We start from the raw sequence: 70,509 nt of genomic DNA on the forward strand, positions 1-70,509 counted from the left end.
CTAACCCTAACCGAATCGGTCCTACCGAGTTGCATTTCGGTCCCACCGAAAATCCTAACGGTCACTAGGTTTACTAAATCGGTCTGGCCGAGTCTGTTGAATCGATCCCACCAAGTTTGGTAAATTGTGTGTAACGGTTAGATTTTGTGTGGAGGCTATATATACCCCTCCACCTCCTCTTCATTCGTGGAGAGAGCCATCAGAACAAGCCTACACTTCCAGCATCCTATTTCTGAGAGAGAACTACCTACTCATGTGTTGAGGCCAAGATATTCCATTCCTCCCATATGAATCTTGATCTCTAGCCTTCCCCAAGTTGCTTTCCACTCAAATCTTCTTTCCACCAGATCCAAATCCTATGAGAGAGAGTTGAGTGTTGGGGAGACTATCATTTGAAGCACAAGAGCAAGGAGTTCATCATCAACGCACCATTTGTTACTTCTTGGAGAGTGGTGTCTCCTAGATTGGCTAGGTGTCACTTGGGAGCCTCCGATAAAGATTGTGGAGTTGAACCAAGGAGTTTGTAAGGGCAAGGAGATCGCCTACTTCGTGAAGATCTACCGCTAGTGAGGCAAGTCCTTCGTGGGCAGCGGCCATGGTGGGATAGACAAGGTTGCTTCTTCGTGGACCCTTCTTGGGTGGAGCCCTCCGTGGACTCGCACAACTGTTACCCTTCGTGGGTTGAAGTCTCCATCAACGTGGATGTACGATAGCACCACCTATCGGAACCACGCCAAAAACATCCGTGTCTCCAATTGCGTTTGAATCCTCCAAAACCCTTCCCTTTACATTCTTGCAAGTTGCATGCTTTATTTTCCGCTGCTCATATACTCTTTGCATGCTTGCTTGCTATGTGTTGTGAATGTTAAACTTGTGCCTAAACTCCACTTAAACTTAAAAAGGGTTAAAAACTGCAACTTTGGTACTTAGTGTCTAATCACCCCCACCCCACCCCCCTACCCCTCTAGACACCTCTTCTCAAGGTCCTACAGTATTCCATGTCTGCAACTGTTTTGCACCCGTTGTATTTGAACGTAGAGCCTATCACACCCGATCATCACGTGGTGTCTCAGCACGAAGAACTTTCGCAACGGTGCATACTCAGGGAGAACACTTATACCTTGAAATTTAGTAAGGGATAATCTTATAAAGCTACCGCCGAACTAAGCAAAATAAGATGTATAAAAGATAAACATCACATGCAATCAAAATATGTGACATGATATGGCCATGATCATCTTGCGCCTTTAATCTCCATCTCCAAAGTACTGTCATCATCTCTATCGTCACCGGCATGACACCATGATCTCCATCATCTTGATCTTCTATCAATGTGTTGTCACATGGTCGTCTCACCAGCTATTGCTTTTGCAACTATTGCCATCGCATAGCGATAAAGTAAAGAAATTACATGGCACTTGCATCTTATGCAAATAAAGAGACAACCATAAGGCTACTGCCAGTTGCCGATAACTTTAACAAAACATGATTATCTCATACAACAACTTATATCTCATCACGTCTTGACCATATCACATCACAACATGCCCTGCAAAAACAAGTTAGACATCCTCTACTTTGTTGTTGCAAGTTTTAAGTGGCTGCTACGGGTCGAGCAAGAACCGTTCTTACCTACACATCAAAACCACAACGATAGTTCGTCAAGTTAGTGATGATTTAACCTTCTCAAGGACCGGGCGTAGATACACTTGGTTCAACTAAAGTTGGAGAAACTGACACCCGCCAGCCACCTATGTGCAAAGCACGTCGGTAGAACCAGTCTCGTGTAAGCGTACGCGTAATGTCGGTCCGGGCCGCTTCATCCAACAATACCGCCGAACCAAAGTATGACATGCTGGTAAGCAGCATGACTTGTATCGCCCCCAACTCACTTGTGTTCTACTCGTGCATATAACATCTACGCATAAAACCAGGCTCGGATACCACTGTCGGGAAACGTAGTAATTTCAAAAAAAAATCTACGCACACGCAAGATCATGGTGATGCATAGCAACGAAAGGGGAGAGTGTTGTCCACGTACCCTCGTAGACCGAAAGCGGAAGCGTTAGAACAACACGGTTGATGTAGTCGTACGTCTTCATGACCCGACCGATCAAGCACCGAAACTACGACACCTCCGAGTTCTAGCACACGTTCAGCTCGATGACGATCCCCGTACTCCGATCCAGCAGAATGTCGGGGAAGAGTTTCGTCAGCACGACGGCGTGGTGACGATCTTGATGTTCTACCGTCGTAGGGCTTCGCCTAAGCACCGCTACAATATTATCGAGGAGGACTATGGTGGAAGGGGGCACCGCACACGGCTAAGAGATCAATGATCAATTGTTGTCATTATGGGGTGCCCCCTACCCCCGTATATAAAGGAGCAAGGGGGGAGGTGGCCGGCCTAGGAGGAGGGGGCGCCAAGGGGGGAGTCCTACTCCCACCGGGAGTAGGACTCCTCCTTTCCCTTGTTGGAGTAGGAGAGAAGGAAAGAGGGGGAGAGGAAGAAGGAAAAGGGGGCTGCACCCCTTGTCCAATTCGGACCAGAGGGGGGCTGCGTGCCTCCTTCCTTTTGGCCTCTCTCCTCTATTCCTGTATGGCCCAATAAGGCCCATATACTCCCCGGCGAATTCCCGTAACTCTCCGGGACTCCAAAAAATACCTGAATCACTCGGAACCCTTCCGAAGTCCGAATATAGTCGTCCAATATATCGATCTTTACGTCTCGACCATTTCGAAACTCCTCGTCATGTCCCCGATCTCATCCGGGACTCCGAACTACCTTCGGTACATCAAAATACATAAACTCATAATATAACCGTTATCGAACTTTAAGCGTGAGGACCCTACGGGTTCGAGAACTATGTAGATATGACCGAGACACGTCTCCGGTCAATAACCAATATCGGAACCTGGATGCTCATATTGGCTCCTACATATTATACGAAGATCTTTATCGGTCAAACCGCATAACAACATACGTTGTTCCCTTTGTCATCGGTATATGTTACTTGCCCGAGATTTGATCGTCGGTATCTCAATACCTAGTTCAATCTCATTACCAGCAAGTCTCTTTACTCGTTACGTAATGCATCATCCCGTAACTAACTCATTAGCTACATTGCTTGCAAGTCTTATAGTGACGTGCATTACCGAGAGGGCTCAGAGATACCTCTCCGACAATCGGAGTGACAAAGCCTAATCTCGAAATACGCCAACTCAACATGTACCTTCGGAGACACCTGTAGAGCTCCTTTATAATCACCCAGTTACGTTGTGATGTTTGGTAGCACACAAAGTGTTCCTCCGGTAAACGGGAGTTGCATAATCTCATAGTCATAGGAACATGTATAAGTCATGAAGAAAGCAATAGCAACATACTAAATGATCAAGTGCTAAGCTAACGGAATGAGTCAAGTCAATCACATCATTCTCCTAATGATGTGATCCCGTTAATCAAATGACAACTCATGTCAATGGTTAGGAAACACAACCATCTTTGATCAACGAACTAGTCAAGTAGAGGCATACTAGTGGCACTATGTTTGTCTATGTATTCACACATGTATTATGTTTCCAGTTAATACAATTCTAGCATGAATAATAAACATTTATCATGATATAAGGAAATAAGTAATAACTTTATTATTGCCTCTAGGGCATATTTCCTTCATCTAGTGCTCCCGCGGCCTTGGTCTTTGCTCTCTGGTTATATGTCCACCCGTAACTCCTCCTACCGGTCATGGCAGAACGACCTGACAGGAAAGACCGGTTTTGTGGGTGATGGGGAGAGGAACTGTGAAGTAATTTTCAAGTGGGTAGTTTTTATAGCCCGGTGCTAAGTGCGAACACATATTGGTTTGATCGGGGACATCAACTCTGCCAAGGATACGCTCGAGCCTGGCCACCACATCATGGGGATCGAGGTTGACACGGTCGCCGCTGGCAATGATGAAGCCGCAGGCTGGCTGTGTGTTGACTGAATCACAGAGGTCCTCTGCCCATTCCTTGTAGGGCATCAGGCTCTCGATGGGCACTGGTGATGACGGCTCTTCGGGTGGGTCGTCGATCATGCCGCCGAGCAGCTCTGGATCTTTTGCACGGTGGATGACAAACTGGTCATCACACTTCCTTTGCAATATTCGATTATGCGCCCAAGGACTGTCACGCCGATATCGTTGCCGATGGGCCACGTTGCCTGCACCGGCCGACGAAGCTCTTGCTCCCCGACCTGCTCTGGCTCGTTCTCCTCGCCGAAGATGTAATGCAGGTAGGGGTCGATGTCGAAGCTTTGGTCGTTGCCTGGCATGCTTGGAATAACTAATGGTAGATGGGTGAGGACTAGATCTACACACAGTGTCGCGACGGTGCATTGCCACCTGGGTTATATGCAGCAAGCCATTAGCTCGTGGCGGGAAACCGATGAGGGAAGAGGCGGGGATTTTACAGTTCACCCATGTGGAGTGCGGGAAGCATTCGCTAGAGCACGGGAAGTCTAAGTGGAGCACACAACCTGAATACCGTGTGTGGTGCCACGTGTTATCTATCACACATGTGTTAACATAAGAAAACGTATGTGTAACTTACTAATCATCGCGCACGAGTATTCGCAGACGCATCATGTGCGATACTCCTAGCCATGGCAAGCAACTAGTTTGCATTTTTTTTTAAGTTTTTGTTACACATAGAACCGCACACAACTTAACCGTAGTAACCGTCTGTGTTATAATTTCCCATCGCAAACAGTTCATTCGAGTGGGTTGTTTGCCGCTTATCACACACATCTTGTTTACATGAACCGTTTGTGTTCTTTTGGCTCACCACAAACAGTTCATCTATGTGAATTGTATGCCGCATATCACACACATCTTGTTAGGTTGAACCGTTTTTGTTCTGTTCCCTAATCGAAAACAGTTTGTTAGAGTGAACTGTATGCCGTATATCACACACATCTTGATCTGGCTGACCGTTTCTGTTGTGTTTGCTAATCACAAGCAGTTAATTCAAGTGAACTGTATGTCGTATATCGCACACACCTTGATATGGCTGCCCATTTCTGTTGTTCTGTCTCATCACAAATAGTTCGTATGGATCAACCGTATGCCTTACATCGCACACACAACTAAAATCTGAACCGTGTTCGATGTCTCCGCCATCGCAAACGCTTTGCATCTTTTTTGACAGTTTTTACATCATCGTTTGCGATTAATGCATCACACAGTTTCGTCAAAGGGCCTCTGATCGTAGTGTCGCATTAGTAGCATCCTGCAGTAGTGGTATAGGGCATGGTTTATCCAGCAACTCATCTAGAACTGTTCTGGGTCTGTTTTGATTTTCGTCAGGCTCGTGTTCGGGCGACCGTCGCGTATATGCTCATTTTGCTTGGGCTTTTCTTGGCTGTGTGGCAGGAACTGACTCCATGTGCATTTGCTGCGACTTCCAAGCGCTTTCCATGGTGCAATATTTGCGGACCATGTCTGATAGTTCGGTGAAGCTTTGCACGTGGTGACGGGCAAGGGCGTTCAGGATTCCTTCATCCCGGTAGTTGAATCGGAAAGCTTCAATTATTTCTTTGTCACGGCAGTCCGTCATCTTGTTTTTGATGACGAGAAATCTAGCCCAGTAATGATGGACGGTTTCTTAGGGTTGTTGTTTGACGTACATCAGGTCCTATACATCCAGACTTCCCGCGTCCGAAGAATATTCGGTGTGGGAGGTGGGTGGGAAACGTTTACACATTCCTGAATGTTGTGAGTCCAGAGTGTTGGCAGCGGCGAACCGTGCTTGGACTATATCCGGATTTGGTCGCAGAGAGTTCGAGCGCAAACCCGTAGGTGGTTGGGCCGACTCGAGGTCGGATCCAGAATTGTAGGCTGAGTCTGAGCTCTTTTCTTGACGGGTATCTGTCTCCGGGCTAGAGATCCAGGTATATATTGTTTTCAGCTTCGGAGATCGTGATCCCTCCGCCGTTTCTTTGATGGTACCGATGAGGTGTGTGCCCGGCGGGGTGTGGATCTCTCTGTTGTCGGGTTTAAGCACGATCTGGTTATTGGCCGTGGGCCTGGTGAGGGAGATCCCCATGGAGAGGAATAGATCTGAGAGGTCGTCAACCGAAGTGGTTCCCGTCGGAGCTATGCCTTCTGGGTATTCGGCGAGACGTTTTTTGAATATTTTGATGGGGTCCGGCTTTTAGGCAAAATTCTGAATAATATTTGCCCCCTTCGCGCCTGCTGAATTCGAGGTCAAGGCATCGGTCTCGGTAGGTTTTTATGCAGGAGTAGCGGATTCGATAGGAACAGGGCTTCCCCGAGGGTCGGTGCTAGACTCTAAGTTCCTGCGACCGGCCCCGCGATCAGGGGTGAGGTTCTGAACTTGGTCCAGACGACCGGTGAGGTCGGAGCGTAATGTGATGCTGCCGAACATGAAGATCTGGCCGGGAACGAAGATGTCCCTGGCGCAAACAGGGCTTCCAGCGGATGGTTGGGCCATCGATCCTTTGGCAATACCGCAGCACAATTATCAATGAAAGCACCAATGTCAGTGTCAAAACCTGCGGATATCGGGTAGGGGGTCTCGAACTGGAGATCTAGGATCGATGGGGAACAAGGGACGAAGAACACGGTGTTTACCCAGGTTCGGGCCCTCTCTAAGAGGTAAAATCATACGTCTTGCTTGATTGTATTGATGTGTATGATATGATTATAGAGTCGATCTATCTCAAGATCAGGCGAGCTAAACCCTAGGTTGATGGGGGATTTGATGTTGCTCTAGCCCTAAAGACTAAAACCCTCTGGTTTATACAGGCACTAGTAGGTTAGGGATACATGCGGCTGATTACAACAAAGGAAAGCTCATGCTAAATCTTGACTTGAAGGTCACTCCACGACTCCGAAGATCTCCTATCCGTACCCTAGCTTGGCTCCACTGTAGCCCATCAGTCCGGCCCATAATTAATGGGCCGGCGGCCCGAGGACCCCTTAATCCAGGACTCCCTCACTAATCGTGTGCATTGAGCATTTCAGATTATCAAACATATGGCACAAGACGATTCGAGCCCCTCGGGTTTCAGAGTGAAGACAGTTTTCTTTCCTGCGTTTCTTTTTTGGTGGATTTGTCATAGGTAAAACCATACTATCAAGAGGGGGTCCACTTCAAAAAGGTTTGGGTGGAATCATCACATACACGCTCTTATTGCAGTCATCTCATCTTTCCGCCACTTTGGAGTAGTCCATTTGTGTTGTTGAAGAAGTGGTGGAGAGCAGCAAGCAATAATACCACGGGGGAGGGGGGCAGCGGTAGTATCGCTTATAAGCGGTAGTACCGCTGCTAGACCCGCTTGTACTACCGCTCTCTGTTGGGGTCGCGTCTTCTTGTGTCAGGTTCTATGGTAGTACCTCTGTGTTTCTACCATGTAACCTTATTAGACCAGCAGGACGAGCGGAAGTAGTAGCGGCAGTAGAGGCAGTAGTACCGCATGTAGGCGATAGTACCACCCCTACCACCACTCCCACTACTGCTTGGCGCCCTGTTCTCCCCTGTTTTCTTATTTCTCCTCCACATACTGTTGGAAGCGGTAGTACCGCTCCCAGAGCGGTAGTACCGCTTGTGTGCGGGCTGAGAAAAGCATAGCGGTTGGATTTGTTCCCACTATAAAAGGGGGTCTTCTTCCTCAAGAAGACTTACCTCTTCCTTCCCCAAACTCCATTTTGCTCCAAAGCTCATTTTCGCCTGATCTCTCTCCCTATCCAATCAAACTTGTTGTTTTTCTAGGGATTGGTTGAGAAGGCCCCGATCTACACTTCCACCAAGAGAAATTTTATTCCCCCACCAATACCCTGCCGATCTTGTTACTCTTGGGTAATTGAGCACCCTAGACGGTTGGGGTCACCTCGGAGCCACATTCCATTGTGGTGAAGCTTCTGGTGTTGTTGGGAGCCTCAAATTAAGTTTTGAAGATTGACCCAACCTTGTTTCTAAAGGTCCGGTCGCTGCCTTCAAGGGCACCACTATTGGAATCACGACATCTCGCCTTGTGTGAGGGCGTGAGGAGAATACGGTGGCCCTAGTGGCTTCTTGGGGAGCATTGTGCCTCCACACCGCTCCAACGGAGACGTACTTCCCTTCAAAGGGAAGGAACTTCGGTAACACATCCTCGTCTCCACCAGCTCCATTTGTGGTTATCTCTTACCATTAATTTGTGCAAAGCTACTTTTGTGGTGTATCCTTTGCTTGCACTTGTTGTATTTGTTGTTAGCATCATATAGGTTGCTCACCTAGTTGCACCTCTAGATAACCTACTTGTTGCTAAACCTGATTTGTTAAGAAAAGCTAAAAATTGGTAGTTGCCTATTCCCCCCCCCCTCCTCTAGCCAACCATATCGATCATTTAAATGGGGGGCTCGGGAAGGTCGGATGTTGTCGAAGACGAGCGAGACGAGGCGGCGGTCGAGGTGGATCCCGGCGAGGGGAACGGCACGGGCGACATTGCTGGTGCTCGCCGGTATCGATCTTGCGATGTAGAGGATGAGAAGAACCCCGCGAAGCTTGTGGACACAACAGCAGGTCGTGTGGTGGCTGATGGGCGCGACAACGAGGCAACACGGCAACGACAGCGTCGGACGCGACTGGAACGAAGGGGTGAGAGGCGAGCGAGGGGGGTTAGGGTTACGTCGGGAGAGAGAAGCAGCGGGGGAAGGCCTTATTCACCGCGAGGAGATGGCAGATGGCAGACGCGTGCGGTCACCGCGCCATGGACGAGAGGCAGTCGTCCACCGCGCCCTGGATGAACAGGGGAGGCAGAAGACCTCCTCGTGGGTTGGGCCATGCGTTGTGGCCACTAGGGCCCAGCCGCACAGTAGGTTTTTTTCTTTTTAGTTTATGTTTTCTATTTTCATTATTGTTTTTCATTTTTCTTTCACAAAAACTGAATTTTGTTTAACATGAAAATTGTCTCATAATTACTATGCAATATTTTGGAACTATCCACAAAGTTCACATATTTTTGAAAAGCATAAGTATTTGTTTATTTCAAAATGGCCAAATTAAGTGTTGTTAGGCCACCTTAAATATCTCTAAGGGCATTTGGGGAATTCAAATTATGTTGGTTTCTTCATGAATATTAGTTAGTGAATATTTGCAACACAACGAACATTTTTATTTTGTTGTCTGAATAAATATTATTTTCGCTTTGTTTTAAATTTGAGTTTGGCTTGAATTTTGATCAAGCGACAATTGGATTAGCAAAAAGGTGATGGCATGGCACCATTAGGGGAAGATTATTGTAGCATGATTATTGGAGTGTTAAAAATCTCCTCCACTACAAGAAATCTCATCCCGAGATTTAAGAGGTGGAGTAAGGGGGAAGTTTTGGTTCGAAATTCTAATGGATCTTCTCGTTCTTGGTTGTTGTTCTCAAAGAAGTTGATCCCTCTCGTTGATGTCTTCTTTTCTCTACTTTAGGTCATCATGATGAAGTCGTCATCCTTTCTTCGGGAACTCCATCGTACTTACAAATACGGCAAAAGGGGGAAATTATAAGGATCGATGACTGCAAGGACTGATATTCTGTAATTAGCTCAGGGAATAAGGCACAAGGTATCTCTTGAGTTGAACAAATGAAATATACCGAGAGCAAGGGTAAGAAGGTACAATAAGAATTTTCAAGCGGGTAGGCAATCGTTCGATGCCGAAACCAGAGTGTGAGTTCAGAGCAACATGGAATAATATTGCATCTGGTACCAGAATAGATCATCTCTAGAAGATCCTCATGAATTACATAAGAAGCCAAGTGCGAGGAATAACTTTCGAAACATGGATGTACAGGAGAGCCAGGTTTCGACCTTGTGGAACTGTGGTTATTGTGGACTAAGAGTAGGAAGAGCGATGACATCTTGCACGATCATGATAGCATGGCATGTCAGAGGATAGCTTGCATGCTATGTCGGCAACAACATTGGTACCAAGGGTGGGGGAGATGCCACTAGTGAACCTATACCCCTGGTTCTATTCCCCGTTACTGAATTCTTCTACATAGTTGCTACTTTTAGTTGTCGTGCTACTTTGCTACTATCTATCTCTATCACTTGCGTTTAATCTTGTAGCTAGCAACCCCAGGGGATTTGACAACCCTCTTACATGTTGGGGACGAGTGTGTGTGTGTGTGTGTGTGTGTGTGTGTGTGTTCTGTGCACGGGTCCTATTGACATTGCTAGCTAGGAGACTCCTACTTGATTGATAATCTTGGTTCTCTAACTGAGAGAAATACTTGTTACCGTTCTACTTCACCCTTACACTTAGGGAAAACTCAACAACTCATGCGGGAGCAAGCACCTGTCTAGCAGGTGGACGCTGCTTGGATTGGTAGATTGACCGAGAAGATGGCTCCTTGGGCCGTTTAGGCCTTTTATCCATGGGCCCGGCTTTGAGCCTTCATTTGGGGGATTATGTCTACTCCTACGCTCCGGCACATTGGGAGCATGCTTTTAAGCACCGGCATCTCAAAGAGGCCGGTTTTAGGTAGGTCAATCAAGGTTCTCGGCCCACTTGCACCTAGATATGGCGCTGTCGTTGATCGCCACATCCATCTCTTTGAGGAGGTTCCTAGAGTGGTGTGGTGGGCAGTTGTTGGCCTATATCTACCCAACTTAGCCTTGAGTGCCTCCTGGGCTTGGAGGAGCTCATTCCACTGGTCATTAAGGTAGTTATCCTCGTCTCAAAGACGTTGAGACGTATTTTAAATTCTTTTGGCGGTGCTAACCAGCCTTACACGCAATGAGTCATAACTGAGATTTCCCAAAGATTCATTCAGGGCATCCTCATTGTTGGGGCCAAGGCTTCTTTCTAGGTTGTCATCGGGGTTGTAATCCATCTCGTCGTTGTCGCCTCCTTTCCCCTTGTCATTGCCTTTGCCGCCACCGCCACTGCCACCGCCACCGCCACCGCCAATTTCCCTAAGATCCGATACAATATGAATCTAGGTTCTTTGTCGACAGCTTGACTCAACGTCTGGTCGTCAAGTATGGTGTCTGCATCCTGGCTCAAGGTCGGATCTGAAACATGGTCTATGTCATCATCCTGCGCCATGACTGGCTCCGAGGTCCCGGCGGGTGTATCATTGTGCCCCTCGATCTGGTATGACATGTAGCCCGAGAAGGCAAGCTCGCTGCGTGAATCTACGATGTATTCTAGGTTCCCGGATCTGATGACAGACCTCGGCCAGGTTGAAAACTTTGCCTCGGGTGGCCAGTCGAATCTGCAAAGAGGGTGATGTTGTAGAAGACAAATATCTGTCTCGGCAAAAAGGTCATGCCACAACCGACCTGATCGATGACCTAGAGGCATGCCATCGAACCGCTTGGACTACTCAAAGGGACCTGCATGTGCCACCAATGATGGAGTCAATTCCAGTAGATCTCCGGTAGGAGGTCCTGAGCTGGCAGCCTTGGTGCAATGGTAACAGAGACGCATGATTTTACCCGGGTTTGAGCTCTCTCAAAGAGATAATACCCTACGTCTTGAATTTATTGTATTGATTTCGAGGGAGTACAAGTTACAGGTTGATCTACCGTGAGATCTATGTGTGTATGAGGTGTCGTCTATGAGTCTCGCCCCTCGGTTTATATAAATGCCAAGGGTGTCTAGGGTTTACACATAGGTCGGTTACATCTAGGGTAATCGTGGCGTAAACGACCTATATGTCTTGGAGTATGCGCCAAGTCTTCGAAAGTTTCCATCTTGGCGTTTCTGGGCCCGACGAACGTGGCCTACTGGTAAATCATCCCAGGGGTCCTTGGCCCGGCCCACCTGGCCAGGAGACTATGTGGTATGCACCCCCTAGTTCAGGACACCATCACCCCCGCCCCCCAAAAGCCCCGAGTCTATGGAAGATTGGGAGTAGAAGCCCTCTCAAATTTATCTCTTGAGGTGATTAACGACAAGTTGAGCATGCGGGCTCGTCTACACAAATATGGATGTGCGTGGGGTGTTACAGTAAAATTGATGGTCATGACATAGGATGCAAAAATGAAGGCCCATGGCACAACAATCATGGGGGGGTCAATATCGTCCAACGCTTAATGAGTGGTAACTAGGCGGTTTTCATGTCCATCAATAACTCCTTGGTCTTTTTAATGTTTTTCCAAAAAAAAAGATTCCTTTGGTTTGCCTCCTGCAAAGTAAGAGAGCTATGACATCTTACTTTCACGCGTTTGGCAGATCCAGCATGGATGTCTTACAGTTGTTCAGGACACCATCACCCCCCTCCCCTCCCCTCCTGCAAAGTAAGAGAGCTAGTTCAGGACACCATCACCCCCCTCCCCTCCCCCCCAAAAAAGCCTCGAGGTATGGAAGATTGGGAGTAGAAGCCCTCTCAAATTTATCTCTTGAGGTGATTAACGACAAGTTGAGCATGCGGGCTCGTCTACACAAATATGGATGTGCGTGGGGTGTTACAGTAAAATTGATGGTCATGACATAGGATGCAAAAATGAAGGCCCATGGCACAACAACCATGGGGGTGGGGGGTCAATATCGGCCAACGCTTAATGAGTAGTAACTAGGCGGTTTTCATGTCCATCAATAACTCCTTGGTCTTTTTAATGTTTTTCCAAAAAAGATTCCTTTGGTTTGCCTCCTGCAAAGTAAGAGAGCTATGACATCTTACTTTCACGCGTTTGGCAGATCCAGCATGGATGTCTTACAGTTGTTCAGGACACCATCACCCCCCCCTCCCCTCCCCTCCTGCAAAGTAAGAGAGCTAGTTCAGGACACCATCACCCCCCTCCCCTCCCCCCCAAAAAAGCCTCGAGGTATGGAAGATTGGGAGTAGAAGCCCTCTCAAATTTATCTCTTGAGGTGATTAACGACAAGTTGAGCATGCGAGCTCGGCTACGCAAAATATGGATGTGCGTGGGGTGTTACGGTAAAATTGATGATCATGACATAGGATGCAAAAATGAAGGCCCATGGCACAACAACCCGGGGGGGGTCAATATCGGTCAACGCTTAATGAGGGGTAAAATAGGCGGTTTACATGTCCATCAATAACTCCTTGGTCTTTTTAATGTTTTTCCAAAAAAAAATCGATTTGCCTCCTGCAAAGTAAGAGAGCTATGACATCTTACTTTCACGCGTTTGGCAGATCCACATGGATGTCTTACATTTGTTTCCATTTTTCACAACAATTCTTTTGACAATGGGTGGAGTCCACCTACCCCAATCCAGGCGCCTTCGGCATGTGAGAATACCGGTTTCTTTTTTTGCATTTGTTCTTTTTAGAACAGACTTAGTCAACTTCCTCCCCGCGTCGTCGAGTGGGCAGAGGATTCATTCTTTTTTCACCTCCGTTATTCTGAGAACTGACGGAGTCCACCCCCTCCCCCTTCCTTCTGCAAAGTAGAGGGTATGTTTCCTTTTTCACAACCTTTGTTTCGAGAATGGGAGGGGGCCTCCCCCTGCGTCTTCGGCGGGTCAGAGGATCCATTTCCGTTTTTCATGCACGTTCTTTTGAGAAGATACGGCATAAAAAATAAGATCCGCAATTTATTGAGCACGTAATGATTTTGCTATTCCTAAATCGACCGAGAAAAAACAATAGCAAAATCACCTGTTAAATGCCATCCGATCTAAACACGAGATACATGCAAGTGTAGACGTGTGCGGAAATGTTTTTAACGGTCATTTTTTAGAGAACGGGCTTATTTCCAAGCCACTATACTCCACTTGCAACGAATAAAACCGAACGGGGACACTACGGAACAGCACCGGTGCCTTGGAATAGGAATAGAGTAGACCAGGGGTGCGGCCGGGACCGTACCGCAACGTTTCCCACCCGCGTCCCAAATAAATCCATCCATCCGTCCGGGCGTTACAGCATCGCCCAACCACTCCTCCAGTCCCGTCCTCCCTCTCCCTCTCCCTCTCGAGCGAGCGAGCCAACCAAGGCGACAAAAATCCAAGCTGCAGTGCACGCTCCAGCAATCCGAACCCACCCAACCACCGCACGCTCCGCGGATCCTCCTCGTGCTCCGCTCGCGATCTGCCTCCGCGAGCCCAACCCAACCACCCCTCGCCGGAGATGCGCGCCTGGTGATCCGGCGAGGAGGAGGAGAGGGCCGATGAGGTGCAAGCTCCACCCGTACGCGAACGCGCTCGGCGTATGCGCGCCCTGCCTCCGCGACCGCCTCCTCGTGCTCGCCGCCGAGCGCGACCGGGCCGGGGCCAGCAGCGGCGCTGACTGCAGCAGCAGCAGCAGCCGGGGCAGCTCGCCCACGCGCGGGCGCGCCGCGTCGCCCTTCGCCGCCGCCCCGGCGCAGCAGCACCGGCGCTCCGACGCCTGCGCCTACACGTCGTCCCGCCACAGCCACAGCCACCGCCCCGAGCTCCTCTTCTTCAGCACGCCGCAGGTCGGCCCCGCCACCCGCGCCGCGGACGACGAGCCCCGGGAGACCGAGCGGAAGAAGTCCTTCCAGCGGAGGCGATCCTTCTTGGCAACGCTCTTCGGCGGAGGGCGGCGGGGCAGCCGGGAGGAGGAGAGCGAGAGCAAGAAGGACCCGCCCCGGCGGTCCACCTCGTGGCTGTCGGCCATAGTCCGGCGCAAGCGGAGGCCGGACGCGTCGTCGTCGTCATCGCTGCCGCGGCCGGTGGACGAGGAGCCCGAGTCCCCAGGAGGCAGCATGAGCGGCAGCTGGTGGTTCCCATCGCCCTCCCCGGCCAGGCACCATCACCACCCCCAGCGGCGCAGCAGGCCCAGCGGATCAGGCGCCAGCGGCGACGGGATCTCGGGGTTCGCGGTGTGCCTGAGCCCGCTGGTCCGCCCCAGCACGGGCGGTCGCCGGCGGTGCCAGCAGCCGGACCCGTCGACCCTGGGCGAGAGCCACCGGCGGCACCTGTCGGCCAGCAGCGCGGCGTCCTTCGGGCGCAACACCTCCCGGAAGCTGGCCGACATGGGCAGGTTCCGGTGACGTGGCGGCCGCTCCGGCCGGCAAACCGCCTCCTCTTTTCCCCCGTCAGAAATCGTCACCTTGTCCTCCCGCAAAATTTGACCTTTTGCTGATGCCGTGCGCTGTCTACTCGCTGAGAGACGAGAGAAAGATAATCAAATGAAGTTGTTTTGTTTTTCAGTTTCTTGTTTGAACGGGAGCTGCGCTGTTCAGCTGCGGTAGCTTTGTGTGAATTACGACGAGACGACCTGGGCGGCCAGGCCCAGCTCACAGGTCACCTCATTTCTTTTGTTTGAACGTGTGTTCTCTGACCTCTGACACCTACGACTTCAATTTTGTTCCGCTCTGCCCTCCCATTTATTTACGTGCGGCTGTATTGCTTCGAGAGCCCGTGCCTGTGTTTTTCCATTCATGTTTCGAATTCTCGGGAGGTGGAAGACGACTGTTAGCGGCATTGTTTAGCTGCCTGTGCTACGAGTAAGAAGAAGAAGAAGCTTCTCCCGGTCCCGGGCAATGCGTGTGTCAGTCAGTATGTTTTACTAGTATTTTTATTATATAAAAAAAGATGAATAAAGCCTTGTACTGGACATTGGCAAGGCGAGGGCAATGATTAGCTTAGCAGGATACTCATCCCTTGGGAACTGAGATTGCATCGAGCTCGAGTGAGAGAAGCTGGACTCCTGGAGAGGGTGAGATGATGAAGGATACATAAAGGATAAACAGGATGAAACGGAAAGCAATGGGCGCATCACATCACCATTAGGATGATAATGCGATGCGACGCCATGGCTTGTGGTAACAAAAGGAAAACGCATATCCCTTCTCCTCCTCGACGTGGCTCCCCTGGCTACAACGACGTCCTCTGTGCTTCCCGTCTACCCACGTACTAGCACTATTACTACGACATTGTGTGCGTGTGTGCGCGCGCGCTCCGGTCATCTAGGCAGCACAAAACACCACAAAAGCGGGGGCGCCTCTTTCCTCGCGGCCAAGACTGCAAATTCCCACGCCTTTCTCTGTTTGTTCGATCGGACAGCCGATGCCAAAAAGAGCCCGTAGAGCAGAGCACGCGGCCATGGCCTAGGAGCAAGGTCCCCGATTCCTACTCATCACAAAACTACAGCTAGACCACTCCAGTAAAAAGAGACCAACCAAGCGCATCACAGCACCACTCAAGTGCTATCTTACACTACGATAATACTGCTGCAGCAACGAGTAAAAAATAAACGCAAATGCTAACTGGCAAATGTTTGCTGGGAAGGAACTCCCAACGAACGCCCTCGCAGCAGTTTTGGGAAAAGAAATTGTCTTCTGTATGAAGAAATTGTCATGCTAGTCTCAAGAAATTGCCACCCCGGCCCTACAAATCAGAATAAATAGATTCAGGCAGCACAACAACAAGCATAGCTACCAGCAAACAGTCAATAATCCCAACCGTTCAAGCAAAAAGAGAATAACCAAAACCATGAGACCCATCCATGTCTGCCGACTACTTCACCGTAAAAAAAAATAGACGACCGTTTCACCAAAGATACGCCAGCATCCGAACGCAAAAGATAGATCCCTCCGTCCGGAAATACTCGTCGGAGAAATGGATGTATCTAGACATACTTTAGTTTTTGATACATCCATTTTTATCAATTTCTCCGACAAGTATTTTGAGACGGAGGGAGTATATGTTTACGCTTTCCCTCTGGAGAATGCGAACATATTCTTTTTTTTTGAAAAAAAAAACCCTATATTAATTAATTAATTAATAATGTTATTACAATCTTTCATTACAAAATTCGCCACGCAGGGCGGAACACTATTAAGAAGAATCCCATCAGATTTATTTATAAAGCTAAACTTCGCAATTTCGTGCGCCACCTTATTGGCCTGCCGATTAATTTTCGCAATTTTAAAATTCTTGAGCATCGTCAGTATACTCAAGGCTTCTTTCTTCATATTCAAAAGCATATGTGTGAAGTGCGTGGTGTGTTCTCTACGCCCTTCCCCCAGAATGTCCTTGTCAGGAAATCAGTGGGAAGGGAAATGCCCGGCAACTCGCTCATCTTGCTAGGGCCTTTATTTCCTTTCAGTATTGTTATACTACTAACAAGGCGCATAAGTCAACTGCGCAGTGCAGACAGTGTGCACTGGGCATGCAGCAAACGCAACGGCCAGGTGCTCAGCTTTTCGGCGCTGAAAGAAACTTCCATCCACCACAAGAGGGCCTACCGTGAAACAACCGCTAGTGGCCGGTGCTCGATGGCCGGCATGCCGGGCAATGGAGCTTGCTCCTCCATTCTTATGGACTACCCAGTGTGAAAATCATTCGCCCAAAAGATCACAGACAAATGAAATACTCTATTAAAGGAATATTAATTAATTAAACAGAAGACTGAAATGAAATGAACAGAAGCAGGCATCTTCTTTGTCAAAAGGAATATAATAGCGGCTGATTGCCATCTTTCCACACGGGGAACCACCCTTCGGACACACGCAAAAGCGCGGGCCGAAAGCCTGATTTCATATGGCTGCTGATGGCCAGATTCCAAATTTTAGAGGGGCTACAGGCTGATCTATCAGTGGCGGTTCGACCGTGACGACTCTAGATGGATCAAGCGAGCAGACTGCCAACTGCTGAAAGCTCCGCTTGGGGTCCTAGTATGGTCAGTCAAGGCGGTGCAGCATCTTGATGCTGTCACTTGCCCCTTTGTTAGGTTGCAAACTTGATTCCAAAATATTATAAAGAAATCAATACTTGATTCCAAAATATTATAAAGAAATCAATCTAGGGGTCCCACTGCTAGCTGTGGAGACTCAAATTTCCTCTCGAAATATTAAAGAATTATTAAAGAATTTTAGCCGACACCTTAACTGCTTCTGGTTAGAGTTAGCATTCTAGGATATGTGGTAGCCGCTCAATGGCAAGTGGTCCGAAACAGTGCGCTGATCCCAAATGCAACAGCAGTGAAACATACAGTAGTTCAGACCAGGGCTTGGCTAACAATAGCGTGCAGGTTTCAGCTTGCATTGCTGCTAAGAGTTTACTACTGTACAATCCATCACAGAACTTATCCCACGAATAGCTTAACACTGCTGTGTATTATATGAAAATCTGGCCCAGATTCGTTGACCTATATAAGATAATTCTTGCAGGAACTAAACAGAAACAATAGTGAAAAGGTACGACAAGAGGTCTCTCAATTAGGACATACCTGAAAGCCTTGGGCCCATGTGTCAGGACTCCGCGAGTGCTTCTCGTCGGCCTTTAGTGGGGAACAAAATCATGCCTACCATATCCATTGGCATAACAGAAGGTTAGTGGTGCTAAATGATTGGCAGACCTCAATGTGCTCCACGGGGCCCATACTTAGCGTCGAGATGCATATTTCCATTCAGATCTGAAAGCAGCCACGAGATCGATGTGAGGCAGATTTTCATACAGGCATACAGCACTAGGATACTCTGGCACAAAAAGAACCCAAAAAAAGAAAACAATCAACTGGAAACGGCAACAGGAAGAACAAACATGGGTATGCAGGGACCAGTTTCATGTAGCGTGGAATTCAATATACGAAAGAAGATAATGATAAACAAGACTTATTGTTCACGAAAAACGAATCATCAATCTTGCCAACTCCAGGAGGCCATATGGGAAAAAAAAAGTCAAACATGGTTGCTGCACCTATTATTCACACTCATTTAGTTCTTGTAAATATGAAGCTTGATTGACTCTGCTCAGGTGTTTCAGTTTACCTAGATGGTACTAAAGACTGATAGTACAAGAAAGCTGGAGCGCAAAAACTATGATGAAGTCACAAAGTGAACCACCAGCAAAATGCTTTTTGTGAGACTAAGAACATATAATCAGACTTTTGCAGGCATAGTCTTAGACTATTTGTAGAGTTCAACACAGGAAAAACATTATGATTTTTATGAAGGTCATAGACAAGGAGACGAGCAATAGAGATGCAAAATGAGTACAAGCTTCATAGGTCTGGATGAAGAGTATATATGGTTGGGAATGACAATAGTCCGAATGTTAGACATACCTTAGAAAAGAAGATTTAACATTAGTTGTACAAGATCTTGTGCTTCGACTTCCACTTCTCTTCTCTCTTGCTCTCTTCCAATTATATTATTGGGCATAGTCGAAGCATGAACAAAGGGCCAATCTACTTCTGACAGCAAAAGATACAAGAACACTAAAAAAAACATTTGCAATCAAAATCCAGGGCAAGGATGGGAAAGTAAACGAATTGGAACGTTAACATACAAGAACAGATCAACAGAGTACTCTAAATAGTGACGAAACTTAGTTGTCTGCAGTTGTTTCCAATGCTAAGACTACAAACAGCATCCCCAGCTCATCCCAGCAGAAACAGTATCTTGCGTTGACACATAATAGTGACAAGCCATCCATCATGCATGATAGGCAGAGTAGTTTGCATGATTAGCACACACCTTGCAAGTTGCAACAGGGCTATTTACAGAACCCAACATAAGTAAGGATAAAAGCACAAGAAAACAATGACAAATTTATGTCAGAAAACTGTCTATCCTTTTCCCACTGCAAATGATGCTGCATCTGTTAAATGTGTGTACTAAATTAACATCGACTGTTTTTCTTTTCCTTGAAGGTCATGCCATGCGCACTACAAGTGCCCAGGGGAAAACAAATAGAAAAAGAAACAATAAACTGAAACATACAGATTCTAGGACATAGATCAGTCACAAAAATATGGTTGAATGCCATTTTTTTACTGAATCATTAGGAAATAGTATGTCTTAATACATAAATTTATCGATAAATTATAGCATTTTGCTGTTGACAAAATTTTCTCCAAAACAGAAGAAAGTAGTACATATGGGCACAAACTGAACAAAAAAATGCAAATAAAATATGTGACCAATTCAGGGGTTTCCGCATTTATCTTATGGCTCACACACTGCGATTGGCATCCGGTGAGCTACTCCCTCTATCAAAATATAAGTCATTTTTTTATACTCCCTTTGTATCAAAAAACGTCTTATATTTTGATAAAGAGGGAGTACTTCACCATATCAGCGAAACAAGTTAACATGAGCAACCTTCCACAAGGCCAAGGAAATTTATTATCCTTTAGTAGTAACTTCAGCAAGCTCTGTATTTGATAAAAGATTGTACAGATGACCATTTGAAAAAACAGGATATGCTGTCATAGAATCTGTGTTCAATAAATTTCCTACATAACTTTAAATACATAGGCTTGATAAAGTCTTACTAAAAGACATGAATGATGTATGAGCAGCTGGCCTTGATGCAGATGCACTGTTTGGAAGCAAAATGATCCTGAGTTGCATTATTGAAGTTCATGTTCTTGCACCATGCCCTGAGCATTTGAAAATGGTCTTCAAGGATAGAGCCGCACAATATGTCATGTCCTTGAGCAGGAAGTAACCATCTAGCTAGGCAGTTATGAACCAGCCAGCAAAATGCTAGAATCTGCTTGACAGTAGTACACATTTACATAGTCTGTTTAGTCCATCGGTGAGTTGGTCTCTTGTAAATTCAGTGGCAGCAACCAACTGTTATCATAATTAAGCCTTGGTGATTTTACAGAAATTATTGACACTCAAGACATTTCAGTAGGTTGTGGAAAACCCTGATGGCCTCCATGCCCTAGTTCCTTGTTATTCAATTCATCTGTGTCTGAACCAAGGTCTTCTATGGAATCTTGGACATCACTCTCTTTTGAAGAAGGTAGTAAAACTGCATTTTTCTTGTAGCTCCATACAAGCATTGAAATGTGGTCTTGTGGTGTTATAAGCCCCTCCTCTCTAATGCAACTCCGCTGCTCTTCCAGTGTTTGTTGATCTGTGAGCTTTATATATTCAAGCAAAAACTTCTCGTGGTCTGGGCGCCACCCGCTTGGTAATGGTGTATAGTCAGGATCAGGAACCATTGACATCCTTGTATACTGGAGTCCATCAACTGAGTCTACAAGACCCATTCTCAGCAAATTGGTGTACTCTGGTGACTGCCCTTTCTTATCCTTCAATGGTCGACTAAGATTCCTTGATGCAATCTTATAAACCTTTGCCCTTGACCGCAGCTTATACTTGGCGGCATATAACTTTGCCAAGGACCCCCTTATAATGTAGGAGCAAAAGTTGACAACCTTTTTGCGGTTATCAGCGTAGCGATACCATTCTGCCATCGTCGTTAAAAGCTTATTCATCTGCAAGTTAGTGTGAGCTTGTGTGGCATGGAACATCCGGAAACATGGCTGTGGGTCTGGCTCACGGTCTCCCTTTAAAAACTCTAGCTTCCGGAACTGCCTGATGCACTGTTTCAAACTGGCTGTAACAGAGAGCAAAGTACCAACCCCCTTCTCGCTAATGATCTTGCCTCCAGTGGCTGTGTAACGGAGGGTTGGGTACACGACACGACGACACAACACATGATCAAGAAACATGATCCCTTTAGTGATGTGTTCAATTGGGAGGCTCTCATTGTCAAGCTTGATCCTGAACCGCTGATCACAAAATTCAATGAGCTGCTTTCGGATCACTGCAGCATCAGCCCTAGGCCCCCTCACCCCAATCAAGAAATGCCCGCCAAACCGAATATAGTCCACCTTCCTTGTTTTGTCAGGCCCGCTCGTGGGTACAAACTCCGGCCATGATGTATTCCCCTGCTCGATGCCATCCTCCCCTCCCACAACATCCGACTTGGACGGCTTGTAGAACTCCTTGATCTTCTCGTCCATCCACTTATCAAACTCATCCAGGCAGACATTGGCGAGCAACGGGCTCAACACCCCACAATGCCCCCAATCAGGCTGAGTCAGAGCCTCCTCTGGTGCAAACCCAAAGAATGTCTGCAACCAGTAGGGGTCAGGCTTCGGCTCCCCTTCAGGCAGCACCTTCTTTTTCTGGTACTTCCTCTTCTTCTTCTTCTTTGATGCATCATCATCACCAGGCCTTGCGGTCACCACTGGAGTAAGCAGCGCCGAACGGACTAAATCGACGACTTTCTTGTCACGCACATCCCGGATGAGCGCACCGACCACGAGCGCAGGGTCGGGGGAATCAAGCAGCGGGGAGAGGTCTCCCTTGATGTACCAGAGGTAGGGCGCCCAGCTCCGGCGGATGCTACGGAGTGTGGCATGCGGGGATCGCCCAGGGCGGAAGGCAAAGGACTTGGGCGAGAACCGCGCCTCATACACGGGCTCGAGCAGCAGCAGGAGTAGCTCTTGCACGACGCGGTCCTGGAAGGGGGCCGGGCCCGGGGTGGTGAGGAGGGCGCGGAGCTTGCGCTTGGAGAGGGTGGCGGGGTCCGGGGCCGCCGCGGCGCGTGGGGAGTGGAGGTAGGGTGTGAGGCGGTTGCCGAAGCGGAAGCGGGCGTCGATGACGGCGTTGCGGAGCGTGAGGATGGAGGTGAGCGTGGAGGCGGGGATGGAGGAACGGGGTAGGTAGGAGCCGGTCTCGTCCGCGTAGGCCTTCTGGTAGGCGAGCACCCAGAGCTCGAGGCGAGTGAGGAAGGGGGCCAGCGTCGGCGGCGGTGGCGGAGCGGCGTCGCCAGGCGCGGCGGCGCGGAAGGAGGAGACCCACAGCGACGCGGTGATGGACACCGGGTCGTCGCGGAGGAGCTGGGTGGGGTCCAAGGGGTTTCCGCCGACGCTGCTTCGCCCCGTGCCGGCGGCGGCGTTGGGGTCGGCGACGAACTGGTGGCGGCGCGAGGAGGGCGGCGGCGGCCGCGGTCGGTGGTGGGCAAGGGAGGAGCAGCCGCGGATGCGGAGGAGGGAGCAGAGGAGCGCGCGGCGAGGCGGAGGCATCGGGTGGAGGCGGGAGCGGGGGCGGATGGCTAAAACCCTCGCGTCGCGCGGAGGTCGCCGGCGTCGCGGGTTTTGGCTGGGGAAGTGAGATGGTGGTGGAGGCGGCCACGGCGGCGCGGCGAGAATGGAAGGGTTGGGCCACCACGCTCACAGTGGAAAGCCCATTGGGCTTTGTGGTGCATATAGCGGTGCAGATTTTTCGAACCTGAGTGTAAGCGCACCCTGAGAAAAAATAATTAAACTTAGTCGGAATAAACATTGTCTAGTATTATCACTCACGTGTAAAGTTTCGCGAAAAAATGACTTACGTAGTATTACTGGAAAAACGACAAAATTACAACTACAAACCGTGTGAATGATAAGCTCCACTTGATATAGTATCAGTCAGTTTGTATTCATTCAGAATACCACGCAAGTCATTTTGTCGTGAAACTTTACATGTGAGTGATACACTAGACTATGCTTGTTCCGACAAAGGTTCAAAAATATTTTACCCATGTCCCAAGGTGTATTTTCGGCAAATAATTCTCAAAAATAAACAAATAGTAGGCAAATTCTACATGTTATGGGCGGAACAGCGAGCGCACACACACACACACCTGCATGCACCATGTATCTTCATGGACCTAGCGGCGAGGCGGGAGTGGAGCGACGATGGCGAGACGGCGTCGAGCGAGGCACTGAGCCTGAGCTTGAGCCGCGACGACCAAATATGAGCGGTTCAGGTCACCGGTGTCAGAGGGGAGAGGGTTAGAGGGAAGGCCGGATGGGGGGTGATGGCTCGACAAGGCGATACGAAAGGGACGTCAGCCAACTTGCAAGCACCATGTGTCTTCTTGGGCATGATCCAGTTAAGGAATGACATCGTCGAGGCGGGGGTGGAGGGACAATGGTGAAAAGGCAGCGAGCGAGGCACTGAGCCTGAGCCGGCGACAACCAAACTTGAGCGACGCGGGTTACCAACTTTTCCATGTATAGTACTAAATGTGGTTGCCGTGATATATAAACTATGCATTCAATGAAAATAGCACCTATATTCAAATCATTTCATTGTTGGCATAATTATGAATATGATATGTACAATTCATAATTTTGAAAGATATGAAGGTAATAACCGCATCGAGATACTACGCCCCAACCAACGACAATCTAACAAAGAGTTGTCTAATATATTTGCCCAAAAATGTATGCAAGCACTAGCTGCTATTTACGTATTCCCTCAGTCCCAAAAAAATGTCTCAACTTTGTACTACTAAAGTTCTATTAAAGTTGAGACACTTATTTCAGACGGAGGGAGTACCTTTTATCTTTGAGAAACTTTCTGATTTGGTGAATAAGGAGTTCTGGATTTCCTTCTCCGGCATGATCTTGATCTTGTTTGAGTAATTGTGTAAAATAGAACTCTTTCGTAATACTAGGGCTTATGAGATCGACACAAAAGCTTGATAGTCTAAGTGCGGTCCAAGCTTGTTATAGACCTGTCTAGTAAGGGTCATCTTACCTACCCCCACCCTTTCCAAGAATAGAGAAAACTCTTAGCTGATTTGTCAATTCACCTCCCTTGTCATTCAGCAACTTCACAAACTCATCTCTCGGGTAATTGATGCCAACAAACTCTGATGCATCTTCATATACCGCGCGGAAAGTCGTGGGTCACAAGGCATGGAGAGCCATCGACCTTGTCCCTTTAGTGATTACGAAGCAAGAATTAGATATAAGTAACAGAGTTTAAGGAGTTGCCATTTAGATACATTATAACCGAGCACTAATCAAGCCATCCCCGGCCATTAGCATTATTAACCGTTAGATGTGTTGTTTAACCCTTTTCTGACCGTTGGATGATGTTTTAATCCCGCGTGGGCTCTATCGCTGGACACTGAGCGCTTAACGGTAGTGGGCCGCTGCTCCACGAACTATTTCCGACGTTTCTTGTGACTTTGGACCAAATGGGCTAAGGTGTCATGACTGGAAAAAAAAGGCACTCTTCGGTCTCACGGAGAGGCCACTACTCCCGAAAAAAATTGAAAGCCCTTCAATTCACCTCCATCTCTCCTCTCGCTCGTGTGACAATGGAGGAACCCCTACACTGTTCCCAGATGGGGGGCAATGGCCCCCAAGCCTTACATCATTGGCGATCCTATGGCGAGTGTTGATGTCCAATATATTTTTCTTGATTTTGCCACGAATCTCCTTGAAGCTTTTCGACTTGGAACCGGAATCATGGTTCACAAGTAACATGAACTTGTTGATGTTGTCCTCAATATCATATGACAGCTCTCACACAACATCATCACGAAGCGTGACTTGGTGGTCAGGCCCCTCCACATCTGCCATCATGGCAGGAATGCTTGCATAGCCTTGAGATCATCCTTGAGGAGCTCGATTGCATGACTCATGATGGACATCCTTGAGAAGCTTGTGCTCACTGGCAGCATGGTTCCCAACTTCCCCAAGAGGGATGTCATCGCTCCCGCTGTCGCGCTAACCAGAACTCTTTCCATGGTTATTGTGGAGAATCAAACTAACCATCATTGCATCGTATTTCTCAATGTGCTACATGATCTGCTCATCCTATGCTTGTTCTCCTGCGACGACGAGGGGTTCTTCTTGTCGGAGACGACAGCCACAGGCCGGAAGGGGTACCAGTAGTGGGCGAGTAAATTTAGTACTTGAGTGGGAATGGGAGTGGGAGCGAGCAGAGTGCTCAATAATGGAGAGAGACCCCTCATAGAACTACGTCGATTAAGGTCATCCATAGTGTGTGCCAAATAGCATTACCAAATTGAGTTTTGGCTTTTGGAAACCTCATTAGACTAGTAGCATAGTGATGCGTCTGCAACATATCTATAATTTTTGTATGTTTCGTAGCTTTTATCTATCATTTTTTGCAAAGTTTTGAAGTTTATTGGATTAACACATTAATAAAGTGCCCATCGCCAGTCTCTATTTGTCAGCGTTTGTGTTTTTTAAGGAAAATAGGTATTTTAAACTTCCGAGAAAATTCCAGAAAAATAGAAGAGCAGTTTCAAGCCAGTAGGGGCACCATGGGCCACACCAGCTAGCCAGGTGGGCAATATGGCGCCTATGTGCCCTATGTAGGCTCCATGGGTCTGAGTGTGCCTAGGCACCCTAGGGCTGCCTATGGTGACTCGGTGCCCGATGGCTTATATATACCCCAGCACACACACACCCCTCGATTTATGATGGATTTTTTATGCTGTTGCCACTCCCTAGTTTGAGGTATCTTTATTTTTAGCCCTAATATGGCACTCTATGGGAGGGGGGATCTTCTTTGACCCCTTCATCAACCCTTATTGCTCCCATGGCAATGAAGGAGTAATACCTTCGAGGTTGAGGGTTTGTGGTACTACCTCCGTCTCGGTGAATAATTCATTCACGTAGTTCTAGGTCGACGATTTAACTATTTAAATATGTATTATATGTGACAAAAAATATATATTTAGAAACTACATCCGTGTAGAAATCTAGTGATAAACTTTTTATGACATATAACACATATTTAATTCCTCAAATCGATGACCTAGAACTACACAAATGACTTATTCATCTAGACGGGGGTAGTAGTAGCTATGTGGCATGTATCTCTTTTTCTTGATCATAAGAATTGCGGCCATAATTGTGATCTAGGGAATTGATGATTAATTGAAATATACAATGTACCTCTTGTGACGAGGACCTTTATGGACTAAATCATGTTCATGTTATGTTGAACTTTAGGAGTTAACGAAATTACATGATGCATACCTAGTATAATTTTCTGGAGACACACGTGGCACATTGGGGTAACTCGGTAGATTAAGATTAGAACGATAAAGATCATGTGTTGTTGTTGTAATATAATTTCTGTGGTTGCTTGTGTTGATATTGGGGTGGCTCAGTATATTAAGATTAGAAAGACAACTTTGAGGTTGTTAGCACTCTGCGCACCTGACAGATCTCATCCAGGTTTGATCCAATAAGGGACTTTGTAATGGTATATCATGTATTTTAATGAAGTGTCATGTTGAGAATTGACACTAGTGAACCTATGAATCCCAGGCCATGTTTTCAACCATTGCAAACCACGTTTCAATCACGTTTTCATCTTGTTTGATGAAATGTCAATGGCTTTAACTACCATTTTTTATTTTAATCTTTAGCCGTTTGTAGTGATGGTCGTCTGCTCAAATCAAGTACTCCCCCGATTCAAATTAATTGTCGCAGCTTTAGTACAACTTTAGTACTAAAGCATAAAGTTGTACCATAGTTGCACCAATTAATTTAGATCGGAGGGGTGTAATGTCCGCGATCTGATCGGAGGATCGATGATCTAGAGAGGGGTTGAGGGAGCATGCGAGAGAGGGGATGAGCTTGGAGAAGGGGGCTGAGATTACAGAGGAAAGTTTGGATACAGAGTTTGGCTTACACACGCATGCCCTCCCCTGGCCACAGGCGGCCACCCTTTAACGCTACCTACGCCTCCACTTGGCTGGCCAGCTGGTTGGGCCCACCAGCCAGCTCCTTAGTCACGCTAACATCTGCTTAGGTGTGACATTCTCCCCTCCTTAAGAAGAGGCCTCTCCCTCCCAGATGGGGGCCGTGGGAAATCGCCGACGTAGCACGTCGTAGTCCTCCCAAGTGGTCGTGTCCGAGGACGAAGACGACCACTAGATCTTGAGATGCACCACGGACGCGTCACCATGCTTCATCATTCGCCGCTCCAGGATCTTGATAGGCTCGGCCATTGACGCCTATAAGTCGTGGACTCGGGGAAGCTCGGCGAACACCGGCGTGTAATCCGGCGTGAACGGCTTCAGCTGGGAGACATGAAAAACTGGGTGCACGCGGCTGTCCGGCGGCAAGTCCAGTTTGTAAGCCAGCGGTCCAATCTTCTCCAACACGGTGTAGGGGCCGAAGAATTTGTATGCGAGCTTGGCGCATGGGCGCGAGACCACCGAGCGTTGCACGTATGGCTGCAACTTCAGTAGGACTCGTTCCCCCACCTGGAAGGAGCGTTCGACGCGGTGCTTGTCCGCCTACTTCTTGAAGCGGTGCTGGGCGCGCGTCAGCTGCGCACGGATGGCATCCGTATGCGCTGCCCAGTCCAGGTCGTCACCGGCTGGTGCCTCCTCTGCCCAGGTTGCCATGGCGCCCAAATTGGCTTCTCTGCCATACAGGGCCTTGAAGGGCGTGCAGTTGAGGGAGGAATGGAAGGTCGAATTGTACCAGAACTCAGCCATCGGTAGCCAGCGGTGCCACTTGTTGGGGGAGTCGTGGACGGCGCAGCGCAGGTACATCTCCAGGCACTGGTTCACCCTCTCGCTCTAGCCATCGGTCTGCGGGTGGTATGCCGTCGAGTACAGCAGTTTGGTGCCCGCGCTCTCCAGGAGCTCAGGACAGAGGTTGCTGGTGAAGATCTTGTCGCGGTCGGAGACAATGGAAGAAGGAATCCCATGCAGCTTCACAATGTTATCCCAGAACGCGCGGGCGACTGTTGTCGCGGTGAAGGGGTGGCGAAGTGGCACGAAGTGCGCAAACTTGGTGAAGCGATCAACAACCACCATGATGGAGTTGTAGCTCTCGGACGCCGGCAAGCCCTCGATGAAATCCATTGTCAGGTCCTCCCATGGCGCAGATGGAATGGGCAAGGGCGCGAGGAGGTCGGCCGACTTGGTGTGCTCGTGCTTGGCCTGTTGACAGGTGGTGCATTGGTGCACGAATTCCTCCACATCCTTCTTCAGACCACGCCACTCGAAATGCTTCTTGACCCGGTGATAGGTCGCCGTGATGCCGGAGTGGCCACCCACGACGCTGTTGTGGAGCGCGGCGATCAGCTTGGTGCGCAGGGTTGTGTTTGCCCCGATCCAGAGCCTGCCTTGGCGACGAATGATGCCTCGATGAAGCTCGTACCCCTCTGCATCCGGACTGGACAGTGCTAAGTGCTGCAGGTGTTCCTGGGCATCTACATCTGTCGCGTACGAGTTAGCCACCTCTTGCAACCATGCCGGCTGATAGGTCGAGAGCGCGGCCAAGTCCATCCGCTTGCCCACTCTGGAGAGCACATCTGGTGCTCCATTGTCGAGGCCGCGCTTGTACAGGAATCAAAATTGAAGGCCGGCGAGCTTGGACATGGCCTTGCGCTGTACGTCTGTCTCCAGGTGTTGTTCTCCCAAGTTGCAGAGGCTCTTGTGGTCCGTGAGGATGTCGAATGGCCCGCGCTGAAGATACTGACGCCATTTGTCCACCGCCATCATAACGGCTAGAAACTCCTTTTCATAAGTGGAGAGTTTTTGATTGCGCACACCCAGCGCCTTGCTGAAGTAAGCCACGGGGTGCCCCTCCTGGGTGAGCACCATGCTGATGCCCCTGTCACAGGCATCCATCTCGATGGCGAACGGCTTGTCGAAGTTGGGGAGCGCGAGCACCAGGGTGGTGACCATGGCCTGCTTGAGCAGGTCGAACGCTGCCTGAGCGTGCTCAGTCCACTCGAAGCCTTTCTTGGTGAGGAGCTGCGTGAGGGGCTTGGCGATGATGCCGTAGTGTGGCACAAACTTGCGGTAATAGCCGGTGAGGCCGAGGAAACCGCGAAGTTCGGTCGCTGTCGTCGGCGTAGGCCACTTCACCATGGCCTGGGTTTTCTCCGCATCGGTGGCGACGCCCTCGCTGGAGATCACATGGCCGAGGTAGTCTATGTGGTCAGTGGCGAATTCGCACTTGGAGGCCTTGACATAGAGTTGGTGTTGACGAAGCAATTCCAGCACCATACGCACGTGTTCCAGGTGTTCTTCCATCATTTCACTGAAGACCAAAATATCGTCAAGGAAAATGATGACGAACTTGCGGATATACTTACTGAAGATCGCGTTCATCAGGCACTGAAATGTTGTCGGTGCGTTGGTGAGGCCGAACGGCATGACACGGAACTGAAAATGGTCGTGATGGGTTTTGAATGCTGTCTTGGCCTCATCTTCTTCTCGCATTCGAATCTGATGGTAGCCAGACCGCAAATCCAACTTGGAGAAGACTGTGGCACCCGCTAGTTCATCGAGCAGTTCATCCACGATTGGCAGGGGGAACTTGTTCTTGATAGTTGCGTCATTGAGCCGGCGGTAATCGATGCAAAACCTCCAGGTGCCGTTCTTCTTCTTGACGAGCAACACCGGTGCCGCGTAGGGGCTCACGCTGTGTGTGATAACCCTCGAGTCCAGTATTTCACGAACCTGTCGCTCGATCTCGTCTTTCTGCAGAGGAGAGTAGCGGTAGGGGCGAGTGTTGGCTGGAATCGCCCCTTCCACCAACGTGACGGCGTGGTCATACTGCCGGTGTGGCGGCAGGCCGTGAGGCGCGGCGAAGACATCCGCGTGCTCGTCGAGAAGATCAGCGAGCGGTGTGTGACTCGGTGTCTTGCGCTTAGTCTGGACGGGTGGGCAGGCATCCACCATGGCCATTGCCCAAACCTCATTGCCTGCGATCAATTTGTGAAGCTCTGCTAGTTCCACGGCCATCAGGGTCTCGGTGGTCTTGGACTTGACACCGCGCAGCGTGACTTGTTCGCCCTCGTGGAGGAACGAGACGAACTTGTCTTGCCAGTGGCAAGTCATGGGACTGTGCTGTGCCAGCCAGTCCATGCCCAGAATGCCGTCGTAGGCGCCGATGTCGAGCTCGTGCATTGGTGTGGAGAAGGTGTGCCCCTGCATCCACCACTTCAGGTCGGGCACGATGCGATCACAGGTGATGCGATCACCGTTGGCGACGCGCACTTCCACCGGAGGCAATGGTTGAGTTTGCACGCCGATGCAGTCGACGAAACTCTTGTTGACGAAGCTGTGGGTGCTGCCCGAATCGAGGAGCAGCAGCATCACCTGATTCCCCACCAGAGCACGCAGGCGGATGGTGCTTGGCGAGTCGGAGCCGTCCAGCGCTTGAGCTGACAGAACGCAGCACTCGGCAGGCCGCGCTGGTGGTTCTGGCTCGTCCAAGAGTTGGAGAGCATGGATCGCGCCATCGGAGAGGACCTCGCCATGCTCCCCTACATGGATGGTGAGCAACTGTGCCGGCTGCGCGCAGTGGTGCTCCCGCGAGTACTTGTCCCCGCACTTGAAGCAGAGATTGTTGGCGCGCCGGTAATCCCGCAGCTGTCGCTCCCGAGCGAATTCGTCGCCGGTTGCGCGTGGAGCGGCTGCTTGCCGCGGCGGCGCCACGTTCGTGGGTGGAGGAGGACGCCCTGGAGGAACCGGTCGGACCCGTGGGCGTGTCGTGCCCAGCTCTTCCTCCTGAATGCGCGCAAGCACAGACGCGCGGGTGATGCTCGATGGGGCTTGTAAACAAATTGCTGCTCGTAGCTCGTCCTTCAAACCCAAACAGAACTGGGTGATGAAGAATTTGTTGTTGATGGAGGGATCCAGCGCCAGCAGATGATACATGAGCTCGTCAAACACTGTGCGATACTCTGCGACGCTGCCCGTCTGTCGTAGTTGAAGGAGACGGTGCATAGTGAGCTCGAACTCGTCCGCACCGAATTCTTCGAGCACAGCGGCGTCGAACATGTCCCATGACAGGTTGCGGTGGTTCTGGCGAAACGCCTGGAGCCAGTGTGCTGCCTGTCCTTCGATGTATAGAGCAGCTGTGGGTACCCAAACATGTTGACCCACCTTGTAGAGCTCAAAGTATGCCAGGCACCGATCCAACCAGAGGTAGGGTGCGGATCCGTCAAAACGGGGGAAATCATGTTTTGGTGGTTTGTGGTAGGAGCTCTCGGTGTAGCTGGGGCTGGGCGGCGGCGCAGTGACCCCAGCCATGGGCGCCCCGAGAGGGGGAACCGGGAGGAGTGGTGGTCGGTTGTCCCCCAAGCGAGTGTGAGCAGAAGCGGAGCGATGGGGTTCCGCGTGGGGGGGCTGGTGGCGCGGAGACGGTGGAGGCGGCGGCGGCGGCGGCGGCGGCGGTGGTGGTACCAACATGGTGACGGATCCCGCAGGTGAGGCCGGGCAGTCGACGGTCTTGCGGGTCGCATCGACATCGGCCTGTGTCAGATCGAGCTGCCGCGCAAGACCCCGCAGCTCCAGCGCGATCTGATTGTTGAAGGAGAGTTGCGCCTCCAATTGCTTGCCGCGGAGGGCGGTCTGCTCGTCGAACTTGGTGAGGAGGGAGTCGAGCATCTTCGCGATGTTGGCGTTCCCTTCCTCCATGGCCTCCAGAACTTGCCGCGTCGCCACGGAGGGCTTCGAGGGCGCCGTTGCTTCGGCCTGAAAGGGGATCAAACCCCGCGACGGATTTTGGGCGAGATCCGGCGAGCGGACTCGCACCGTACGCGGTGGATGTTACCGATCCGCCTCCCAAACTCCGACGGCGCAGCAATGGTGAGGGGAAGAAAATTTTTGGCTCTAAATACCAATGTAATGTCCGCGATCTGATCGGAGGATCGATGATCTAGAAAGGGGTTGAGGGAGCAGGCGAGAGAGGGGATGAGCTTGAAGAAAAGGGCTGAGATTACAGAGGAAAGTTTGGATACAGAGTTTGGTTTACACACGCATGCCCTTCCCTGGCCACATGCGGCCACCCTTTACCGCTACCTACGCCTCCACTTGGCTGGCCAGCTGGCTGGGCCCACCAGCCAGCTCCTTAGTCACGCTAACATCTGCTTAGGCGTGACAAGGGGGTAACTTGCAAATCCAATCGAGTCCAGCATAGTTGTCATGGAATTTGTTTATTTTAACAAGTTGGTTTAAGGGTGTACTCTTGGCATCTGTACGCAACAAATTAGTTAAACCCTATGTTTTACCAGCACGTAATCTTTACGTCTACCATGCGCATGTGCCTTGCAGACAGCTTAATTTAGAACATTTCCGCTGTCGCACGGGGCATTTTTCTACTTTTATCAATGGGAAACTTCGAAATGGGGAAACTAGAATGGGATGTGCAAGAAACTACTGTACTTGCAAAAAGGAAAATCTGCATTCCAAAATTTCAGTTTATATACACGAACTGAACAAACTGGACCGTCCGGTTTGACTAGTGTCATGTCTAATTGTACACTAGGGTCATCTATTTCTGCTAAGTAATCGCTTGGTTTACAAAATTATACAGGGCAACAGCCTATCAGAAAATCGACTAACTACTCCCATGGCTGCCTTTGGAAAGCATGCCATGAACTCTTCATCTTCTCTGGCTTGTGATGAACTTCAGTTTGCTGCATTGCCTCTTATAGCACACTGGATTAATATTTCATGGCAGTCGGTAGGCGATCAACCCTGCACTCAAGTTGAGTCGGAATGAGAATGGCGATAGCTTCAACTATTTATTCAGAAAGGGTTCAGTGAATGGAAGTTCAGTGTGCTTGCCTGCCTAACTGGAGTAGTTCAGGCTCCTGCAGCAGCAAATCTTGTAGACTCCCAGCCCTAGCATCGCTGCATCCAGCAGAAAAACAATGGATTTCACTTTCAGCAACATCGAATCGAAACAAAGCCGAACCTGAGTATGGGATAAAAAGTATCACCAAACAAGGTCACTGATAGGAGCGCACCTGACATCCAGGGAGAGAAGTCTGTGGTGAATTGAGTTATCGGAGCCAACATAGGTGACAACGAGGCTTCCAGCATCTGGATGTGGCCAGCTTCGTGTGGTAGGGAATCTGAGAACGAATGTTCCCGGCTTCTTGAGCAGTTCCCTGGAGCTTCTTAGCGCATTCTCAGCTTCCTCTGTTGTAATCAATCCCTCTATCCACACAGGTGCAGTGCAACCCCATAGGCTGTTGATTTTATCTTTCGACAGAGAAACGGCCACTGGGTATAGCCAATACCATAGCCTATCAAATTCGTTCCTTCCAAGATCATCCCCACAGCCAGCAATTCCTCTTAAAACCTCCAGATCCTATAATGAATAGTACGTGCTATGGAATCAAACATCTATTCTTGTGCTACTCACAAATAATTGACAACAGAACCCTCCTACTGAGTTAATGTATAACCCTCTCAAAAAATGAGGGGTAAAGGTGTTAAGAGACCTCATACAGAAGTAAATGGATCTACCTGCTCTGACAAACCTCTGTTTGTAGAATGGGCAATGTCCATAAAATTTGACATGATTTCAGGAACTGCGGATGACCAAAGAGCACGCTCCTTGTTCTTTGAGATTATGCTCCAAGTTACAGCACCCTCTTCAAGCAATTGCTTTGAAATTAATATTTGGTTTCTTTAGAAGGAAAATGCAAATGCATGTTATTGTTAGTGATAAAGAGGGAGAGGAACCTCCTTATCTTATAAAATACATAAAACAAAAAATATAAGACTACCTGTGATGGGAGCATCCACTATACAAAGAGACCTCATTTGCAAGTGTGATCAAATCGTCCACATTGATGGAAGAAGCTGCACCTTTAAGAAATGTTGACCGCTCATACGTTCCTTCTAGACAATATCTGAAGATCATAGCATCTGAAAGAGTTTCAGCTTCATCCTTATCTGATCCACTCCAAGAACTTCTCGCATCAATGCTGTCGGAGTCTGACATCGTAGATTCAGTTCTGACACTTTGTGCTTCCACTACCATCTTTCTAGCCTGCTTACTCTGCAAACAAACCATTAACTACGAAGTTCAAGTGAATTAATCACAATTTCAGAAGTACCACAATCTAGCAGATTGACTACCTGGGATACCATTTTGTGAGTCTCTGTTCCATCGCCTTCTACCTTGAGAAACTTGGATGGATGCAAACATGCCACTGAACTTTGATCCTGAGACAGTGAGCAAGCATTTGCTTTGCCATCACGATCAAGCCCTTGTCCATTGTTAAGCAAGTGAATTTCATCGACTGTTGCAGAACTTGTCCGCTTTGCAGCACTCAATGGACGGCTGGGGCGGCCTCGGGATATACAGCGAATTGGCTTGGAAGATGCCTCCAGAAAAGGATATTTGCGCGTGTGAAGTGTTGAGAAATAAATGCGGAACAGCTTATTGTCACATTTAGAAGAGAGCTGCAACAATCGGATCAAATATCATGAAAGAAGATCAACCAAGCAAAATCATAGCATAAAATCCAGTTAAAAAAATCATAAAATCGTATATGTAGGTTCATTGAGACAAACATGGTATTTCTGACAGTATAAGCCTTCACTTGTACATACTACATAGCACCTGCGCAAATCCAGGGCCATACTGGGCCACAACAAAAGCTTCTATAGACATTTCAGCCTTTTCTTTCTTTTTGGCAGATATGTATTTCAGATTCAAGTGAATTTAACAGAAGTAATTAAATATGGTGGAAAATGAATAAATATTCAAGGCACATGGCATAAATAGCAACCTTTTTTTCCCCTTCCTGCTGGAAAACTGGGGGGGGGGGGGGGTTCAAAACAAGATGCTGTAAGTGTTTAACTAAGATGGAGCATTGCGTAGCAGTCTGCTTCAGGATCATAATGGCTGCTGTATTATAGATACGGCCTCATACCACTATGTTGCTGCTACAGAGCAATAACAAAACTAAAGCAATCAATTTTTGTAGGAATTCAGCATATGGAGAAACCCACCTGAGATATCTTGAGCTTAAATAGTGCACGCCCACGAAGAATTGGAAGAGGCCTGCTTTCAGCTGGGTATTCAAGTCCTTCGCAAGCAATCAGTAGGGGAGGTTCTGCATCATCCCTTGATTTCTCGACTAATGCTCCATTGTCAGCATAGACGAGTGAAGCAACAATCTAGAAGACGATTCATTTCTTAAGTAAGCAAACAAACAAGTAGCACACTTGCTAAATGTACCAAAAAAGAAGATAAATCAAAAAACCTGTGTATCCTTGTTCATATGTTCACCAAAAGCGTTTGTTAGTACTACTTCCAACATGAAGTTCCTCCGACAAGAAGCCTACAGAAACCAATTTCGACCATTACAACAACAGTCAGGGGTTATTTAGGATTATTATGTGTTTTGTACATAGAATAAACATAGCTCGGCATTATCTTCTGCAACTCACTGCAGCTCTCAGGTTATCTTTCACATTTTTACAGGTTAAACATAATAGAAATGCAGAAACATTTCTTGCTGTGCGTAAAATAGCTGAAATAAAGATAGGATAAATAGTTTGTGTCAGGAGACATAATTTGGTCTACCTTCCCACCGACAATGCACCAAATGCCATCATCGCCCTCCTCAATTCCGTCGCAGCATGAGTAGTCAATAGATAGCTTAGACGGTGGATTCTGCAAAAAACAATTGTAAGTTTTCACCTTTACAGAAGAAGAAAAAATAATGCCTTACTATTAGCTAAGCTGCATCACCTCTGCGTACTGCTCCTGTATGGTTCCTATCATAGATAGCACTTGGATATTGTACACATAGCCATCGACCTTGCCATTGTTTCCAAGCAAGCAAACTTGGTATGCATCATCTTGATTGTCTGGCTGGCTAGATAGTGAACAAAGATGAGCCTCGGCAACTAGATCGCCATCAATGTGAAGGCGCATAACATTTTCAGTAACCTGACATGGGTGCATAGTTTTACAAAACAGATTAAATAAAGCAATTGTTGTAAACGTAAAGGAAGATTGCCATTTGGAGCATGTCAGTGTGTTGCACATAAGTCAAAAACAAGTATATGAGGGAGAAAAATAGGAAGTGTGGAAAAACATTAAATGGACACCTCTGCTGACTCAACCAATCCAAGGATATTGAGCAACGCAAAAGGCATGTTACAGACATTCATGCTTGCAGCATACCTCGCATCCAACGTGTATCCAGTGCTCAAGAGGGCATTCATTTACAGCCGATATATAGGTCGTATCAGTCCATGGAGAGGAATTAGAGGAACTAGGAGCTTGCTTGTGCAACCTCAGCAATGGGAAGAGAAGCAGCTTATTTCCTTCACTTAAAGCAAGAAATGGCAACTTATTGCCATCTCCTGCAGTTATCTGCAAAAAATTGAGAATTCCCATCAGTTCAATACAAATCTTGGCAGAAGTACACATGGAAACCTAGAATTGCAGTTCAGATCTTATTGCCGAACAAAAAACATTCTTCTTACACCCATCCAAAAAAGAGCGTGACGAGAACAGAGTGTCGCTCCGTTGGCAAGGCGTGCAAGTGCGCAACCAGCCCGCCCACGTTCGAGTCTCGGGCTCCCCGAGGTGCTCAGGGTTATTTCTAATATTAAAATGTGCCGCCAAGGGCTAGTCCTGGCTTGTCACAATTAAAAAGAGATGTAGAACCCATTTTTAATGGCCCAGTGAAGATTTTGCATACTGCTCAGTGTGCCACAGAATGGGCGCCAACCTCTCACACAGATCGACCAATGAATCCGTATAATTGAAATGCACCAACGACCTACCAATTGCAGGCTGCAGCATCCACAGCACAACCATAAGCACGCGTAACAGCAGACCGATAAACTCCCCTCCCTAAGATATAATTTGCTCCTCGTGCGCAATCACAAAATCAAAATTTCTATCAGTTCAATACAAGTCTCGGGCTCTCGGCAGACTACACATGGAAACCTAGGATTGCATTTCAGGTCTAATCGCCAAAACAAAAACATTCTTCTTACACCCATCCTAAATAAATCACTAAGAACTTTCCCGCGCTAAAAAAGAGATGGTGATAAGAACAGGGTCTCGCTCCGTTGGCAAGGCGTGCGAGTGCGCAATCAGCCCGCCCATGTTCGAGCCCTGGACTCCGCGAGGTGCTCAGGGTTGTTTCTTTTAGTAAAATATATGCTGCCAAGGGCCAGTCCTGGCTAGTCTCTCGATTAAAAAGAGATGTATATAGCAGCACCCATTCTTAACTGTCCTATCAAGATTTTGCCATACTGCTAGTGCTCAGTGTGCCACAGGATGGGCCTGTGAACCCATCACATGGACCGACTGATGAATCCTATAATGTAAATGCACCAACCACCTACCAATTGCAGGATGTACCACGGGACAACCATAAGCACGCGTTACGGCAGACCGAGAAACTCCCCTCCCCCAAAAGATAGAATTCGCTCTTCGCGCGCACTCACAAGTCAGAAAATCAAAATTCCTACAGCAACGTAAGGCCTAACGATCTCCTAAAACAGGGGAACGACCAAATTACTCGAATCTAGTCGAACCTGGTGAAGGATAACCGGGGAAGGCCTCGCGGAGCCGGAGAGGTAGAGCCAGAAGCAGACGGCGAATCCTCCGCCCGCGCCCGCGCCTCCTTCTCCCCCGCCTCGGGCCTTACCCAGGTCCAGCTCGACCCGCACGTCGCGGAGGCCGAGGTAGCCCTCGATTTCACCGGGTTCTGCCGGCGCCGCCATCCCGGGACCGCCGCACCGTGGTTCGGCGGAGGCAAGGGTTTTCTTGGTCCCGCTTCCGCTCCGAAATGGTGTGTCATAACGGTTTGTTCGGTGACGGCCGGGGGAGTGGGATACTGCTATCTGCAGCCGTTGGATATGAAAACTGGGGTTGCTCCTGGCCGTCAGATGCCAAGCGGTTGATTCCACGTTTTTTCATCTCCAAGGCTCTAAATAAAAAAAAGGGAAAACGTAGGATTGAGATGTCTTATCATCATCTAATTCATTGTGCTTCTTGATTTTGACCCTCCCTATCCATTCAATTGAGATTTTTAATTTGAATTTGGTTCATGATTTTTATCGTGTCAACTATTTCTCAACGACTTCTCTCTTTCATTTGAGGTACTTAATATTAGATTTAGTTCATGATTTTGACTGTATCAATGATTAATAGGCAGGAACCAGCCTGTAAAAACATATCAGTCCCCTGAACCAACAAAAAAACACATGATTTCTCATAGCATCTTTTTTTTTTCCTAAATCATCTAATTCACCATGCTTCCTAATTTTGAAGCCCACCCATTTAAATTGAGATGTTTAATTTTAAATTTGGTTCATGATCTTAACTAGATCAACTATTTCTTAACGAGCTCTTTCATTCAGTTGAGGAATTTAGTTTTGGATTTGATCATGATTTTGACTAGGCCAACGATCACATAAATTAATCAGCAACAACTACTATGTAAAACACATCAGTATTGTGCGCCCTCTCACCATCTAAAGGAACATATCAGTCTTCACAACATCTATTTTTCTTTGAATCATATTACATACACTATGCTTCCTAATTTTCAAGGGCTCATAATCAATCGAGGTCTTCAATTTGGAATTGGGTCATCCAATTTTAACTGAGTCAACAATTTCTCAAGGAGCTTTGTCATTCAATTATTTTAATTTAATATGCTCTCTAATTTACTCATGTTCGATTGAGCTATAAATTTTTTAGATTAGGTTCATATTTTAACGGGCTCAGCGATTTTTCAAATCAACCGTCAGCAACCAGCCTATAAATAAATGTCAACCGCGCACCATCTCGCCACCTATAAAAAAGAAACACCAACATGTGGTACTGTAATACCAATATACTAGCACACCGGTGCAGAAAAATTCCCCACATAAATATGGCTTGATTAGCAGATAATACAGTCACATCGTGAAAGGCCCACCAAAACACTGCATTACAAATAAAAATAAAACACACTCCATCATCTGCCCCACTCGTCAAACCAAATATTCTCTCACTTCCAAGATATAAAGGGCATTAGTTTTTGGAAAAAGCCGGTTTTTTAATTCGACCAAGTCCAGAGCCAAAAATATTGACATCCATAATACTAATTAAATAGAATACAAAAATTCATTTCATGATGAACCTAATGATACCGATTTGATTATGGATATTGATATATTCTCTACAAATTTGGCCAAATTTCAAGAGATTTGACTTTTTTGAAAAAACTAATACATCCTATATTTTGAGACAAAGGGCGTAAAATATGCTCCCCAATTTTGGACCCCTTCCCATTCAATTGAGGTGTTCAGTTTTGGATTTAGTTCATGATTTTGACTTGGTCAACTATTTCTTAGCGAGCCCTCTCATTCGGGAATCTAATTCATTATGCTCCCTAATTTTAGAGCCCTCCATTCAATTTGAGATGTTCAATTTTTGATTTTGTTCACGTGACCAGGTCAACTATTTCTCAACGAGCTCGCTCTTTTAGTTGAGGTATTCAATTGTGGATGCGATTCATGATTTGAACTGGGTCAATGATTTAGCATATTAATCAGCAATAACCAGCCTGCAAAACACATCAACCCCGTGAACCCTCTCACCACTAAAAATACATCAGTTCTCATAAGACCTAGTTTCTCTGGATCATCTATCTAATTCACTGTGCTCCCTAGTCTTGGAGCCCTCTTGCTCAATTGAGGTGTGTAATTTTGGATTTGGTTCATGATTTTGCCTGGAGTCAACTATTTTCACCATGAGCTCTCTTATTCGGTTGAGATATTCAATTTTGGATTTGATTCACGATTTTGAATGGGTCAATGACTTCATAAATTAATCGTCATGTAAACACATCAGTCATGTACACCCTCTTACCATCTAAAAGAACATATCAATCCCCATAACACCTATTTTTCTCAGGAACATCTAATTCACTATGCACCCTAATTTTGGACCCCTCCCATTCAATTGAGGTGTTTAATTTTTGGATTTTGTTCATGATTTGACATGGTCAACTATTTCTCAACAAGCCCTCACATTCAAGCGAGAGATTCAATTTTGGATTTGATTCATGATTTTGACTGGATCAAGACTTCTGAAGAATTTTTATATGAATGAAATATGATCCCTAACACTCTCAACACCCTCCCCCTCTTTATAGCGTGGCTTCGCTACGACTCAAATAAAATCAAAAAACTTCTGAGCCTTCAACACCAAAACGTTAATTGGGAGATAATGCACTTTCAACACCCCTTAGGTTTCTATAGTTTTAGGGGGTGGGGGCGTTGATTCTACTTCACCATTCAAGAGGGTGTCAACAAGTTTTGTGGAGCATATGCACAAAGCCACAAATGCAAAATCGGTGGTCAAGTGGCGTGAGACTCCATGAGCGGGCAAGTTTTGCTTCGCTATGTTGCATGTGTTGATCATGTGACTGTTTTGCTCTATGTTGCAATGTGTTGATCATGTGATTGTATTTCTTTGCTAGCCCGACCTTGCGACGACATTGTAAAAGACGAGGGTGAAGCCATTCATGATGCTTCATTGTTGGAGCAAGTTGAATGGCCAAATCAAGTGGAGTGGTATACCCAATTACGTCAAGACCGCCATCACCAAAGGGGATGAAGTTGGTGAAACAAGCGATGAAATGGGGGAGGGCTTGTACCGGCCACCAGTGTGCCGAGGTCGAGTGAGAAGAAACATGAGAATGAAGGTGAAGCGTGAAGGGATGTCGACCAAGATGACAGACAAGTGAGAGGACATCATGTTGAAGAAGATGAGGCAAAGGCCAAGGAGAAGAAAAGGCGAAGATGTTTAACACGTTCATGGAGATGCAAAAAAGAAAAAGTTGACCTCGAGAAGAAAAAGCTTGCCGTCAAGCAAGCATGCAAGTCCAAGGTCTTATACGTGAAGACTGGTGACTTGGATCCCGATGTGGCGAAGTTTGTACACCAATAGCGTAGCAGCATCTTCGCAAACTATGCGGAGGCAAAAATGATTCATTCGGTTCGAAAAATCAGTCCTTCTGCTTGTTTGATGGATGCTAATTATAAAACTTGTTGAACATACAATGAAATTGCTTCTGGTTGTATTTGTTGTAGGTACTAAATATATCGTTAAAATGTTACTGATTGATTTAACTCAGTAAAGGAAAAAGACCATATAAATAAAAAATATTTGAGGAATAACTTTAAATGGCGCAAATGTCCGTAAACATTTGAAAATGTCGACGTGGGAGAAGCTCTGAAACCCGTCTTCACTCTTTCAGCAGGAAGCAGAATCGTGAGTCATGAGAAGATCCCATCCGATCGGAGCCGTCCATTGCCATCACCACACAGTCCGTTCATACCCATCCCATTCCCGTCCGTCCACAGGCTCTGTTCTCCAGTGATTCCGTTTTCCACCTATAAAAATGAGGAGTATGCACGGAGACGACCTCCTCGACTCACCGCCGGCCACGCGCGCTCACCCCCTCCGTACGAGCCACCCGCCGTCCTCCGCCGTCAGCTTCAACCCCAACAGGTTCTCTCCTCCCCTCCTCCACCTTTCTCTCTCCTGCTCCTGTAGATGGTTAAATCCGATCAACAAAGAAGCCGCAAGATACAGGCATGGCTCGCGACCATTATACGAGTAGAAGGATGCGCCCGCCCTTTTCTGAGACGGCGAAAAACGACCGGCGACGGCGGGTACGCGGGCGGCGTGGGGTCCCGCCGATCTCCCTCCCACCTTCCTTGACCAAGCGAGTGCGCTTCGGCAGCTAAAGGCGCCGGGGATTAGACTGGGTTCACAATTAGTTTAGTGTCCATGTCAAAAAGGCCAGCTCCTTTGCACTAGCTTCTCTTCTGGAAATTCATTTGTTTATCCAGTAGCAGCCTAATTAGCAGACGCCACATGTTTCGCTAAGCGCCGTGCTGATTGAAATGGTGCCGTCACCGCTGTCTGCATCTACTTAATTATTTCACTGGTTAGTTAGCTCTTCTGTTAAATTCTGGTGGTGGCTCCACACTTTGGCTCTTCTTTTGGATTTTGATCCCACTGATTGGCTATTGTTGTCTTGGGCTCTTGATCTTGCTTTCAGCTGGTATACCCTATCCCTGCGTATGATCACTTCACTGATCAGTATAGTTAGTTCAGTACCCCATGTGTATGTGCCAGGAATCTTTTTTCAGAGTTCTTTATGTGCCCTTCAGTATATAACCAGCTATGTTATTTTCACCTTTTGTTAAAATTTTGAGCTAGTGTTTTTTCTTCTTACTTTCTGAACTTTGCTGGGCACTACTAATATGTTTTGAACTCGTTGGGATTGGCTAGAGAAAGGAGTTTGTGAATTTTCAAAAAGATTTTCCATGACCTTGTGCGGTACTAATATGTTTTTGATGTGATTGGTCCAGCTTCACCCAACAAATATACCCCCAATCTATCTCTTTGTCCTGCTCATTGTCTGGTTCCTATTGCTTCCTGATTTTATAAGGCATGGATTGGTGGCGATTGATTTTGAAAAACTACTCTCTTTTTCTGTGGCAGTGCTCTTACATCTCTTGTAGCTAGCTGGAAAAGCGAGCTTGCATGATGGAGGACTCTTCAACTAGGAGCCATGTTTTTGAGGGGAATCGGCTGGGCTATGTAAGAAGTGAATCCATGGATTCCGCTGGCCATCCTTCGGCTGCTAGGTCAGGCTCACTGCTAAGTAGGAGAAGTAGCAGGCCCAGTTCAAGGGGATCCATCAGCCTCTCTCGCGAGATGGGCGACTCGATCCTGAACTCAATGAGGCATTCCCTTCAGTCAGCAGACCAGTTGCTTGGTCATGCTGATAGCTCGGCTTTGGCTCAGGTCATTGACAGTGGTGACCGAGTGCTAGCCTTGGAAGATGAGGCCGATGAAGATATGGCAAATACATTGGATCAACATCCTGTCCGAGATAATCGAATCCATGGCTACAGCTCACATGGCACAGGTCTGCCAGCACCTGAGTCTTCTCTGGAGCCAAAGGGCGAGAGCTCATCAGGCAAGGTACAAAATTGTACTTTGAGTTGAGTGATTGCTTGCAATAATCAATCAAATGATTATGCTGTCTAGCACTATTGCAAGGCTGTACGTTGTGCTATAGATTCTAAAATGAACATGTCTATGCTTTCCTGCAGGTTGAACAATATATGCTTTCTCGGAGGCTAGATTATGCTTCTTACCTGATCCATTTAGCCGCCTTTGGATCATTCGGGGTAACTCTCCAAATCGTTGTCTACTGTTGTTTGTATTAGGTATTAATTACTAAGTGGTCTTCCTTAGTGTACATAAATGTAGCGGAAGATTGATGAAAGTTCAGGGGACATTTTTACTTTAAACCCATGCATGCGTTCAGAAAACATTTACCGTGGTACCATCCCTTTCCATTACCATAATTATGTTTTTGATGTCCAAATTAGGTATTTACAAGGTACGGGCTCCAAAAGCTGTTCGGCCCAGGCTGCCTGGCACTCACCTCCAACCAAAGCCCGTTGTACCTTGATCTTCCATCAAACATGGTATGTTCTATCCTGTACCTGCTCAAGTAAAAAAAACACCAGGGATTTGGGCTGTACTGACGCATGTTAATGCCCAAATGTTTGTGCATCAGCTAGGATCCTTCCTGATGGCCTGGTTTGGGATAATCTTTAAGACTGACATTCGGCACATATCTGAACATCTCATTGTTGGAATCACAACCGGATACATGGGAAGCCTTACCACCTTCAGTGGGTGGAATCAAGCGATGGTTAGCATGTCTTCCAAAGACCATTGGGCATATGCCATAGCTGGCATAGTATTAGGTACCTCATCATAATTTTCTATAAAGTGCTATTAGTCCAAAATTAGTTACCGCTAAGTAAAGACATAAGGGAAATCATTCTTTTGATGATTAACAACACTAACCTACTCAGGAATGTTCATCGTCAATGAGTCCATCAGGGTGGGCGCCGAAACAGGTGAGCGCCTACGAAGCTGGATCCTGAAATGCATCAAGGAAAATAGTTCAATAGGAAGCAACTGTAACTGGGAGCAGCTGAAAGTCAACACTAGGACTAAACATTTTGTGCTTATAGCAGTTATGATGATTTTGCTTTCTTTTGTGTGGGTTCTGAGTATCGTGTTGGCCATAATAAAGGTGCGCAATCTTGATGATGGCGCTGTACTATGGTTGGGGTGCTCGGTTGCGCCTCCAGGCGTTTGGTTACGCTGGTACTTGGCAAGGCTCAATGGCCAGGGAATCGGCAAACAGAGATCCCTCAAATGGCTGCCCATTGGGACACTTGTAGCCAATGTTCTTGCTGCGGGTATCATGGCATCACTGGCTGTGACCGCCAAAGCGGTATGATAGCTAAAGCATGTGTTTATACGGTTTATGTAAATTGCGTTGCTATCTCTCTGATTGGTTTAGTCTTTCTGTAGGTGAATACAAAGCGTTCGACAACTGTTCTTAATGGCATACAGTTTGGTTTCCTTGGCTGCTTGAGCACAGTGTCTACTTTTGCTGCTGAAATCTATGCTATGCGAAGCAGCGGACAGATTGGTAGGGCCTTTGTCTATGCTGCAGCGACCTTCGTGCTCTCTTTCGTGCTGGGAACTCTGGTATACTCTGTGCCAGTATGGGTCAATCATTACCAATAGCTTCATGAAGTATTACAGACTTGAAGGCTTTGGCATCATTTTGCTGGTTGCAACATCCAAGCAGATAGCGCAATTCTCAACATACATAGTTAGGCTTTTCTAGGGAATTTTGTCTGCTTCTTTAAGATATTTGATGTACCATGTACGTTGTTGAACATGATGGCATTTTGCAGCAGAAACATGTTTGTACACAACATCTGCCATTGTAATCCTGTGAACAACAACATCCATATTTATGGAGTATGTATATGAAATGTTACAGTTTATATCTTAGGTACGCATATGAAATGAATGTATCACCTGTAGAAGCAAAAGAAAAACAACATCCATGTTTATGGATTAGCTTTGTCACACATATTTGTACACAAACAACATACATGATTTATGCACCAGCATCAGAAATATATTGCTAAATTTGCAATAGCCTATGTTTATTTGTTTCATCTGCCATGTAATCCTGTGGACACAACTACATGCTAACCTGAGCAAAATCATATTTCCTTGCTGTAATGCAAGGTATCTGTACATCATTTTCTAAAACTGGACACAGATGCAGATACAATATGGATGATGAATTATTTGTACCTACAAACTTTCAAGTGAATGTAGCGCAGAAAAATAGTAATGCTGAGCTTCCTGTTTCGGTGTGTCCTGTGTCCATTGGCATGTGACATGACAAAGCGATGTTAGCTTGACAATATTTGTGAAATCGCTTTTTCACTCTTTACTTGGTATGCCAAGCCGCAGCATTATTTGCTCAAGAATATCCGTTCCCTCTTCCTTCAATTACACCAGGCCCAGCAGAACGCCCATGTCTGCAGGTCCCTTCACCACCGATTCTTTATGATGCCACTGCTACATCACACTTGTTCAGGGATGCACTTATCCAGTCTCTGTTCACAAAAGAATGTCTCCTGTGCAAAGAACAAACAGCTTTCACCATGCCAAAGTTCTTATCACAAAGTAATTTGTCTGCCTGAGCCTTCTTCAACATGGGAGTCAAGGGAGATAACCTCGCAAAACAAACTTTGAAGAGCAAGCACTCATTTATTTTGGACTGTCTAGTTCGGCTAGCTGCTCCTCTGCTTTACTCATCAACTCTGCGTTGCCATTTATCGCGCATTTCCCAACCAAAGTTTCCCAAGCTTGTTTGCTAGAACCGAATGGTGAACTTCTGATCCATTCAACTACTTCATCACATGAACGGGATGAACAGCTGATCAAATCCACCACACAAACATAATGGTCTTCTCCTGGAACAATCCTGTATCTCTTGCTCATCAACTCCAAGAAATTCATGCCTTCATCAACTAGGCCGCAATGGCAACAAGCTGTCAAAACTAGCAAAAATGTGTTAGCATCAGGCTTCACTCGCTCCCGAATCATCTGAACAAACAATCCTATCGCGTCCTGTCCATGGACATGATGGCATAGAGCAGATAACATTGCATTCCACAGCACAGTATCCCTCCTCTCCTGACATGCTAGACTGAAAACCTGCCTGGCACCGGCCAGATAACCACCTTTCGAGTACATGTCAATGAGTGAGCTAAGAACAATTACACTGGGATCAAAACCAGTTTGTAGCAACATCCCATGGATCTGCTTACCATGTGTCACTGAACCAATAGCTGCACAAGCAGACAAAGCGCTACTGAAGGTGGACTGATCTGGTTGAAGACCATCCTTGATCAAATGCTTAAAAATACTCAATGCTTCTGCTGCCTGTCCATGACGAACATATCCCTCCATGAGAGCATTCCATGAAATGATACTCCTTTTTTGCATCTGATCAAAGATCTGACGAGCAGGACTCATCTGGCCATCCTCTGCGTAGCCGCAAACTATTGATGTCCACATGCGCAAGTCTTTCACAGGCATCTCGTCGAACAGCCTATGTGCATCAGCAATGCAGCCACATTTTCTGTACACATCAACAAGGGAACTGGCGATGTCAATATCAGACAAGAACCCAAGATGAGATAAATGGGCATGGAGCTGCCTAGCAAGGCCCCTGTCCATGAGACCAGCGCACGCCACCAGGAGCGCCGAGAAGGTGTGATCGCTGTAGCCAAGGGAAGGAGACGTGTGCCGGAGGTCGGAGTACAGCACCAAGCTTCCCCGCATTTCTCCACCGCCCGCGAGCGCAAGCATAGCAGAGTTATAGGAGGTGAGGTCGTGATGCGGCATAGCCGCAAAGATCTCCGCCGCCGGAGCTGCGAGGGAGAGGTGGGCGTACCCCGCTAACATGGCATTGCAGGAGTACACGCTGTGGCGGGGCATTCTGGCGAACAGGCGGCGGGCGTCGCGCGGCCGGCCGAGGAGGAAATGCAGAGAAAGGAGGTGGTTGGCGAGCTGGGTGGAGGAGGGGACGAAATGCTTGAGGCCGGCGAGGCGTATGTAGAGCAGCAGGCGGCCTGCCAGGGCGGGGAAGGACGGCGCGGCGCGGCGGAGCAGGAGGAGGCGGGCGAGCGAGGAGAGGAGCGGGAAGGGCGGGCGCAGGCCGGCTCGGGAGAGGGTGGGCAGGAGGGAGACGGCGGCGGAGGCGTGGCCGGCCGAGACGCTGTGGTGGAGGGCGCCGAGGAGGCCGGAGCACGGCGGCGATGTCGGCGGCGGCGATCGGCGGGGGATGGACATTGGGTGGGGAGGGGAGGGGGCCGAGCGCACGACGGGAAGGGCGCTCGTGCTGACATGTGCTCTGCCGCCGACGTGGGCCGTCCAATTCAAAATCCGGACGGCCGCGATGAACCGAACCCCGCTGGTCGATCCAGATCCGAACTCCGCAGGCCACCATCCCCCGCGAGGCGACGAGAGAAAAATGTGACCAGGAACGACGAGCATCTACTCTACGAAACACAGGGCCGCAATTTGGAAACAATTTGAACACACGACGAGTGTTGATTTGCGTTCCATCTGAATTATGAGCAGTTTCTCTTTCACCAAGCTGCCAGTTGAGTGTTGACCAGTTATCAGTATACCACAGAACAACATTTTCTGAAACGGTGGCCGGCCGCGGCAAGGGTTTCTTCTCTTGGAAGAACTTTATGAAAGAGAAACCCAGCACAATTTGTCCATTCACATTCCGTAATTTGGCATTTACAAGTTTGAAAGAAATATTTCTCAATAAAAAGGTTTGATAACTTGCAATCTCCAGGACTGATATAGTTACATAAAACCGAGAACAAAAGGGTCAAACGAGCAAAGCTAGGTCATAATAGTCCGCACAGTAGCAGCTTCGCACAGGAAACTTCCAGTAACTACAGTATTTCCTCAAGGCGCTTTCACCAGACCACTTTAAGTTGCAGCACATCAATAGTTTGATTGATACCAAATTCCAGAAATAAAGACTTTGACCATACAACGAGACAGAACATTGCCACAAGCTAAATGGTTCCGTAAAATAATTCCAGCTTGCGCTTTGTCAGCAATTGGGAAACCTGAACCTGCAGCCACCTTCATGCTTTGTCTAGATGAGAAAGTAGATCAAAATACAATGCCTTCAATATGTCTGGGTAATAAGGCTCCAGATAGTAGGACACACCAACACACACCCAACCTAACAAATTTCATCTGCAAATATAATGTCGAAAATAGATTGCACTGCAAAATGAGGAAAATGGAGTGGAAAAGCATTAGATCAAACCATTAGTAAAAAAAAACATGTTTTCAGTACTATTGTTTCGTTTCTTACCTTCATCTTTTGGTATGTTCGGTTGGTCTACCAAGAGTTGGCGCATTGCAGCGATATCACTTGAACTGCAAAGGAAAGGGCACCAAAAGTCAATGACGAAAGATAAGAATCGAGATTTGGATAGCTGCTAGTTTTAAGGGATGGGAAGGAGATCAGTCTTGGTAAACTAACAGAGATACAGAATTACAGGGAATAAAACTAATATAAGGAGATGAAAAGATAGTTTAGTGGCCATAAACTCCAACTTGCCTGCTTGTCCATGTCAACAAAGAGATGATCGATGATTTTAGCGCATACCTGGCATATCAATGCATTGTCAGTAAAGAAGTAGCTTCTGCTATGATAAAAAGAGTAAGACGTATATCAATGAATTGTTAGAAAAATAGCATTTTTACATATGACACAAGCGAAAACAAAATGCTAAGAGACAGTATTGGTGAACTGGCCATATACGAGATGGCAAATGCACATATCAGCAATAGTGCAACAATCTTCTATTCAACCAGAAGGAATGTGGTCAAGTGAGCCAGATTCATGTTATTTGGCAAAAAAATAGAAAAAAAATAAAAAAAATCGGGAATGTGGTCAAGCTTCAGCAGGTTTGGTGAAGGAATTTCACTTGGTTCTTACTCAGCCTGGTGCATATCTGACAGCGTTCGTAGCCCATCCAAGCAGTCTGCGATAGTTGGCAAAATTCCCACTTGTAACTGCAACTGTTTTGCACTGAGTGCCGATCCACCCCTCACCATCTGATTAGTATCACGCAACACTTTGCTCAAACCTTTGGCAATGCCACTGAACTCCTCCCTGAGAAAATGCAGCAGCATTGTAACACCAACTCAAAACAATTTCATCGCACAAGCTTCTAGAGTTACAAAAAGCGGTTAAAACAAAAGTGACAGCATCTTACAAAGTTTCCCTCATCAAAACAAAGATGAGCTCCAGGCTCTCCATCTGCTTCCCCAAGAGATCCTCCCTGATGTTGGGTACACACCGCAGGACACCATAGTTTTTAGCATCTCCAAGTACCTAACACATGAGATGAGTAAGAATTTAAAATTCCTCCGGAGAGTAAAGAATCACAAAATCACAATGCAGCAATATCAGGGATCACTATTCCTAAAATTTGGTACTGCTCATTAACTGAAGCTACTGTAACCACCTATCACTAGATTTCTCAAACCCCATCACAGCTGTGAATTGATCATGCGCAGCGCATCACCGGAGACGCTGCATAAAAGTAGAATGCAAATAAGCACAAAGAGGATCTGAGGAGAATGAAATGTACCGGAAGGCGAGTGATGATGGTCGTGGCGTTGGAGAACTGGGAGAGGAGGCGGGAGTTGAGGTCGTCCCAACGCTCCGTCTCCTCCCGTGCCTTCCTCACCCTCTGCTGCACCTTCCGCACCATCGCCTCCATCCCGATTGACAGCTCGCCTCGCTTCCCTTCCTGACCCCAGTGCTTGAACTCCCAGCTAGGACCTACTTTTCGGCAGCGCTTGCTTTCTTTAGGAAACGGCGGTGGCCGATGAGGACGGAAAGGGTATGTGGCGGCTAGGCCTGGGTAGAAACCAAAATTTCGGTTAGTACAATTCGGTTTATTTTGAAATTCAGTTAGTGCTATGTGGTAACTGAATTAGGCAGTCAAAAAGTGAAAACCGACATTTCAGTTAACCGAGGAATTCAGCTTGGTTTTCGGCAGAAACCATAATTGACAGCACACACACAAAGCATCCATGTATGAACAACAGACCAAGCATCCATGTATCATCTACAATTCGACATACAGAACCAGTAGAAGTGCTAGAATCTCCAAGAAAAGCATCCATGTATGATCTTTGATCTACATATAGAACTAGTATAAATTGAACAAAGATTTGAGGCAGAGGATGAGACGAGCTGGGGACTTACGTTGCCTGATTGCTGAGTGTCCGGCACGGTGGAGAAGACGGTCAACGGGTGAAGTTGCCGAGGTGCACGCCGCCAGTCACTGGAGCGGAGAGATGTGCAGCGGTTAGTTTCCGAAGGGAGGTGTGCAGACGGTAAGATGGGGGCCTCCTCCTCCGCGTGCAGCAACGGCGCGACGCGGTTCGACGGTACAGGAGGCAGTGGCTTGCCGTCGGTCGGCGGCCGGTGAAAGAGGCAGCGCGGCAGAGGAAGAACGCGCTCGGCACTGCGGCGAGGCGGGAGAACTCGAAGGCGGAGGTGGGGCGCGGAGGCCAGCGGCGAAGGGAAGAGCGGAGGAGACGGCGGCGGCGGCGGAACGGCCCTAGCTGTATCGGAGGACTCGGGGCATGAAAAGGAAAAAACAGGCGCGTACGTCGTGGGCCGGTCCAGTTCGAACGTTTGGCCTCCAAACAGGAGAACGGCCCACTCTGGCGTGAGTTTTTATTATTATTATTTTCGGTTTTTAATCGGGGTTTCTCCAAAAAAGGGCTTTTTAGGCTAAATATTTAAAATTCTGTTAAAAAATAAAAAAATAGTATTCTTGAAACTTTTCCACTTTACAAAAATGTGTTCACCATATAATAAAAAAGTTCACCATATATTAGAAAAATGTTCGATGTGTATTAAAAGAAATATTTAAAGTATGTTATATTACAAAAAATTAGTGGTGTACTAAAAATATGATCATAGTATATTAATGAATTGTTCCCTGTGCATTAAAAACATGTTCACGGTGTACTAAAAAATAAAAAGGGGAAAAGAAAAAATCAGAACAAACAAAAAACAGAAAGAACCTGAAAGAACTAGAAAAAACAAACAAAAACCACGATGAAAAGAACGACAACCAGCGGACAACGAACGCAGCGGCGCACAACGAACTGGGATGGCCTGTCTTGCTCACCAGCGGTCGTTGGCTCCCCCGGCTGACACATGTGGGCGTCAACTAGATTTGATCGTCAACTATAGGGGAGGTACGCCTGAGAACCACCGAGGGCAAAATGGGTCGGGTTATATCTAAGGGGTACGCCCAAGCACATATATGGCCTAGCCTAAGGCCTAAGCCCACCAAGAAATATAGTCCTGACGACAATGAGCCAAGGGCTATACACAAGTCGCATTGCGACACTAGCTCATGGCGTCAGATACCATACCAGGGGAGATAGTTTCTAAGGAACCAAGTGTCTACAGTTGGTTTACGAACCCCCTAATGGATGAGATCCAACAGTCGGTCACCAAGAAACATAGTTGGATGGCCTACGGTTGGTTGTGTCCTAGGATACCGTGACCCCCCACAATGCATTCAATACCGTGTTACTCAACAATGTTGTAATCTATACCAAGAGAAAGAGCACCACAAGAGTTGATGAGGACATCAATACCATTGTTACACCCACAGCCCCTACTGCTACATATACGGGACCAATTACTAGAGCTCGCGCACGCCAATTAAATTATCAGGTACTTTCGTTTCTTGGTAATGATTCTAATGTTCATGAGAATATGATGCTGCCTAAATTGGATACATTTTGTTTTGCTTACAAATGAAGGGCCTAGCTTGGAGAAGGATGAACATTGGAGCAAGAACAAGCATGGAGATGATGCCATGCGCAAGGGGAACAAGAACGGAGTTACAAGTGATGATTTCAGGACTTTGAAGCCACCATAATGGGTGCATGAAGCCTTGGACGAAATATACAAGATGCCACTTCATAAATTTCATCCCGAGGCTATTCTAGGTACTGCGTCACCTTATTATTGGGCCAGGCCCTTGTAATTTCGAAATACATAAGTATAGGCTATTTTTAGAGTCCGTATGTGTGGGGAAACCAGAGATAGGGTTGATTTCGGACCCCTCCACCAAGGGCCACGAAATTCCCCCCCTCTTCCTCCATATATACAGCCCTTAGGGCACCGTTTAGACTTTGGGTTTTGTTTAGATTAAAGTTCGCCATAGCTGCAACTTCGCGTACTTCGTTTGTGTTCAACGACCAGACAAAGGCGTCACAGAACCCCACCTTGATCAATAAAGCTTTCATCTTATATTCGCAATATCCAGATTGCAATCTCAGATTCTTGCTTGTTCTTCGTTTGCTCGCAGGAAACAGACCCTCGTGGTCAGGATGATCGTGCTCCGACGTGGTCAATAACCTCTCGGAGTTGGTTTAGCGATTGCTAAGGCGCGACGTCCTCGCACGTTCGTAGTCGGATTGTCAAAGTCGACTTCCAACAAAGCGAAATCCATCATCTCATCGAAAGACGGGACACCTTTGCTTCTATCAAGTGGTATCAGAGCTCCAGGTTGCTCGGTGAGATTTTACAGTTTTTCGTAGTTTAGATCAAGTCTTTTCTTTATACCTATAGTCCATGAAAAAGCCACAAAAAAATTAGGGTTAGTTCATCATATCTGAATCAGTCTGAGCCATTGCATAATCTTTTTAGGGTTTTGCTTTGTTGAATTTGCGGTTGCATCGTCGTGTCTAGTTGCTGGTCTTAGAGTCTAGTCTTTTAGAGTTTCGAGTTCTGGTCATAAGTTATCACGCCGTCGCCGCACCATCATCATCGCCCCTGCCATCTACCACCACCGCTTCAAATCCGTATCCATATACCACTACCGCTGTCATATACCACCACCGCTGCCATCTACCACCATATATCCACCACCAATCCGAGTTCTTGTCATATTAGGTTTGTTTTCGAGATCCATCTAGATTCCGATTCGTGTTTCCTTGCCGGAGTAGGTTTCAGAAAAAAAAAGAGTCCGGAAACCACCCTCCGTTTAGGCCCAAAATTTTTCGAAAATGCACTTGTCGAAAAAATTTCTGGCTATCCTATTTTTAGGTGTTTCTAAGCGTATTGAGACAGTCGCCGTTATAGAAAGTTTTTTTTGACCCGTTTTCAGTTTTTGGGTCCGGGCAGTCGAAAAAAAAATTGGTAAAAAAAATTTCGTGCCCATCCTGTCAGTTTGACCTGGGAAGAGTTTTGAGACACTCGCCATTATAGTGTTTTTTCGCAAAAAAAAGCAGCGCAAAAAAAGAGCGAAAAAAAACCAGAGTGTGCTTTTCCCTTGTTTACGTGCAGCCCCGTGATTTTGTTAGTGTTCTAGGCTCGCGTCTCTAGTACAGTCTAGCCTAGGACCAGCACAGTACCGTCGTTGAGCGTTTATTCAACTTTGCATCTCTGAATTGATTATTGCTGATCCTTTTTTGCTACCATATTATAAGCCTTCCCAGCTCCACATACATCTACGTCGAGCGTTTGACTCTCCTTGGTAATCGCTCTATCCAAGCTTTGAGAGTTTTGACTACAACAGTTGCCGATCACCACCTGCTGTTGGGTAAGAACTGGTAAGAATTTGAGATTTGCTTGACGGGTTTGTGATACACCACCACCACTTCTTAGTAGTCTGTAGGATCATATTCTTGTGTGTTTCTATTTGCTGCTAACCATGGTAGGATCACAAGCCGATGGGACTGATTGGGAGAACGTGACGAACAAATGGCTACATGATAAATTTCAGCAAATGATGAGTGGACAGGTGCAAGATGTGCTAAACAGATTTGACGAGGCCATGGAGAAGGTAGATGGCATTGAGAAGACGTTCGAAACGAAGCTTGATAGCAAGTTTAATGAATTGCTCGCGCGTTTTCCACCACCACCGCCGGCTGCACCTATCGCACCTCTGCAACAACAACAACAACAACGCCTCTTTTCTAATCAGTATGGACGAGCGAAGCGTGTTCCTATTGAGGATGGCCAAACTTCTGGTGTTGCTGTTCCTGTTGTTGATGCTTCTTTGGCTCGTGCTACTGCTGCTGCTGGTACCCAGGAGGATGATGAGTATGCGGGCGATTATGAGGATGAGGTTGATCAAAATCCGAACTATGTGCAGCCACCAGCACCACCACCAGCAGGTCGACCTCAGGTATATATTCGTAATGGTAGGCCTGCACCACCACCTCAGGTACGAGATGATGTCCATATTCCTAAACTGAAATTGAATATTCCACCATTTGAGGGTAGATATGTTCCTGATATATATCTTACTTGGGAGTTAGAAACTGAACAACGTTTTACATGTTTACAATATCCCGAGGAGAGACGGGTTGCTGCTGCTGTTTGTGCTTTCACTAGTTTTGCATGTGTCTGGTGGCCTGAACATTGTAGATTATATCATATTCCAACTACTTGGGCTGCTTTGAAAACTGCTATGCGTACGCGTTGGGTTCCACCATATTATCAACGTGAATTGCTTCAAAAATTGCAGCATTTAAGATAAGGGAAAAATTCTGTAGAAGAATATTATCAGGAATTACAAACTGGCATGATTCGATGTGGTATTATTGAGGAGAATGAAGCTATGCTTGCACGTTTTCTGGGTGGATTAAATAGAAAGATTCAGACCATTCTAGACTATAAGGAGTATACTAATATCACTCGTTTATTCCATCTTGCTTGTAAAGCTGAACGTGAAGTGCAGGATCGACAAGCATTGGCGCGAACTAACTTTTTTGCAGGCCGGCCTTCATCATGGACACTGCATGCATCTTCTACTTCAACCGCACCAGCACCTCAATCAGGTGCCTCCTCCAGCCGTGATACAAGAAAATAGGCACAACCACCATTATCTGCCAAGAGCGCACCTGCCGGGCCTGCACAGAGTTCTTCTTCTTCCATGGCATCAACAGGGCACACAAGTGATATTATTTGTCGTCATTGTAAGGGAGGAGGTCATTATGCGAGAGAATGCAAATCTCCGCGTGTGATGATTGCTATCGAGGGTGGTGGATATGAGTCCGCTAGTGACTATGATGAGGAGACTTTGGCTCTTATTACACGTGAAGAACATGGTGGAGATGATTCTGATCATGAGACGCAATACATGGCTCCTGAAGACGCTGACAGGTATGAATGTTTAGTTGCTCAACGTGTTTTGAGTGTGCAGGTCACACAAGCTGAGCAAAATCAGAGGAACAATTTGTTCCATACCAAGGGAGTTGTGAAGGAACGTTCTGTGCGTGTCATAATAGACGGAGGGAGCTGCAACAACTTGGCTAGCATGGAGATGGTGGAGAAGCTTTCTCTCACCACAAGATCACATCCACATCCTTACTACATCCAATGGTTCAACAACAGCGGCAAGGTTAAGGTAACACATACTGTTCGTGTGCATTTTAGTATCTCTACATATGCTGATTATGTTGATTGTGATGTGGTACCTATGCAAGCATGTTCCTTATTACTTGGTAGACCATGGCAATTTGATAAAAATTCTGTACACCATGGTAGAAACAATCACTATACTCTTGTTCATAAGGATAAAAATATTACTTTGCTTCCTATGACTCTTGATTCCATTTTGAAAGATGATATTAATAGAGCTAATAAAGCAAAACAGGAGAAGAATAAGAGTGAAAATCAGATTGTGGCAAAAGAATTTGAGCAACAAATGAAGCCTAATAATAAACCATCTAGTGTTGCTTCTGAAATTAAATTGAAAAGTGCATGTTTATTTGCCACCAAATCTGATATTGATGAGCTAGATTTCAGCAAATCTGTTTGCTATGCTTTTGTGTGCAAAGAGGCATTATTTTCATTCGAGGACGTGCCTTCCTCTTTGCCTCCTGCTGTCACTAACATTTTGCAGGAGTTCGCTGACGTCTTTCCACAAGACGTGCCACCGGGATAACCGACTATTCGAGGGATTGAGCATCAGATTGACTTAATTCCCGGTGCTTCACTGCCAAACCGTGCACCATACCGTACCAATCTAGAAGAGACGAAGGAGATTATGTGTCAAGTACAAGAGCTTCTCGACAAAGGTTATATACGCGAATCCCTTAGTCCTTGTGCTGTTCCTATTATTCTAGTGCCGAAAAAGGATGGTACATCACGTATGTGTGTTGATTGTAGAGGCATTAATAATATTACTATTCGTTATCGTCATCCTATTCCTAGGCTAGATGATATGCTTGATGAATTGAGTGGCTCTACAATATTCTCCAAAGTTGATTTGCATAGTGGATACCATCAAATTCGTATGAAATTGGGAGATGAATGGAAAACAGCATTTAAAACTAAGTTTGGATTATATGAGTGGTTAGTCATGCCTTTTGGATTAACTAATGCACCTAGTACTTTCATGAGATTAATGAACGAAGTTTTACGTGCTTTCATTGGATGATTTGTGGTAGTTTACTTTGATGACATATTGATTTATAGCAGATCTTTGGAAGAACATTTGGAACATTTACGTGCTATTTTTATTGCTCTACGTGATGCACGTTTGTTTGGTAACCTTGGGAAGTGCACCTTTTGCACCGACCGAGTATCTTTTCTTGGCTATGTTGTTACTCCACAGGGAACTGAAGTTGATAAAGCCAAGATTGAAGGTATTGAGAGTTGGCCGCAGCCCAAAACGGTCACACAAGTGAGGAGTTTTCTTGGCCTTGCTGGATTCTATAGACGTTTTGTGAGAGATTTCAGCACCATTGCTGCACCTCTCAATGAGCTTACAAAGAAAGATGTGTCTTTTCTTTGGGGTACCGCACAGGAAGAAGCCTTCACGGTATTGAAAGATAAGTTGACACATGCTCCTTTACTCCAACTTCCTGATTTTAATAAGACTTTTGAGCTTGAATGTGATGCTAGTGGAATTGGATTAGGAGGTGTGTTATTACAAGATGGCAAACCTGTTGCATACTTTTCTGAAAAATTGAGTGGGCCTAGTCTGAATTATTCTACTTATGATAAAGAATTATATGCTCTTGTTCGGACTTTAGAAACATGGCAACATTATTTATGGCCCAAAGAATTTGTTATACATTTTGATCATGAATCTTTGAAACATATAAAAGTCAAGCTAAACTGAATCGTAGACATGCTAAATGGGTTGAATTCATTGAGACTTTCTCTTATGTCATTAAACACAAGAAGGGAAAAGAAAATGTTATTGCTGATGCATTGTCTCGTCGCTATACTATGCTTTCACAACTTGACTTCAAAATATTTGGTTTGGAGACCATCAAAGATCAACATGTGCATGATGCTGATTTTAAAGATGTAACGCAGAATTGTAAAGAAGGAAGAATGTGAAACAAGTTTGTCGTTAACGATGGATTTGTGTTTCATGCTAACAAGCTATGCATTCTAGCTAGCTCCGTTCGTCTTTTGTTATTGCGGGAGGCGCATGGAGGAGGATTAATGGGACACTTTGGCGTGAAAAAGACGGAGGACGTACTTGCTACATATTTCTTTTGGCCAAAGATGAGACGGGATGTTGAGCGTTTTATTGCTCGATGCACTACATGTCAAAAAGCTAAGTCACGACTCAATCCTCATGGTTTATATATGCCTTTGCCTGTACCTAGTGTTCCTTGGGAGGATATATCTATGGACTTTGTTTTAGGTTTACCTCGAACAAAGAAGGGGAGGGATAGCATATTTGTTGTTGTGGATAGATTCTCGAAAATGGCACACTTTATACCATGTCATAAAAGCGATGATGCTGTTAATGTTGCTGATTTGTTCTTTCGTGAAATTATTCGCTTGCATGGTGTGCCAAATACTATTGTTTCAGATCGTGATACTAAATTTCTTAGCCACTTTTGGAGATGTTTATGGGCTAAGTTGGGGACTAAACTGCTTTTTTAGTACTACTTGTCACCCCCAAACTGATGGACAAACTGAAGTAGTCAATAGAACATTGTCTACTATGCTTAGGGTTGTTTTGAAGAGTAATAAGAAAATGTGGGAGGAATGCTTGCCTCATATTGAATTTTCTTATAATCGTTCATTGCATTCTACTACTAAGATGTGCCCTTTTGAAGTTGTGTATGGTTTCCTACCTCGTGCACCTATTGATTTGTTGCCTCTTCCATCTTTGGAGAAGGTTAATTTTGATGCTAAACAACATGCTGAATTGATTTTAAAGATGCATGAGTTAACTAAGGAAAACATTGAGCGTATGAATGCTAAATATAAACTTGCTGGAGATAAGGGTAGAAAACATGTTGTGTTTGCACCTGGAGATCTTGTTTGGTTACATTTGCGTAAGGATAGATTTCCTGATTTGCGCAAATCAAAGCTAATGCCACGTGCTGATGGTCCCTTTAAGGTGTTAGAGAAAATAAATGATAATGCATATAAACTTGAGCTGCCTGTAGATTTTGGGGTTAGTCCCACTTTTAACATTGCAGATTTGAAGCCTTATTTGGGTGAGGAAGATGAGCTTCCGTCGAGGACGACTTCATTTCAAGAAGGGGAGGATGATGAGGACATCAATACCATTGTTACACCCACAACCCCTACTGCTACATATACGGGACCAATTACTAGAGCTCGCGCACGCCAATTAAATTATCAGGTACTTTCGTTTCTTGGTAATGATTCTAATGTTCATGAGAATATGATGCTGCCTAAATTGGATACATTTGTTTTGCTTACAAATGAAGGGCCTAGCTTGGAGAAGGATGAACATTGGAGCAAGAACAAGCATGGAGATGATGCCATGCGCAAGGGGAACAAGAACGGAGTTACAAGTGATGATTTCAGGACTTTGAAGCCACCATAATGGGTGCATGAAGCCTTGGACGAAATATACAAGATGCCACTTCATAAATTTCGTCCCGAGGCTATTCTAGGTGCTGCGTCACCTTATTATTGGGACAGGCCCTTGTAATTTCGAAATACATAAGTATAGGCTATTTTTAGAGTCCGTATGTGTGGGGAAACCATATATAGGGTTGATTTCGGACCCCTCCACCAAGGGCCACGAAATTCCCCCCCTCTTCCTCCATATATACAGCCCTTAGGGCACCGTTTAGACTTTGGGTTTTGTTTAGATTAAAATTCGCCATAGCTGCAACTTCGCGTACTTCGTTTGTGTTCAACGACCAGACAAAGGCGTCACAGAACCCCACCTTGATCAATAAAGCTTTCATCTTATATTCGCAATATCCAGATTGCAATCTCAGATTCTTGCTTGTTCTTCGTTTGTTCGCAGGAAACAAACCCTCGTGGTCAGGGTGATCGTGCTCCGGCGTGGTCAATAACCTCTCAGAGTTGGTTTAGTGATTGCTAAGGCGCGACGTCCTCGCACGTTCATAGTCGGATCATCAAAGTCGACTTCCACCAAAGCGAAATCCATCATCTCATCGAAAGACGGGACACCTTTGCTTCTATCATGAGTAGGGTATTACCTCCAACGAAGAAGGCATGAACCTGTATAAATCTTTCAACATACACACATATATACTATTTGACATATACGATTGCCTCTACATACACAACCCCGTAGTATTTTCAAATTTATATCCACGACAGTTGGTGCCCACCATGGGGCTATCGACATCATGGTGCAGAAGGTACTTTCATTGACTCCCGCCGGCAGCATCCGTTTCGCCGTCCTCGAGTTCGCCATTGACGGCTCGGCGTGGCATCGTGATGCTCCCTTGAATAGAGCTAATTTGTCGGCACGCGGGACAGTGGCGGAGCTGGAATTTGACAACGGGGTGGCCCGCCCTTTTTTTATAACCAATATGACATGTGAACCTTCTAAGTTCTAACTAATTATCAATATCATGTAAAAATAGCTCAATATGGTCTTACAAACACACCAAATTTCGGTAATAAAAATTATTTTCTATCAATAGAGCTAATTGAGGTAGAAACAATGTGCAAAATTGTGTATGTGTTCATGTACTGGATAGCACAGTGCAAAAAAGCTAACCCTATACAAGAAATTGGGGTATTTTGGTTGCTCACTTGCTGCGAGACCTGCTGGTGACTGAGTCAGCAGCGGCGGCGGCCGTCGGCTTTGGAGGGGGGCAGAGGACCGAACCGCCGGAGGCAGGGGCGCCAGGCAGCCGGGTCAAACCGTCAGGGGCGCAGACGCGATGGCCATAGGGCCGGGGCGCACACAGGGGGCTCCGGTGCACGGCTGGAGCCGATTGCCGGGTGGGCGGGAAGGAGAGGCGGGCTGGGCTCCGGCCGGCTAGGCCACAAGGTTGAGGAACGACCACTAGGCTTCGGAGGGCACTAGTAGAAAAGGGGGCATTGGTCCAGGTCGGGTCAGCCCATTAGTCCCGGTTCAGTCCAGAACCGGGACCAATGGTGGCATTGGACCCGGTTCATGAGCCCCGGGGCCGGCCGGGGTACGTGGGCCATTGGTCCCGGTTCGTCTGGACCTTTTGGTCCTGGTTGGTGGGACGAACCGAGACCAATGGGCCTCGCTTCTGGCCCACCACCATTGGTCTCGGTTGGTGGCTTGAACCGGGACCAAAGGCTGCCCTTTAGTCCCGGTTCATGCTACCAACCGGGACCAATGAGGTGCCTATATATACCCCCTCACGTAAGAGCAGAGCACACTGCTCTGTTTTTTCTGGCCGCCGAGGGGGAGAGGGCTTGGTGGTGCTCTAGCTCACCTCCTATGCACACAAGGTGTTCGATGGAATGCCCGAGCCACACTACTTAAGCTTTCTCCTCTCCAAGCTCGACCTTCAAGCTCCATTTTTCTTAATATTTGTCTAGGTTTAGCGGTCCGTCACGCCCCGTACCCGTCTTCACCGCCGTCGATCACCCGCGCCGGCCTCATCGCCGGCACCATCGTGGTGAGCCTCTTGTTCTTATCTTCTTTCTGAAAGGAAAAATATTCTTACTTGTATGTTTAGATAGATACTTGTATTATTTTGTTACTTTTATTATTGCATCTTATATAGTGCGATGGTTTTGGTATCCGCCCCCGTCGGCCCTCGTCCTGTCTATGATTCAGATGTGGTATATATTATCTTTTCATAACTATTTGGTTCATTTATTGTTTATGACAATTATGCCGATCAATGTGACATAGATTTTATTTATCTAGGAGGTTGTTGAACCAGAAATTCCAACCGACCCTATTGTCGAGAGGTTAAATTTAGTTGAAGAAGAAAACAATTTCTTGAAGGAAAAAATAAGAAAAATTGAGGAGGAGAAGATGATATTGGAGTTGCATGTTGCGGATGTCGTCGATGATCACAAGATCAAGATGGATGCAATGCGCTTGAAGACTAGAAAGATTAGAAAATATGCCATTCATACCGAGGCTTGGTATCATTATGCCGTTGGATCAGTTGTTACCTTGGTTGCGATTATGATCGCATTTGTTTTCGCATTGAAATGTTTTACATAGTTTCAATGTATGGTTTAATTAATTTAGATGCTCTGCAGAGCTTTATGTTGTTAGATGAGAACTATGTATGTACTTTGGTTTTAATGTGATGATGAACTTCTATTAATTTGGTCACTTAATTATCTATTCATGATGTTCTGTAATTATTTTTGACACACTTAATTATATATAATGCACGCAGATGAACCGGCAATGGATGTACGATGACAGACGCACCTCTGAGTACATTAAGGGCGTGCATGATTTTCTCGAAGTGGCTGAGGCAAACAAGCAGAATGGTTTTATGTGTTGTCCATGCCCTATATGTGGGAATACGAAGTCTTACTCTGACCGGAAAATCCTTCACATCCACCTGCTTTACAAGGGTTTCATGCCACACTATAATGTTTGGACGAGGCACGGAGAAATAGGGGTTATGATGGAAGACGGTGAAGAAGAAGAGTACGATTACAACTATGTGCCCCCTGAATACGGTGATGCTACTGAACATCAAGAGGAACCAGATGATGTGCACGATGATGCTACAATGGGCGAAGCTGCTGAAGATCAAGAGGAACCAGACGATGTGCCCTATGATGATGATCTCCGCCGGGTCATTGTCGATGCAAGAACGCAATGCGGAAGTCAAAAGGATAAGCTGAAGTTCGATCGCATGTTAGAGGATCATAAAAAAGGGTTGTACCCCAATTGCAAAGATGGCAACACAAAGCTCGGTACCGTACTGGAATTACTGCAGTGGAAGGCAGAGAATGCTGGGCCAGACAAAGGATTTGAGAAGCTACTGAAAATATTGAAGAAGAAGCTTCCAAAGGATAACGAATTGCCCGACAGTACATACGTAGCAAAGAAGGTCGTATGCCCTCTAGGATTGGAGGTGCAGAAGATACATGCATGCCCTAATGACTGCATCCTCTACCGCGGTGCGTACAAGGATCTGAAATGGCCGGTATGCGGTGCATTACGGTATAAGATCAAACGAGATGACCCTGGTGATGTTGACGGTGACCCCCCCCCCCCCCAGGAAGAGGGTTCCTGTGAAGGTGATGTGGTATGCTCCTATAATACCATGGTTGAAACGTCTGTTCAAAAACGGAGAGCATGCCAAGTTGATGTGATGGCACAGCGAGGACCATAAGAAAGACGGGAAGTTGAGAGCACCCGCTGATGGGTCGCAGTGGAGAAAAATCAAGAGAAAGTACTGGGATGAGTTTGCACGTGACCCAAGGAACGTATGGTTTGCTTTAAGCGCGGATGCATGTGACGAAGAACCTTTGCGTGAACCTGCTAGGCTTCTTGGGCGTGTATGGAAAGACAAAAGATACAACTAAGGCACGGGAGGACCTGCAACGTTTGCACGAAAAAGACGGCATGCCTCCAAAGCAGTATGAAGGTCCTGCCAGCTATGCTCTTACCAAAGAAGAGAAGGAAATCTTCTTTGAATGCCTGCTTAGTATGAAGGTTCCGACTGGCTTCTCGTCGAATATAAAGGGAATAATAAATATGCCAGACAAAAAGTTCCAGAACCTAAAGTCTCATGACTGCCACGTGATTATGACGCAACTGCTTCCGGTTGCATCGAGGGGGCTTCTACCGAAAAACGTCCAATTAGCCATTGTGAAACTATGTGCATTCCTCAATGCAATCTCTCGGAAGGTGATTGATCCAGAAATCATACCAAGGCTAAGGAATGATGTGGTGCAATGTCTTGTCAGTTTCGAGCTGGTGTTCCCACCATCCTTCTTCAATATCATGACACACGTCCTAGTTCATCTAGTCGACGAGATTGTCATTCTGGGCCCCATATTTCTACACAATATGTACCCCTTTGAGAGGTTCATGGGAGTCCTAAATAAATATGTCCGTAACCGCGCTAGGCCAGAAGGAAGCATCTCCATGGGCCATCAAACAGAGGATGTCATCGGGTTTTGTGTTGAATTCATTCCTGGCCTTAAGAAGACAGGTCTTCCTAAATCGCGGTATGAGGGGAGACTGACTGGAAAAGGCACGCTTGGAAGGGACTCAATAATATGCAAGGACGGATATTCTTGGTCTCAAGCACGCTACACAGTTCTACAGAACTCTACCTTGGTGACCCCATATGTCGATGAACACAAGAACAGTCTGCGCTCCAAACACCCGGAGTAGTTCGACGACTAGATTACATGTGAACACATCAGGACTTTCAGCAGTTGGTTGGAAACACGTCTCAGAGGTGACAACACTGTTTGTGATGAGCTGTACTTGTTGTCCACGGGACCATCTTCGACTGTTACGATTTGAAAAGGATACGAGATAAATGAGAATATATTTTACACGATTGACCAAGATAAAAAGAGCACCAACCAAAACAGCGGTGTCCGCTTTGATGCAACAACCGAGAGGGGAAAGGACACGTATTATGGTTACATAGTGGACATATGGGAACTTGACTATGGACATGATTTTAAGGTTCCTTTGTTTAAGTGCAAATGGGTCAATCTGTCAGGAGGCGCGGTATAGGTAGACCCATAGTACGGAATGACAACAGTGGATCTGAAAAATCTTGGGTACACTGACGAACCGTTCGTCCTAGCCAATGATGTGGCACATGTTATCTATGTGAAGGACATGTCTACTAGACCGAGAAAAAGAAAAGATAAGAAAGCGAATACATCATACAATGAGCCAAAGCGCCACATAGTTCTTTCAGGAAAAAGGGACATCGTGGGAGTGGAGGGTAAGACAGACATGTCTGAAGATTATGAAAAGTTTCATGAAATTCCTCCCTTCAAAGTCAAGGCTGACCCCAACATCCTGATAAACGATTAATGGTATTCTGTAATCTTTTTTCTCTATAGGCGCATCTATGTTCCCGGTTCGTCTGGATCTTTTTTCTCTATAGGCGCATCTATGTTCATTTTTTAGTAAAGTTAATCACAAACTTATGATTCACACAAATTTCAAAGAATTCAAATTTGAAAACTAATGGCACTAACAGAAAGTTTATAATTTTTGTGACTTAAAAGAAAAATAATTAAACATAAACTTTAAAATAAATAAAAATAGCAACAATAAGTATTTTGTTGTAAGTAGAAACAAAATAAAATAAATAAAGCAACAAAGAAAACAAAAAAACAAAATAATTTTTCTAAAACTAATGGCACTAATAGAAAGTTTATAATTTTTCTGACCTAAAAGCAAAAAAAATTAAAAATTAAAGCAAAAAACAAAAGAAAATAAATAATGCAAAAAACAAAACAAAAAAACTGGGGAAAAAATAAAAAAAATTGCCACCTATTGGGCCACCACGGCCTGAATACGACTAGAAACCCAACCTGGGCCAGGATTCAGGCCCGCAGTAGGTCCAATAGGCCCGCAACAGCATAGTGTGAGATTAGGCCCGTAAGCCTGCATTTGAGAGGTGCTCGAGAGGGTAGCCGCAACAGGGCTTATAAACCACTCCGAGCCCCTCTCAACTAGCGAGGTGAGACTAAATTTTGGCCGCGACGCGGGCAGCGCAGGGGCCTTTGGTCCCGGTTGGCGGCACCAACCAGGACTAAAGGGGTGCATTGGTCCCGGTTCATGGCACCAACCGGTACCAATGCCCACTCTTTAGTCCCGGTTCGCGGCACCAACCGAGACCAAAGGCCGCCGCTTCCTGCCCTTTGGGCTGCTGAAAAGAGGCCTTTGGTCCCGGTTGGTGGCACCAACCGGGACTAAAGGGTGTATTAGTCCCGGTTGGTGCCACGAACCGGGACCAATGCTCTTGATATATATACAGCACTTACCAGTTTTCGACCAAATCCCCCGCTTCTCCCCCGATGCCCCCTGCTCCTCCTCGCCGCCGTCGCCGCCCGACGCCCCTGCTCCACCTTGCCGTCGCGGCCGCCATCGACGTCGTCAGGCTGCTCGCCTTCGCCGTCGCCGCCGCCACCGACACCGTCAGGCTGCTCGCCGTCGCCGTCGCTGCCGCCCCCTGTGAGCACATGCTCCCGCGCCCCTCCCATCCCGCGCCCGTGCGCGGTCGCCGCGCCGCCGCCCCTGCCCTGCATTTTTTGTGTGTATATGTGTATATATACATTTTTTGTGTATATGTGTATATATGTGTATATATGTGTTTGTATGTGTATATATGTGTATATATGCATTTTTTCATATATATATATATAATGTATATATGTATGTGGTAGCTATATGATGAATGGATGTGGCTATCTATGTATGAATATAATGTTCGTAGCATTTTTTTTGTTTATATATGTTTTTTAATATATGTATTAATTTTTTATTTAGGTTGTTAGTAGATATCGATTTTAGGTTAGTGCATTTTAGGTTAGTGTAGAGGAAAAAGTAAAATAAGGAAACGGAAGAAAAGAAGAAGAAGGAAGAAGGAAGAAGAAGAAGAAAAAGAAGGAGAGGAAAAAGGAAAATAAGAAGAGGAAGAAAGGAGAAGAAGAGGAGAGGAAGAAGAGGAGAAATAAATAAGAAGAGGAAAAAATAAGAAAAAGAAGAGGAGAAGAAGAAAGGAAGAAAAAATATAAATCTATTTTTTCTTCTTCTCCTCTATTCCTTTCTTCTTCTCCTCTTTTTTTCTTCTTTTTTTTCTTCGATCTTCTCCTCTGTCATCGTCGATATACGCCCCCTCGGCCCTCTCACTCGACCAAAACTCTCGAGGACACCCAAACCCTAGAGAAAAAACGATGTTGGTCTCCTACCCCCTCCCGTTGCTCCCCTCCCCGACAAACTCTCTTGAGGCCACCCAAATTTACCAAGTTAAAAGAGCGTTGTCATCGAGGCCACCCCAAACCCTTGAAGCGTTGTGTCGAGGCCACCCCAAACCCTTGAAGCATTGTCTAGGCCACCCCAAACCCTAGAGAAGCAGTGTCGAGGCCACTAACATGATTCCTTATTGTGATTAGCTAGCTAGTTCTACGTTTGCCACTAATATATATCCATCTGTACCATGTTTGAATAATAATTGACATCTTGTAAATATTTGCAGAAACTATGGAGCACTACCGAGATGAAGCAACAGAAGCGATGTTGGGGGAGATAATCGCAGAAGGAACTGATGTCGTTGCATCATTTTTCAACGACGTCGTTGGTCAGGAAGGACTGGGTGAAGAAGAGGGCTATGTTCATGATGGCTCCAGCCCATTAATGCCGGTACAAGAAGAGGGCTATGTTCATGATGGCTCCGGTGATGACCCAATGGAGGTACAAGAAGGAGACCGTGTTGACTGCTCCGGTGACCGAACCGAGTCCGGCCAGGTATATATATATATATTAGTTAAGCCCGTGCTGACTAGTTAATTGATGCATTCATTGTTTTGGTATATGTACACATATTAATTAACTCTCGTTTTTCTTCCTTTTCTAGCCCTTCGGATCAAGCACAACTTCGGTAAGGAGACGAGGCCCGAAGAAAAAGTTGAGCTCGGATGAAAGGTTTGAGATCACAGCAATCGCGCGCGGCGGCGAACCGATTGAACCCATCCGGACAAAGAACGCATTTGTTGCTCAGTGCGGGGTTCTTGTTAGGGACAAGATCTCGATCAACATCCACCAATGGTATAAGCCTAAGGAGGAAGACCCTCAGGTGTCTTATGTCAATGATATGCAGAAAGATGATCTTTGGACTGAGCTGAAGGCAAATTTCACCCTATCGCCAGAGGAGGATCTGGAGAAGCCAGTTAAAGAGCAATTAATAAAGTCTTGTGCTCTTAAGAAGATGGCAGGCCTATTCAGGAGGTGGAGGAAAGAGCTGAAAAAGTTTGTCGACAAAGAAGAGACACCAGAATTCATCGGCAAATATGAGAAGATCAGAGATCACTGGCCCGCATTTGTGGCCTACACGACATCAGAAAAGAGTAAGAAGATGTCGGCGACAAACAAGCTAAATGCTGTGAAGAAGAAGTTTCACCATCGCACGGGGTCAGGTGGCTACCTGCAAGCCCGGCCTAAGTGGTCCAAGGCTGAGAATGATCTGCTTGATAAAGGGATCGAACCGGAGACAATGAGATGGCCAGACCGTTGCCGGACTTGGTTCTTCGGGGCTGGCGGAACCTTGGACCCTATATCAGGGAAGTGTCGTTGGACGGACGAGCAACTGAAGACACCAGTCACAAGGCTTCGGCAGTATATCCATGCAGCGCAGCAAGGGACGTTCGTTCCAGACAGGGAGAAGGACGAGCTCACAATGGCCCTCGGAAATCCTGAGCACCCTGGACGGACACGAGGCACACCAGGCTCCATTCCGTGGAAGGTTGGTTTTCCGGACGCAGGGGGTTACAAAACCCACGAGAGGAGAAAGAAAATGGAGCAGAGCCAACTGCAGGCGCTGCACGAAAGGGTAATGGGGCTAGAGGAACGAGAAGCAGATTGCAACAAACGACCTGCCGAAGCTTCCCCCGAAGCTACCCTGCCATCTCAGCGGAGAAGCAGCGTGGCTTCCACCGAGATGCTTTAGCCGGAGCATGCCTTGACGGCTCCTGCCAGCTATCCCGTGGATGCTATCACGGGGGCTCAAAATTGCCACCTTATGACGCGATGGATGAATTTGAAGGTCAAGGCGGCTGTTGGCTCTGTTTATCCTACTGAACAAGGCTGTGATGCCCGGGTATTTAAGCTGCAGTGAACCTCTGCTAATGATGCCACGTCACCCCGATTACTGTTGCTAATCTCTCGTTAGTTCGAAACCGGTCTGCGTTCAAATTCACAATCAAAATCAAGATAACAATAAAAGTATTCAAACATTAAAACTAAAATGTTCTAAATGTGACAAATAAATTCATGATTAATAATGTTGGAGAAACCAACATTTCTTATAATATTTAAATGCACTAAAACAACCAAAACAGAGGGCAAAATAATTAATTAAATGCCTTTTATAAAGTTATAATAATATAACTAATTTAGTAGTGTGCCAAAATAATTGTGGTAGTGGACTAATTAGTAATACTAATTTAGGTGCTCATTTGGTATTTTATAAAACTAACATAAAAGAAACTTCAAGTGACACAGTAAAGAAATAAAATAAATAAAAAGAAAAGGTCTAAACAAAAACAAAACAAAAAGAAAAGAAAAGAAAGAAAACACCCCCAGGCTCCGGCCCAGCAGGCCACCAGCCCAACTGGGCCAACCAGGCCGGCCCAGCCGCGCCCCGACCCTCACTCCCTTATCCCCCTGGGCGACCAAACCCTAACCCCGACCGCACCACTTGCCCCCACTCGTCCCACTCCTTCCTCTGCTCCCCCGATCCAGATTGGATCAGGCGCTCGGCGGCGCCTCTCGCCGCACCGGCCGCGTCGGCCATCGACCTGGACCTCGCCGAACCTTCCCCCGCTGTCCTCTACGCCATCATCCCCGTCTTCCTCTCCGCCGGACTCCAGCCTCCTCGCCTCGCCCTCGACGGCTCCACCAAGCCTCGCCATCCCCGACGATGTCACCTCACCGCCGCCGCCCCGGAGCTGCCACGCTGTCGCCGGACCTCGTCGGCGCCTCGCCGTCCTCCTCCTTGTCTCCTCCTCGCCGGACCACCCCGAGCCCGCTGCCCTGGACCCTACTCCCCATCGTGAGCAGCCGCCTTTCCCTCCTCCTCTCCCCGTGTCGGCCGCGCACTCGCCTTCCCCGGCTCGCCTCATCACCGTGCGCCCCGGTCCCCATCGCCATGCACGCCCGCGCCATCTCCGGCCGCGCCCGATGCGCGCTCACCGTGCCCCTGTCCGCGCGCAGGTCCCCGACGCCCATTGCCTTGCCCGCCTCCAGCCACCTCCCCCGTGCCACTCGCCTGTGCCCGCGGTGCCCTGCCGTGGCCTCCGCCCCCCTCACGCAGCCGCCTGCCGCCGCGGCCGGCGCCCGCCGGCGCGCCCGGCACCCGCCGGCGCGCCCGGCACCCGCCAGCGCGACCGCACCCTTCTGGGCGGGGCTCCCTGTCGCCCTCGCGGGTTGTCCGCTCCAGCGCCCGAACCCGCTAGGTCCCCTGGGGCCAATGACAGGCAGGCCCCACCCCGTGGAACTTTTTTAAAAAAAGAGAAAAAAGAAGAAGAATAAAAATAATAGTAAAAATAATAATTAATTAATTAAGATAATTAATTAACTTAGTTAATCCTATTAGTTAATCTAATTAACATTGTTAATTAGCCTTAATTATCTTATTAGGTAAACAGTCAATGACAGATGGGCCCCACTGCCCTGTTTGACCGGTCAACGGTCAACGCTGACTATTGATGTCACGATGACGCAATAAACGTTTTCGAATTAAATTAATTTCTGATAATTCTAATTGTGATTTAAAACTTTGAAAATTAATATAAAATAAACCGTAGCTCGGACGAAAAAACTTTGTACACGAAAGTTGCTCAGAACGACGAGACGAATTCGAATATGCAGCCTGTTCGTCCGCCACACATCCCTAGCATAGTGAACCTGCAACATTTCACCTCCGGTCCGTCTGTCCGGAAACACAAAACACCGGGAATACTTTCCCGAATGTTTTCCCCCTTCGCCGGTACCACCTATCCCTGCGTTAGATCACCCCTGGCACCGCGTATTGCCTTGTTATATTTTGTGATGCTTTGTTTGCTCCATATTTACTCTTCCTTTCCCCCTCTCCTTCTCCGATAGACCCCGAGACCGGTGTTGATGCGATCGAGTACGACTACGTCACCGACGACCCCTCCTTCTTGCCAGAGCAACCAGGCAAGCCCCCCTTTGATCAGTAGATATCGCCTATTCTTCTCTCTACTGCTTGCATTAGAGTAGTGTAACATGTTACTGTTTGATTAATCCTATTCTGATGCATAG

General features: G+C 46.9%; 5 protein-coding genes across 7 annotated transcripts; 2 read left to right on the forward strand and 3 right to left on the reverse strand.

Moving 5' to 3' along the window:
- Positions 1-13,841: 13,841 nt before the first annotated feature.
- LOC123091933 (uncharacterized) lies at positions 13,842-15,298 on the forward strand. Its single transcript, XM_044513558.1, has one exon. The coding sequence runs from the start codon at positions 14,118-14,120 to the stop codon at positions 14,961-14,963; it is 846 nt and encodes a 281-aa protein (XP_044369493.1). The 5' UTR covers positions 13,842-14,117; the 3' UTR covers positions 14,964-15,298.
- Positions 15,299-20,013: 4,715 nt separating this feature from the next.
- On the reverse strand, positions 20,014-22,888 carry LOC123128093 (nuclear intron maturase 2, mitochondrial). Its single transcript, XM_044548009.1, has one exon. The coding sequence runs from the start codon at positions 22,748-22,750 to the stop codon at positions 20,546-20,548; it is 2,205 nt and encodes a 734-aa protein (XP_044403944.1). The 5' UTR covers positions 22,751-22,888; the 3' UTR covers positions 20,014-20,545.
- A 9,794-nt stretch (positions 22,889-32,682) lies between these two features.
- LOC123128101 (SH2 domain-containing protein B) lies at positions 32,683-38,100 on the reverse strand. Of its 3 annotated transcripts, none has more exons than XM_044548038.1 (12): positions 37,825-38,100; positions 36,455-36,646; positions 36,017-36,217; positions 35,849-35,938; positions 35,526-35,603; positions 35,272-35,439; positions 34,393-34,719; positions 34,038-34,303; positions 33,775-33,937; positions 33,270-33,616; positions 33,088-33,153; positions 32,683-32,997 (listed from the first exon to the last, which is right to left on the reverse strand). In XM_044548038.1, the coding sequence occupies exons 1-12, from the start codon at positions 38,011-38,013 to the stop codon at positions 32,964-32,966; spliced, it is 2,121 nt and encodes a 706-aa protein (XP_044403973.1). In that variant the 5' UTR covers positions 38,014-38,100; the 3' UTR covers positions 32,683-32,963. The 3 variants fall into 3 exon arrangements, with proteins under 3 accessions (XP_044403973.1, XP_044403964.1, XP_044403956.1); XM_044548029.1 differs by having other exon boundaries at positions 34,038-34,312; XM_044548021.1 differs by having other exon boundaries at positions 34,038-34,330.
- Positions 38,101-41,579: 3,479 nt separating this feature from the next.
- LOC123128118 (fluoride export protein 1) lies at positions 41,580-45,190 on the forward strand. The gene is made up of 7 exons (XM_044548050.1): positions 41,580-41,797; positions 42,800-43,285; positions 43,417-43,494; positions 43,699-43,797; positions 43,890-44,082; positions 44,194-44,621; positions 44,702-45,190. The coding sequence occupies exons 2-7, from the start codon at positions 42,842-42,844 to the stop codon at positions 44,918-44,920; spliced, it is 1,461 nt and encodes a 486-aa protein (XP_044403985.1). The 5' UTR covers positions 41,580-41,797; positions 42,800-42,841; the 3' UTR covers positions 44,921-45,190.
- A 2,846-nt stretch (positions 45,191-48,036) lies between these two features.
- LOC123091937 (uncharacterized protein At5g43822) lies at positions 48,037-50,909 on the reverse strand. Its single transcript, XM_044513566.1, has 7 exons — positions 50,523-50,909; positions 49,900-50,171; positions 49,522-49,640; positions 49,242-49,418; positions 48,861-48,908; positions 48,612-48,676; positions 48,037-48,520 (listed from the first exon to the last, which is right to left on the reverse strand). Exons 2-7 carry the CDS (start codon positions 50,029-50,031, stop codon positions 48,477-48,479), a joined length of 585 nt encoding a protein of 194 aa, XP_044369501.1. The 5' UTR covers positions 50,032-50,171; positions 50,523-50,909; the 3' UTR covers positions 48,037-48,476.
- Between the last annotated feature and the right edge of the window lie 19,600 nt (positions 50,910-70,509).

Source organism: Triticum aestivum, chromosome 1B (genome assembly GCF_018294505.1).
Source record: "Triticum aestivum cultivar Chinese Spring chromosome 1B, IWGSC CS RefSeq v2.1, whole genome shotgun sequence".
In the NCBI taxonomy this organism is placed as follows: Eukaryota; Viridiplantae; Streptophyta; class Magnoliopsida; order Poales; family Poaceae; genus Triticum; species Triticum aestivum.

What these genes read in the sequence shown, in the direction of transcription:
- LOC123091933 (XM_044513558.1), top strand. Translation starts at nt 14,118, where the DNA reads ATGAGGTGCAAGCTCCACCCGTACGCGAACGCGCTCGGCGTATGCGCG.
- LOC123128093 (XM_044548009.1), bottom strand. Translation starts at nt 22,750, where the DNA reads ATGCCTCCGCCTCGCCGCGCGCTCCTCTGCTCCCTCCTCCGCATCCGC.
- LOC123128101 (XM_044548021.1), bottom strand. Translation starts at nt 38,013, where the DNA reads ATGGCGGCGCCGGCAGAACCCGGTGAAATCGAGGGCTACCTCGGCCTC. An exon ending in CCCCGGTTATCCTTCACCAG is followed by an intron (nt 36,647 to 37,824) that starts GTTCGACTAGAT and finishes AATTTTTTGCAG; the next exon opens with ATAACTGCAGGAGATGGCAA. An exon ending in GGTGCATTGTCGGTGGGAAG is followed by an intron (nt 35,604 to 35,848) that starts GTAGACCAAATT and finishes TGGTTTCTGTAG; the next exon opens with GCTTCTTGTCGGAGGAACTT.
- LOC123128118 (XM_044548050.1), top strand. Translation starts at nt 42,842, where the DNA reads ATGATGGAGGACTCTTCAACTAGGAGCCATGTTTTTGAGGGGAATCGG. An exon ending in GCGAGAGCTCATCAGGCAAG is followed by an intron (nt 43,286 to 43,416) that starts GTACAAAATTGT and finishes GCTTTCCTGCAG; the next exon opens with GTTGAACAATATATGCTTTC. An exon ending in CATAGCTGGCATAGTATTAG is followed by an intron (nt 44,083 to 44,193) that starts GTACCTCATCAT and finishes TAACCTACTCAG; the next exon opens with GAATGTTCATCGTCAATGAG.
- LOC123091937 (XM_044513566.1), bottom strand. Translation starts at nt 50,031, where the DNA reads ATGGAGGCGATGGTGCGGAAGGTGCAGCAGAGGGTGAGGAAGGCACGG. An exon ending in CCATCATCACTCGCCTTCCG is followed by an intron (nt 49,641 to 49,899) that starts GTACATTTCATT and finishes CTCATGTGTTAG; the next exon opens with GTACTTGGAGATGCTAAAAA. An exon ending in GTTTTGATGAGGGAAACTTT is followed by an intron (nt 49,419 to 49,521) that starts GTAAGATGCTGT and finishes GCATTTTCTCAG; the next exon opens with GGAGGAGTTCAGTGGCATTG.